Genomic DNA, 72,089 nt, shown 5'->3' with positions numbered 1-72,089 from the left:
TTTTACTCGGGTTCGTTGCCATGGTGCTCATTTATATGTATTTCATTTATATATGTATTAGCACAACTTAAATTACTAATAGTCTTTCAATATATAAATATATTTACAACTTTCGTGTTATCAATTGCAATTGTTTACCATTATATCCATGCCCATTCACATCAAAGTATATTCATATAGTGATTATCTCCTCGTTTTTCCTTTTAACATCGGGTTCGATGCCATCTGACGTTCTAGAAATTTCCGACAAAAGTATGATCAAGGACTGACGAAAATGATTTGCACATTTTGTTTTCACACATCAGTTATCACAACTTATTTCTTCTGTAGCACTTCAATCAAGTTTTGATTAAATAATTCATTTATGACGTTTTATCAAATAATTAAACGATTGCTTGTTGTCAGTTGCATCAAAAATTGCCAGTATCTCTTTTTTACTATTTCACGGCTGTTCATCGAAAATGAAAGTAGATTTTTAATTAAATCAACGATAATTACTATGGGAGTATAATCTAAATATAGTTTACGGACATCAACTCATATCTAGTGTAATATTAGAGGAGTAGGTTTAAACTCTGGTGCGGGCGTTTTGGAGTTTATTGGCAAAATTTATTAATTTATAAGTATAGATAGTTTGACAGGTATTGTTATTTTTTTTTTTACACCATCCCAATTCCAGGCCTGCAGGAACCGGGGAGGGGGTACAAAGGCCATACTCGCCTAATAATATTGGCGATATACAGTATACTATAGAAATCAAAGCCACTTTATTGATATGTCCTCTCTATCTAAAAGTATGAATTTTTGCTTGTCAAGGAATTTTTGTTTGGTAGTGCCCTCCCAAAGGAAAACTTAATCTTGTGTCTTCCTCCCCCCTTCCCAATTTCTTTTAAAGTGATGCACCTACAAAACAGAATTCTTCATTATAAATCTTTGAATATATATATGTTCAGTTATTTAACAAAAAAAGTTATATTTCTGACTTCGCATATCTGATCATGATTTTTTTTAATTTAATGTTAAACGACTTTAAATGTATTAACTAAGATAGTATTGTTTCAAAGTTCTTTTATGGTTAGTTCTCACGCAACATACTCCTGCAAATTCAGGTTAATGGTTATCATATATATATATATATATATATATATATATATATATATATATATATATATATATATATATATATATATATATATTAATTGTACATTTTAATTGAGGTCTTTAAAGAAGATTTTAATCTATCGGCCATGATCGAATTAAGGAGGCTGGGGGGTCAACAAATTAACCATCAGATATAACTTTTTTTTTTTTTTTAGATATGATATCTTAAGCTGTCAACTATCATTTGGCAAAGAAAAAATTCATACATTTTAGTTTTATATGGAGCTCTTCTTCTAAAGGAGATCAATATAGTCTAAAAATTGCCACGACCACCCAGCCCTCTTAACAATTTTATCAAGATTTGTATATTGCAAATACACACTCAACTGATCTAGTTGATATATTTGTTATATTTCGTTCTTTTGATTGTTTTTGATAAAATAGTTTTAGTAGATTTATCTATGAATTATTCCTGTTTGAAAAAAAAATATGCATGTTGATCAGTTTCAAAGTGACAAGTGTGTAAACGTAGGTATTTCATCGAAATTACAAAACATGAGAGAACACATGGATTAGAAGCCATTGTTAGACATGCAAATGAAGCTTTATTGGAAGGATAAGCTAACTACATGTATGTTAGGTATGAAAAGTCTTCCTTGATTTCTAAATGATTATTTCCGAAATAATAATCACTCTGAAAAGGAGTGACCGTTAGACTCCAAAGAAATTTAACCTTTTTTAATGTCTTTTAGATGGTGACAAAAATGTGTACTGTATCACAGAAGACAATGCCATAAATGAAAATAAAGAAAAAATATTTATGGAAGCTAACGACAACAGCAATCGCGTCTCTGACTCCTTAAAGACGAGAGAAAAGAAAATCAGGATTTACTCTGAAAGAAAAAAAATGTTAAAAAGATTTAAATTCTACCTTACCTTGCAATTGTGTTTCACTAAGACATGAGGGGATCAAATACATAGAGGAGTTTTAACCTCATCGTCATATACACTGATACATTGTGCTAAAATTGGATATCAAGCTGTTTCTGACGAAGAGTATTAAAATTGTCAACTCATTCATGAAATATTATACATGTATGTCCTGGGACTCAACGTTCTCATTGTTTTATATATGTACCACCCACTAAGAGGTTCCAATTACTTACCCGTACCAGCGAAACTGGCCAATAAAAAAATCTCTGATAACATTCAATATATTATTAAAATGCTTCATGTAATCAGTGTTAGCTTCTCTCTATCCAATAACAAATAATCCACTACGAGTGCATCACTCTTTACATGACCTCTACTTTACATGCATCTACTTTCTCTTTCAGAATGGGAGACATCATTTTTGTAAAGAAAACATCTCTATCAATCTGTTTGGTTACAGGAAAAGGGAACTCTACCCCCTTTATGTGTGTGTGAGAGAGAGAGAGAGAGAGAGAGAGAGAGGGAATAGAAATTGTCTTGATATTTTTCTCCTATTTTGATCGTCAATTGCACCGATCTTTCGACGCCTCTTCAAAAACGTTATGAAATACCGGGTCGGGAAATGCAAGTATTTTTTCCTCTCTAATAATTGTAACCGTGATTTTCTAATTTCTCAAATCACTCCCGCTCAAAGTTTTGATTCTATGCCGAAAATTTTTGATTATTTTTGTAACGCCATTCATTCTGTCCTTACATATATATTCCTCCTTTAGCTAAAAATATCAATTCTGTCATCTTAAGATCCACTGTTGTGGGAAATCTACAGGAAAGAAATTATTATTTTTAGATTATAAAATGAAGGCCTACATATATATTAAAGGTGCTTGGACACAGATTTGAAGTAAATATTTTCTCAAATTTTCTGTATAATTTCATGACTTATATATGGCTATAGCATTTCATACTAAAATATAATAAAAATCTTATTTCATCTCGAAGTTATAAATGTAAATGTATTATAACTTCGAATTTCTGGACGCGTTGGATTGACACATCCTTGCACTTTCACATATTTTAATTTTATTCTTAATACTTAAGAAAAGTGGCAATTTTGTTGTGTATTGATGAAAAATATTAAAACTATAACGCAGAAAATTCAGAGTGGAAATGTTCGAAAGCAAAACCCACTCACAGTATTGTAAGTCCGTGCTCAGTTGTGTGTGCAGAGTTTAACAATTGAACACACCCGATGAATCCTAATCATTAGAGAAGTTAAGCAGATGACCGTGTACGACTACGTGTACGTTTAGCTAAGGAATTCCCCTAATTTACTGCGATTTGCGTCATCAGTTTTGCATAGCGCGTAATTCTACAAGTTGTACACAACGCGTAGATTCATACGTACACGTAGGAAAGAACATGTAGCTTCTTAAACCCAAATTATAGAATATATATTTTCAGGCGGTGTTTGTTGTGATGTTGAGAGTTTATTACGTACATCTATGAATCTTTTTTAATCAAAGTCATAGAATTATTTGATTCAAATGGATTGTAAAGTGACTTGTTGAAATAACGTTTTACACGTATATCGCTACACGTACAGATTGTTAAACAGAACACGATGTTTAGTTACGTGTACTTATAAAAACACTTCTAGGTTTACACGTACACGTAGACGCACATGGTCAAATGCTTAACCTCTCTATTAACAATAACAGAGCTTGTGCCCTGTTTACAAAAACAGCTTACGTTTCACGGGTGTGATCAATTTGTTAAAGTCTGTACACATCATAGAGCACGGACTGACAATACTGGTGAGTTGGTTTTGCTTTCGAGCATTTCTACTCTGAATTTTCTGGATTATAGTTTTAATATTTTTCATTAATGCATAACAAAATCGCTTCTTTTCTTAAATATTAAGGATAAAGTTAAAATTTGTGTAAGTACAAAGATGTGTTAATCAAACGCGTCCCGGAATTCGTAGTTCCAATAATTTCCAGATAAAATAAGTTTTTGATTATATTTTCGTGTGAAATGCTATTGCAATATATAAGAAGTGATATTATACAGAAAATTTGAGAAAATATTAAGTTCAAATCTGTGTCTAAGCACCTTTAAATTTCAAGGAAATCTATGACCATGACAATGGCTGTGACTAAATAAGTTTGAGTGTTTTCAGTGAATGACTCTTAAATATTTCAATCACATGTGCTACAGATCAATCAAGAATGCGGGATCGATATAGATTGTTCCACCCCACCCCACCCCCTACAAAAAATGAATGATGATTGAAATTGCAGTGTATTGCTGCTGATTTTAATGAAAATAATAATGATTGATTGATTGATGTTTAACCTCCTATTCGAGAATTTTTCACTCATATAGAGACGTCATCTTATGCCGGTAAAAGGCTTGAAATTAAGACCTATACTCGGCACTCAGGGCCATTGAGCAGTGAGGGCTTTTCATCGTGCCGACGCCTACCATGACACTGGACCTTGGGGTTTAAGGTCTCATCCGAAAGACCCGTGACTTTCACTTCTAGAGCAGGGCGCTTAGCGAAGGAACAGTCACTACCTGTGTTTATATTGGAGCTGATAGTTGAAAAAATATCTCACCTGGTGAGACAAGCACCAAAATTGGCATGAATGTTCTTTGTCCTGTACCTGAGTAGGAAATATCTTTGGCCATTCCAGTTTCGGTCAGTTTAAAAATGGCCGCTATGATTTTCAAAATGACGTTATGTCTTGTTTAACATATTAAGCATTTTCAGTTTTTCTTTCTCACTTGCAAATATTTTAAAAATCTTTGACATATCCAATCGAAATTTCGTCCAACATACGTTTAAAGTGTTATTTCATGTATATATTCAGTGAGCATGCACTAAAGTACGGGTTGTTGCTGTTTTACAGTACTCATAAGACCTCATTTTCAGAGCATATACAGCTACAAGGTGATTCTTACCTATAACATTTTCATTACCCAAACAATTAATTATATACCTATTCAAGTACTTTTTAGCATGAGGCTTTCATTGGTGTCAAGGATGTCTGGTGTGCGACCCTAACTATGCTGTCTTTTTCACATATTAATTTAACAGTGAAGGTAAAGTCTGCGATTTCCATACCAGGCTGCCTCCATGTATGCTCTGCTTCCAAGACAGATATGTTGAAATGCACATAAAGAGCAGTCCTTGAGAGGAGAAATGCTATCAAGGGAACCCTTTATAGGGTAAAGATAACCAAGAAAGATGGATTTCTTTGTTGGTGTTAAATATTCTAATTTTGACATTCTCTGACGTTGCCGTAGACGTCTATGCTGATCTTAGCATTGTAAAAGGCTGCATTTCTTTGCTTAGTATAGCTTTATTGTTTACGTCAGTTATACTGTTTTGTTTATGATACTACCATCTGATCTGTGTGACCTCTCTTTCTAATGTTGCAGTACATCCATTCCTGGTTATGACTCTCATCAACTTTATTTTCTTTGTATAGATCTTAGGCCTTTTTTCACTGTTTCGTTTGTTTCTTTTGTCTCTCATGTCTCTTAGAGTGTGAGATAGAAGTGGAATATCTTCTACAAAGTCTATCTCGTACATGTATATTCTCTGACAAAAGGGGTGACTGAATGTGTCTTGAAATTTTAAAGGGTTTTCTTGCTACCGACAGCTATTAGGAATAGCGTTGGTTATAGGGGCAACCTTGTTTAACCCAATATTTTACAATAAATGATTCTATCAGTCAGAGTTTTTTTTTTATGAATTAGTTTTACTTTTGACTTCGTACAATGTTTTTATCATGTTGTCGATCTGAACACGTCCCTAGATGCACCATGCCTTCCCATAGCCTTCTCTCTATTATTGCTGTCTTTACAGTCTTTGCATTCATGTCACACTTTAAGGCTTTAATGTGTTGTTTTCGAATTTCTTCTCACCACTCAATTCACTTATTTATTACTTTATCAGACCATGTGCTAGGTTTGTAAAACATTTGATTAATTGATTTTTTAGTTTTTTATGCAAATCAAATGAAGACAGAATTTTAAAAGTTGTAACTCAGAAGTAAACACAGGGGGGGGGGGTAATAAATGATTGACATGCTTCTTATTAAGAAGCTTTAAAATGCATGGATGAGAAGAATAATTCATCACAAAAACTCAAAGTGGAAAATTTTATTGAAAAAAAGTGTTGACATGGATAAACTTTCAAATACAGGATCAGAGTATGCGTCACATTCATGGGAGAATGTGTAAAAATAATTGTGAGAGATGTTTTGAAAGCTTTCTAGGAAATTCAAGAGAAACTAGAAATAAGAAATCAGCGGAAATTTGCCTGACAACCTTTATGGTATAACAACTATTTAACAATATTCTCTAAGTCTCGTATGTAAAGGGAATAAAATTGGTATATTATATTGCATGGTCGTAAGGGAAATATGAAGATTTATCTTATACTTAGTAGTAAATACACCGATTCTGCACTGTGCGATACGAGTGACGTCACAATACCCCATATCGAGGACCGGTCCGAAAATCCATATCACGTATAGGACCGGCGGGCAAAAATCAATATCAAACCGGAAGTTACTTTTTTTTTTAAAGTTTAAAAGTTAATTAACTTGATTTTATTTAAATACACATGTAAAATAATTCTTTACTAACATCTATGGACTTAATTTGTTTTCCAAGACCTAAAATTTGCTTGATTAGATTTCAAAGAAAAAGGTCATAAAGATGCACGAAACATTCTTCAATGATTTTATGTGAACTCGCATATTAAGTATTTCAAATATATGATAAATAGAATACTACATACTGAAATCCATATCATATATCATATCAGCCCTCGGGCTGATATGGGGCCACTCGGGCTGATATGACATGTGATATGGATTTTAGTATGTAATATTCTCTATTTATTCAGCCAAAAAAAATCATATTCCCCGAGGGCTTCGCCCGAAGGGAATATATATTTGGCCGAATAAATCTGCATGTGTCCGAACATTCATGCAATAAATTGTTTATTATACCGAAACTAGCAAAAACTTCAAAAATAAACATGAGCTTCAAATTTGGCACCGCTCTTAATTTTACTTTCAATTTTAACGTAGTGTTACTGAAACAATTTACAGATTTGTGACGTGAACCAGGCTATTGTAATGTCAAAACTACTTTCAGGGGTTATCGTTCAACGAACGATGATTATTGCGGGAAAATGCACTAGGTCTCCGAAGAGGTTGAATATGATGAAAAGCATGACGGCGACAGGGAGCTATGAAGTTTTATGGCCCTGTCACGTGATAATCTAGAACCAATCAGATAACGCGTTGCATAGAATACTTATAATGAGGTATAATAAGATCTTTTATCTTAAAATATTAACTTTTTATCATTAGACAACATTCAACAAAATAATGATATTCGAATCAACCATTTAAGGTAGATCGCGGGTTTACTGCTTAAAAATTCTTACGAGAAAACATATCCTGAAAACTTATACATGCATACGGCAAGCAATAAAGGCAGATTTTAGGAAGGTCGCAGGTTTGCTTTTGTCATCAATTTTGACACACAATTTCGACGATTAGAGCGGTTGTTTTGTGCACATTTGATTATGACGTCAGTTACCTTACAAAGGCGACGTTGCGTTGTTTCCCGTATAATTCTCTGAAAATAAATTCATAAATAATCTACAGGTACGAATCAAGTAGATTAATTCAAAGTGCATGTACGTAAACCTCGTACATGTATGAACGAAGATCGGATATTATTAAATGACAGTCTGATTTCTGATGTGATTATGTGTATGTCTCAGAACAAACTAAATACGATACCAATTGAAAGGAATAATTTATATTGTAAGTGTTACATGTACTAAACTGCTAAAAGTCAATCAATATGAGTCAGCGTAAAAGTCAATGTATGCAAAAAGAAAATTATCGTAAATTCTTAGCCAAAAACTTGAAGGGTTGTATGTGAGCGCGTTATTTGCACCTCAAAGGGAAGTGCGTATTACACCATGTTTGCAGGGGCGAAACTTTTTCAGGATGGAATCAATCCTCAACACTAAATCGGATGAAATTCAATTGCAGTACATGTACATGTATTTTTCCTGTTATTTATTATTATTATTTCAATTACCATAATTGTTATTTGTTTATTTTGTATTTGAATCTCATGTAGTCGCTTCGTATATGTAGGCTAACAAATTGTGAAATGCATTTCAAAAAAAAAAAAACAAGAAAACATTGATGTAACCATCAATTGTCGCCCGGGAAATAAATAAAGTAAACAATGGAAATGAGTCTTTATCATCAAACCGCTTCGATATGTGTGAAAAAGGCATGCGTCTAAATGATGGAGACGATAGTCGAGAATATTTTGAAAACATATAGTCGGATGAAAATCGAACAAAAACGATACCCTTTTAAACTTTATCAATTCCTCAAGTAAATGTTGGCTGCATAAAATATAATTTGAAACCAGACATATGCATCACCTATTTTCAAAAATATCTTTCACTTTAAGAATATAAAACACGAACTGTGTAAAGTACATTTTTACGTTTTTATGTGATAAGTAAAATTCGATGTTCTAAAAAAAGGGACCTGTCGTTTTTTCGATAGTAAATGATAAGCAACTTTATATATTAAATATGAAAAACATATATATTTTTACATATTCACTTTATGGAAGTAAATATATTGTGTATCTCGTAATTTATAAAGGGAAAGAACATTCTGATTAACAATCTTTTTAATGTTTAGAAAACCTTTAATTCTGAATAACTTCTCCCACCTCAATCTCCATATACCAACACTTAAACTTATATGTATAGAGCAGCCCGGTCCTCCGGGCTGCAATTAAACACCCGGACTATCAGACCTATATGACACTATAAACAATTTACAAGTATCAAGTACATTTTTTACTATATAAGAAAAGCTCTCTGTTTATAAGCTAAATGCAAGTGTTTTACATTTTGCGTATGGAAATTTGATTGAGAGAATTTGAAATTAAGAAATGTTTGAGAGTCAGGGTTATATACCAGCCTGCGACAAATATAGAAAGAACATTGCCAGTACCCCACCCCCCTTTTCACAGTATTGGAATGTTTTTTTCTTCACCGTTTTCAAATGAAGTGATCAAATTCATGTGTTATTCCTGAAATCTTACTGAGCATGAACATCCCTAAAAATACATAAATAAATATTTTATCACTTGCCGTGTTGTCGCTGCATTTTAATTCTAATACACGAGAAATGTTTAATACACAGTTCATTCTGACTTTGTTGGCAGAATATGAATTTCACAATACTAGTGTAAATGAGTTGCTGGTCATCCTAACATGTTTCCGCAATAAGTGAAATGATGAATAAAATGACATTTTGCAACTATGTCACCTTTTAGATCTTGCGAATTCCAAATGTAAAGATATTTATACTTGTATGTAAACGTGATTACGTTCAATATATGACGTTGTAGTCATAAATAACGCCATATACGCAACATATTGGAAATATAAAAGCAAACTATGAAATTATTTAGCAAAAAACAAGCGAGAAGACATACTGATTTTTTTTATCTCAATAGTTTCAATTTTACCTCATCTGGATATTTTGTAATTCCTGACTAATTCGTCTACTTGTTTAAAAAGTTATCCAACCTTTTTTCAAAGAAACTCTTTCTTCAAAATTGGCTTACAAACTTCAATTTTTCTATATATTTCAAGAGTAATGCAAAAAATAGTATTAAAAACTATACTGCGTTTACAATAATACGGCATTAAAACTACGTAGACAAATTTAATAAAAATTACAGATAAAATGCTAAAAATTCGAAGGAACATTATATCAAATTTTCAGGATATGTTTTTTCGTAAGAATTTTTAAGCAGTAAACCCGCGATCTACCTTAAAAAGGTATAACTTAAGAAATTGATTCATTCATAAAGAAGTAATTCCATGCAATATCAAAGCCTTCGTGTTGACAAGTAAGAATCTAAGTCTTTGTATGATATGCTAAATAAATTAGTAGTATCCTTGGCATCGGAAAAGGGCAAATTTCTTCACCTTGACAGATATGCACTGGAAAGCATTCTATTCTATATTTTAACTACCCTAAAACAGTAAATTACAATAGCTTCAATATAGAATCGATCATTGTATATTGACTACATATACTCTTATGTTTAAAATAGATAAACTAGGCTCTAACCTGTGTACATTTTATGAAGTAGAGGAAGAAACATTTATATATATATATATATATATATATATATATATATATATATATATATATATATATATATATATATATATATATATATATATATATATATATTCACATCCCTTTTACATTATTGTACATTGAAATTAATACTGTATGATGTGTTTTTTAAAGAATAGATAGAGAGATATAGGAGAGAGAAAAAAGATAGAGAGAGTCAAGAAAAAAGTTGAATCCATCTGTTCCACTGGGCATCAAACTTTTCCTTTCCATCTTTTTTATAAGAAATAAATTTGTGTGTTTCATAATAAAGATTCATTTGTGATATTGCAGCACATATATCAATATGTCATAAACAATATATCATTTAGTTATGTAATATCCAGCTGTACAGCAATTCCTAGGTGGTTTTATGAGGTTCTGTCATTCAGAAGACATTTTACTAAATACAGATTGTAAAACTGCCATATTTGAAGATATATGTAATAAAACGTCATCAAAGTCTTTAAATATTTTGCTTATGTCTATTAAGTAATACATTTACAGAGTTCGTTGTCAAATTCTTAGTCACTCTATCCTTGGTTTTCTAAATGACTTCAAAATTCTTTGTCATTGAAATACACCGCCAAGGAATGCAATAAAATGAATGAGTTCAACATCTCCTGGCAAAAATAGTTCTCCAAACTTCAAACTAACATTAATGAACACTGTTTTTAAATAGCTTTGCTCCCTCCTCTTTTTGTCTGCCACCAACTTTCTTTATTTTTTTTTCACTCATCCTCTCTCTTTCTTTCTCTGTAGAAATTTAAGTTGAAATGAGGATATCAGACTAGATAGTACAATGGATAGAGCACCTGACTAGTAATGCAGGGGTCCTCAGTTCATCTCGGTCCAGCAATATGTTTTTCATTATATATGTATTTATGAATTTTAACTCATTCCCCCTTTCCATACTACATCTTTTTTCTTCTCTCCCTCTCTTTCTCTCACACAACACAAACAAATAAATAATATGACAACAAGATCATGTTCATGTTTGTTTGGTAACACTTTGAACTTCAAATAAAAAGTTTTTAAAAAAATATTAATTACATATGTAATTGTCTTTTACTTGTCAAATTTCATAATATATTCTTTTTAATGAAGTTGTACCTCATGATCATGTACCACTGACGGTTAGAATGAGTGTAATAAATACATTCAAACGTACCAAAGAATGATCCTTAATTATACCCGCAATCAATTTTGGACAAATTAAATCAGGTACTTGTGTGTAATGAGGTTAAAATACCAGCAGCATCTAAATGTATGAAAATCGGATTTCAGAAAATTTTTATCATCTCAACAAAAAGAGACAAAATTAATGTTTTACTTTTGCAAGTGATAAACAAGTATGTAATCTGCTTTGAAACTGATGTGAGTAAGGCAGTGTTGTATTAATTATGTTCTGTCTTCTTTATGACTCTTTTTTGTTTCTTTCCTGAATCTTCTTTTCAATAGTTTTTCTTGTCCCTTTTTTGCTTCTCACAAACTAGAAATTTTTATACATTTTGTTAGTTACGCATTTGAACGGTTATGTTAAATCATCTTTTTAAAAAAGTATAGTCTGAAACTTTTCGCCGCATAAAGGTGATTTTCTTCTACAAAATTAGTTGTCCTTATGCATGTTATGCCCTTTCTAAGTGTATTTCAAACGTATTTGCTAAAATAAGCGTTAGCAATTTTTAAAACTTATATTTACATGTTTACACATGTACATGTATATATATATGTATTTCATAAATAGAAATGACAGTTAGTTTATTGAATAGCTAGTCATGCAGTGTAACTTTGGTTTTCCTTTTTATATTTCTAAATAATTCTGAAATGCAAAATTTCCTTTATGAAAATATATACATGTATTTCATTATTCTTCTATTTGGTGAAATAATATCATTATAAAGATGATATGTTATATTCTTACTGGTATATCTCACAAAAACACAAAAAAAAATCTAATTTGCACTTATTTTTCGATATGCTTTTCTGCGATGTCGATATGTCTATGGATCGACCTAATAAAAGAGCTATATTTGATTAATTAAAGGGAATATATTATCTTTATCATTGCAAAGTGCTGGGTTGTTAGAATTATTATAATTAGATAAATAATAGCAAAAAAATATAATACATTTTTGTTCAAACTTGCTACCATATGCATCTTTCCTCAAACCGAAACTTACTAGATTCTGTCCTGTCAAGTGTGAAGATCAAAATGGCGGAAGGCATTCCTAAAGTTAATCCCGCTGTTTACAGTTGCCCCATTTGTTTGGAAAATATTATAAGACCTAAGCGTCTGCCATGTTCTCATACTTTTTGTGAAAAATGTCTGCAGACTCTTATATCTAGGGCCTCCGTGGGGAAAGAGCAAGAAAAGTTTGACTTTGAATGTCCTTTATGTCGTCGTGTCACGGGTCGACCAGAACCAGGGATTGTTGTGGATGAATGGGCTAATCATTTTCCGACTAACATACTAGTCGATTCGTTTGTTCGTTTTATTGTCGAAAAGAGTAAGGATAAATGGTGTGCCATTTGTTTTCGAGATGACAAGGAAAGTAAGGCGGAGTCCTGGTGCAATGACTGTGCAGAGGTTATATGTGCTTCCTGTAAACATCTTCATCAAATTATTGGTTCACTTCAAAATCACAAAATCTCGGCACTTAGTTTTGAAGATAAAGATGACAAGTTTACTTTTCCGGAATTAGATGAACCCTGCCATTTGCATCAAGGTAAATATGTTGAAGTAGTTTGTTTAGATCACAAAAAGATTTGCTGCTGCTTGTGTGTTGCAACACAGCATAGACAATGTGAACATGTGGAATCTTTAAATGATGTTGCTAAAAAGATACCTAATCTAGCCGTCGAATCGAACTTAGATGTTCTCTCTAGAATATCAACTACAACAAAGGAAGTTTTGAAACATAAAGAAAAAGCAATTATTCTCCTGAATGCTCAGAAGGAAGATATCCTAAAAAATGTTTCCGAAGAAGTTTCAAATATAAAAGCTAAACTAGACGAGCTTGGGCAACAATTTCGGAAGAACTTCCTAAAAAAGCATGAAGATATTGAAGAAGAAATGAAGCAATGTGTCCTGGATATAAAGCATTACCTCTTGATAGTCAGTAATGGAAAAACACTTCTTTCTGCGGTTAAAGAAAGAGGTACTTGTACGCAAATATTCCTCTCTACAATGAAAATCATAAGAGATATGGAAGACCAGTTTCAACTATTCAAGTTCAGAAATCCTGAAGATAAAGAGTACGATTATAAACATGATCATACGACATTATTAAAACAATTTTGCGAAAATGATACAATTAATGATGTCAAAATCATAGGAAAACCGACAGGAACTCTCTGGAATTTACCATTTCATATGCCATCATTTCAGATATTTGAAAAAATGGAAAAAATACAGCCGTCGAAGATTTTTGAGAAAATGTCAAATTCTGAAACACTGAGTACAGAGAAAAAAGGCGAGTTTCAGCTATCGTGTAGTGCAGAGCAGGGTGTGTTTGTTGATAAAGAAACATTGGCCTTTGTTTCATCACAGAACACTCTTTAATTTCATAATGTTGATGGGTCTTTAAATTCATGTATTACTTCTATGGAATTCAAAGGAAACCTTTCTCTTTGGGCAGGGTCAACAAAACATATCTTATACATTGGATGCCTCTCTACAATTCAAAAATTAAAGATTAAGAAAACATGTGATACTATAACACTTATTTCTGTTGGAGAAGTCGACTTAAAGCAAGCATTTGATGTTTTTAGTGTTGATGAAGAACGGAATAGAATCACCATTGCATCACAAAGCAGTGTAGTGATCTTTGCCCTTTCCCCCGCTTTGTCAATCATTAATACTATCGCCAGACCGGAAAGCAACCCATTAATAGCAATGTCTAAAACACACGAACGGTTTGCTGCTGTTTGTGGTAAAGAGGTGATCTGTTATTCAATGACTGGGGGAAAACTTTTTCAATATAAACATACCAATATAAAGAAACCCAAGTTCCTTGCATTTGACTGTATGAATAATATTTATGTCTTGTCTTCATTGCCTCCAACTACGATATGCAATAATTTGACAGTATATTGCAAATATTGCCAATGTCGAACTAGTGTTTTAGGAAGTTCACTAAATACTTTATCGGAAGAAAGTGTTGTCTGTAGGAGTTGTAACACACGTTTACCTTTAGATAACCCTTGTTAAAATAGGGGATGCGGAAGTCTGATAAAAACTCACTTGCAAAGCGGCGAAGTTTACTTAATTTCCCGATATGGAAATAAAAGCCATTGTATTATTTCCAAGTATCCAGGTGGTCTTTTTATGTCGTTTAATCACAGTTACGACGAATTTCTGATTTCGGATGGAACGAAGTGTACAATCTATAAGTTGAGGGACACCCTTTAACCTTATTATACTCAAATAACACAAATTTAATGTATAATGTGTTTTGATTTTCACATTCTCTAATGATGTCAAGTATGAGATATAAATACAGTTTTTAATAATGTCGGAGTCTGAAACATTGTCTTGCAGAGTAACAGGCTAAGGAAATAAAGCTGCTCTTTGAAAGCTTTTTTAAATTTCATCCTTTGCTTTGCATTGACGCTAGAATGTTTTGAGGAATGGGACATTCAATATTTAATGTTGTAAGTAATGCAAATAAGTGAAATCACCAATTCCAATAGGTGATATCACTGATTCCAATAGGTGATATCACTATTCGGTTGAATTGGTGAGATCACCTTTTCGAATTGATATCAAGTATTCGAATCAGTGATATCACCTTTTCGAATAGGTGATATCACCTATTCAATTTGAATGAGTAATATCACCTATTCAAATAAGTGATATCACTGAATGGCAATAAATACTATAACAGTGCCTCATACGCTAAACAAACAAACAAATAACTAGCGTTTAAATTCGCATATGCTTTGTCATTTTCCTCTTTGAAGCTCTATCGGACAGTTGCATTAATAATTCCTTGAACTCAACTGCTCTCACTATAAACGCAGTTTATATCAGAATTCTACTGTAACCTTTGTTTTGTCAATTGCAAGTTTCGCAGTTTTGAAAAATGTATGTCTCAATCTATAAAGGCTGTTAAGAAGTACATAAAGAAACCATTGCTGAAATACACAAAAATTCTAATAATTTCAAACTTTTTACAGGCTAATTCGGAGAATTTGTGTCCCTCTCTTGGGGGGGGGGGATGTCCGGTCACATACCCCCCGGATTTGCAGAATTATAAAATGCATACATGTATACTGAAGAAAATTTTAAAAAATGCCAATATGGATATATAGATTTGATTGCTTATTCTTTCACATCTTTTAATATAAATATTTATCACACTGTCATAATGATTTAATGAGAAAGTTTGTACACGCCACACGTCATAACTTTTTCATTAATTTCATATGTTGAATACTATCATTTCGTAAATCGAAAAATTAAAAAAAAAAAAACACCGGGATCGTCCGGGATTGGACTTCTCATATGCTAAGCAAGAATCATACCTCTAGACCAACGAGGCGCTTGCAATTGCCTTTCAAGCAAAGAAGCTTTTGAACTTTTGCAATGAAATTTTATACCATAACTCCCTATGGTCTCTCTCGCCCTTTCAAAGTGTCCAGCTCAAATTTTTTTATTGTGTGAAATGTCCTGTGGCACTATTTTTAGCACAGGAGCATGTGGAGAGTTATTTCATATAATACAGGTTGTCGGCGGATTTTATATATTCTAATTACATCTATTAAAACTGCTCAGTAAAGGCTAAATTAGATACCATGTGTGGTGTAAAATTTTGACAATATCAAACGTGAATATAAACATGCATATGTGACCTGTTGCTTGCATTTAATTCGCTTGAAAGGCAAGCGTTTCGTTGGTCTAGTGGTATGATGTTTGCTTAGCATATGACAGGTCCCGGGTTCAAATCCCGGACGATCCCGTATTTTTGTCTCCCGCATTCACTGAAAGTCGGGGGATATTAATTAATTAATTTCCGGACAGACGGACGGACGGACAGACAGACCGAAATTAACATCCCCCACATTCAGTGAAAGTATGGGACCACAATTAACTACAACGAATGGACAAAATTGTATAATAACATATCTCCAAACAAAACATGGGTGCTTACATCTTTAATCAATATTTACATTTATATATAGAAAGTAGTGTGACTGATCTATTATAGCTCGAGCTCTGTATTCATTACTGCTTACGTTTTACCGATGTGTTTAATTTGATACATTTGTACTCATCACTGAACACGAACTGACAACACTGATGTTTTGATCTTGCTTTCTGGAATTTCTACTCTGCATTTTCTAGATTCTATTTTACTTTTTTTCATAAATACAGTACAATTTTTCTATTTTCCTTAAAATTCAAGGATAAATTTTACTTCGTCAAAGTAAAGGATGTATTTTTAAACGCGTCCCGAGATTCGTAATTTTTTTAAATATCAGGCAAAACAAGATTCCAAACATTTTCTTAAATAATGCAATTCTTATATTTAGCTTTTTCTTCAATGCATGGAATGTGTGTTTGTTCACTTTGAATATTTATACACTATAACAAAACATTTCATATCTTGATAAAAGTAACAGTTATCTTGATTAATTAATAATTCCATTGCAATTGTAATGATATTAAATCGTAAATACAATTGAAGCATTTACTTGTCATAGAACTTTAGGACATGTCTAGTCTTGCAAGATGTCACTAAAAATAACGTTTTATTATTTCCAAAATATTCAATAACAATTGCAATTAGAAAGAATTTTTTAGTCAAATACTATTCTGATCAAAAATAAATACAAATAAAGGTCTAGTTTATTAAAATCGAGAAATCAAAATTAATAAAACCTGTATTCGTTGTTATTTGTCCATTTAGGAGTGTCAGGAAAGGGTATTATTCTATAGAAGTATTGTTAAAAGGACCTTGAACATCGGATTTCAAGCAATAGTATTTGGATGGCAAACCTAGAAAAGGTTTGTAAAAAATAGTTTTGCAAGAAAATGGGCCTTAGAAAGACGCTCAAATTTTTTTAACATGAGTTTTCTGTAATATTTGTATCTTGACTGCATATATGTGTTAATATTACATGTAACAGTACAATTGTAAGTCATATTGTACAATACTACTGATATTAAGGAGCAAACTTTAATTAAGTTAATTAATAAGAGTTAATTAGTGGAGTCTTATTTTAAAACCCCAGAGTTCTTTATGAATTTAAACTCCATTCGGCGTATTCTGATGGTGTATTCTTCACTGACAATCAAACAAGTGTTTACCATTGCTGGTACAAAGAATATGCAGGTTTTCTTTCGTAAGTAAATAAAAGGTAGAGTAGCAAATAATTCAAAAACAACTACATTGAAGATTCCTTTTTATTTTCGCTACTATACTCAGTGATAGACGTCCGCCAGTCACACTACAGTCCACTGAATCCATTCCTGAGCATTTTTACGTGTATAAATGAATTCCAATCGTCATTTTTTATGCTTTTGTTTAATTAAAAGTTTGCTCCCTAAAAGTTAAATGTCTGTCACGACAATTAAAACAACACTTTGGAAAAAAAAGAATTGTATACATTGAAGAGAAATCCTTTGGCTTTCTTGAAGTGTGCGTTTTCTTAGTTTCTTCTCTAGGAAAAAAAATAGATTTTTTCATAGCCAATCATATACTGAATACAGCATTGTTGTATACACACAACAATGACAGAAATTGCTTCATGTAGTATATGATTTACTCTGCTCATTACTGCATGGTATTACATGGTACATGTCACAGTAGAATCGCAATACTTAAAGAAAACTAAAAAAAAAAATATGTTATCATTTAGCATGTTGAAGTAATTTTTAACTCCCCTCAATGAAGTCGGCGACGGTGTCGGCGTCTAAAGTTAAAGTTTTTGAAGTACTTCGATGTCCTACATTTCCCGGGACATGCATGGAAGATGCTTCTACTGTGTTTCATTGTACCAGTCAAGGTTTCAGATGCTGCAATGTCAACTAAGGAATGACCAGGTTATTGTTTTAGAACAGGTTAAGGGTTTTGGAGCAGGTTAAAGTTTTTGGAGTAGGTCGTTTCGTATTAACTATAAGACCTATGTTGACCAAACTTGTATGGATGATACATCTACGGATGTACAGTACCAGGCTTGCTTCGGATGCTGGATCTGACCTACATTTTCCGGATGAGTGACCAAGTTTTTGGAGCAGGTTCATTCTAATGTAACTATAAGCCCTTTGTTGACCAGATTAGCATGGGTGATACATCTAAGGATGCACACTAAAAGGCTTGCTTCAGATGCTGGATCTGACGTATATTTTATTGATGAGTGACCAGGTTAAAGTTTTTGGCGCAGGTTCATTCTAGAGTAACTATTTGCCGTACCTTGAGCAAACCTGCATGGATCATACATCTAAGGATGCACATTAAGGATTTCTTCGGTTGCTGAATTTGACCTACATTTTCGAGATGATTGACAAAGTTAAAGTTTTTGGCGCAGGCCCATTACCGAGAAACTAAAAGGCCTATCTGAACCAAACTTACATGAATGATGCACCAATGGATGAACATACTTGAACTTGCTTCAGATGAATTGTATTTTCTGGATGAGTGACTAGTTTGAAGTTTTGGGATAAGTTCATTCCCAAGTAACTGCAAGCTCCGTCATATCAAAATTGCATAAGTGTTGCATCTTGGGATGTACACTACTAGATTATTAGTTTAATGTGGGACTTTGCCTTATCCCTACTTAAAGACAACATTCGTTAAAGTGAGCTCTGTAATCTCTGATTACCATATTTTTATTCTTGTATCTAATAATAATCTAGTATAATTAGAAGCTCTCTTCACTCAAAGAACTGAAGAATGGTTTCAGGAATAAAGAACTTCGGCAGATATTCATGACACCCAACTGTGAATCTCATTATCCAAAGGGATTTTCTAAAAATCTGTTAAAATTAACAGAACCAGCTACATTTTTATTCTATACAATTGCCATATAGTGTCAAATTAAGATCACTTTGAATTTATTTTACCTCTTGTTGTTAAGTTTAATTGATCGAAACCTTTCGAGGAATTCTTTTCTTTGGAATTTGCCCGAAGATGTCCTCCAAGTGTTGATTACTCCTTCTATACTCATCTCTCTATTATGAACAGAAACCTGTTTATATAATAGTGTTGTACTTTGCATGCACTATGCCTTAATAGTAGTCAGGGTTTGACACATGATGCACTAACCGGAGCCGAATGCACTATGTGTCAAACCCTGACTACTATTAAGACATAGTGCATGCAAAGTACAACACTATTGTTATTACACTGTATTATGCTGACTGTTGTATAAAAAATTTCTCCATTTCCAATGTTTCATCACCTCTTATATTCATGTTAGTACACAATTATTATGACGTTACGTTGTGCTACATGTACGTCATAATCTTTTTCTTTTTAAAATTTTGAATGTTTCATGCATTAGGTATAATGTACAGATAGTTTCAGAGAATTTTAGTTGAGAGAAAGGGGGGGGGGGATTGCAAGAAACTATTTTAGACTTATTTTTGTTTATTTTCCCCCTCAATGTAAAATACTTGAAGCTAATTTTATATATATATTATTCTATAGTGATAACGGCGTCTGTGACGTAATCGGTAGCGCGTCGAACTGACAATCTCGGGGTTGTGAGTTCGCTATCGGATTTTCTTCAGAAAAAGAAGCCGTGCACTATTTTGGCATAGTATGCTTACGTTATATATACCCTTTGAACATTAAGCGATAATAGCTGGGTATTGCTTATATAGAGACAAACACAGGAAGCATAATAATGTGTGATATCTGTTAGACCTAAAGATAGAATCTATTTTGTATTCTTTCCATATATTAACATTTACTTAAAGTGCCAAAAATTACATTCTAAACATATGAATTATACGGAAGCCGGTTGGTGCGGGTAGAAAAAATATTTTATCTGGCGGCCGCCAGATAACTTTCTGGCGGCCGCCACATAAATAACTGGCGGCCGTCAGAAACTTATCTGGCTACCACCAAATAATTTTAAGGCGGCCGCCAGATAATTTTCTGGCGGCCGCCAGAAATTATGTGGAGGCCGCCAGATAAGTTATCTGGCGGCCGCCAGAAAATTATGTGGAGGCCGCCAGATAAGTTTCTGGCGGCCGCCAGTTATTTATCTGGCGGCCGCCAGATAATTATTTGGCGGCCGCCAGATAAAATATTTTTCTGCCTGGCACCTACTGGCTTCCGTAGAATTATATTCGTGAAATAAATGATTATAATGCCCCCTCCCCCCGTAAAAATAAAAGGTACATTTGTTTCTATGAAATGCACTTTGACCTGTATAATTTAACAATACATGCAAAATATGATAGGTAATAGAAATACTATCAATGTTAAAAATATTAATTAATCCGTCCCTATTAACATTATTTTGAAACTAGGTCTCTCTCTCTCTCTCTCTCTCACACACACACACACACACACCCTCCCTCACCCTCACACACACACACACACACACACCCTTACACACACACACACACACACATTTCTTCAAGATATGTTTTACATTACATTCAAGATTGATATATTTGACTGATGAAAATTCCTTCGTTTAGCTAAATAAGTTAAAAAACAAAGTACATGCACTTTGAAATTAATATTGACTTTTATGCTAAAGATTTTGTATACATTGGTTTACATTGAATCAATCAAACAAAAATTAATGGCAGAAGTGAAAGTTCAGTATGCTTGCCCAGTGTACAATATAGATAATCTTTGTTCTGTCGATAACGAATTATTATTTTTTACTGTTAGTGACCAGTGTTTCTTAGAATTTTTATTCATGGAAATTAGAGGAAAGACTATCTCTTATTCAAGTTATAAAAAAAAGATTCTTGAAAGAGAATTATATTTAGAAAATGAGATTTATATTTAGAACAAAATTTAACAGAAAGTGCATTAGCTACCCTTAAAATGAAACAAACAGAACTTGAAGATATACATAAGACAAGGTTAAAGGGACAGGTTATCCGTTCCCGAATGAAATGGATTGATGAAGGAGAAAAACCATCAGAATATTTCAGTAAACTCGAATCTAGAAATTATATAAGTAAACAGATACCAGATTAGAAAAAGAAAATGGATCTATTATTTCAAATCAATATGATATTCTAAATGAAATGAAACAAAATTATTTTATGAAAATCTATATAAAAAAAGAGAAGTAATAGAAAATGAAAACTATAGAGGAAAATTATCAGAATACAATGATATTCCCAAGTTGTCTTTTGAAGAATCACAAAGTATAAGGGGCTCTGGAACAAAAACAGAGGTTCTAAATTTTCTTAAACAAATGAAAAATGAAAGCCCAGGTCCAGCTGGACTCACTTGTGAATTCATTAATTGTTTTTGGATGGATATTGGCACATTCATTTCACGAGCAATCAATGATTCATACTTTAAACAAACATTTTCTGAACCAAACAAACTTGGCGTAATAACATGTATTCCAAAAACTGGTAAGCCACGGCAATTTTTTAAAAAACTGGCGGCCTATTAGCCTCTTAAATGTTGTATATAAATTAGCTTCTGGATGTATCACTGAAAGAATAAAATGGTGTTGTACATTTATTTATATATACGTTTGTGTGTATTTGTGTAATATGTGTGAAAGTACAATAAAAAATGTATACTGTGAAATCACTAATTTTCGTAGGGGGAAATTTTCGATGTTTTCATGGAATGATGATCAATACCTGAGAAATCATATACCCACGACATTTAAAATTTCAGATAAACAACCACTCCGCACTTTTTGATCAGCGAAATCAAATTCCCAAAAACCAATATTTTTCCCTCAAACCATGACATTTTTACTCGATTTGACTGATTTTATCCCTAAATTAACTCTGTCACATTTGAAATTTTCTTTTCACATCATACATGCATATTAACGTAAGAGAAAGAAATAAAAACATTGAAATATAGACACAACGCTTTTAAGTCACGGAAAACCAATTTCTTTCCGCTCGACCGCATGCAACCTGTTTCGTTATTTGTGTCAAACTACCGGAGGAATTCTAATGTTAAGTTTTAATTTAAATACAAAACAACTAAAGAACGTGTAGATAATGGTATGAGGAAAATTAAAAATCTTCACCATTTTCTACGGGTAGTTCAAGGATAATAAGGAACCATGCAAGAATTCTAAAATTTATTATCTGTCAGCATAATACACTATATATTCTCATCTGTCGATGTTAAGTGAAATCTACACAAGATTTCCTTTACTTGTACTGTGTTATCCACCATCATAAGCATTAGCTTTTAATGGGCTTTTATGGTGATGTACATTACATTATGCATCTTCACAATGTCAAGGTGTTGTGATGTTTTTCTACATAAACCCTTGACAAAAGTACCTTTTCATAAATCGGGCTATAAAGCTTTACTAATAAGAATTTCTAACTCCGTAGGCAAGTTTGTGCATTACACTGTTTATTTATATTTAATTATTTTAACTATTACAATTGATCATGAGAAAACAGCATTTTTTTTTTTAACTCAATCAAATTTTATGAAAGCGCTTTATCACAAAACGTAAAAACGTATAGGTACATGTACCTAGAATTTAAAAATCGCAACATTGAATACTGCTTGTATCCTCAATTCTCGCGAATAACGGCAAGGCATTTACTTCTCAAAGAGTTCACATTAATTAAAAAAAACTTTATTGAAGGTTATTCCATGTGTTGAATAGGTCTTTTTCTAATTCCTCTAGATTCCGAGGCTGGGGAAGCTGTCTCACTCTCCGGTCCATCTCCACCCATACATGCTCTATAGGGTTGAGGTCTGGACTGCAAGAGGGCTAACCGAAATTGTTTGTGCCTTGTCGACAATACCAAGACTCTTTGCACGGAATCCCCCACTCCTTCAGTCTGTTCTATACAGTTTGGGCAGTGAACGGCCTTCCATGCGTTCTCAATGTATGCCGTGCAGTTGCACATGCGGTAAGGTTTCTATCATAAAATTCAGTAATTCAGGCAGCGGTCCTGTAGATGTGTCATTCCACGACGTTTCGGCCATCGAGGTAGGTCCTCCACACATCCGGTTCCATTGAATTTCCGGATAAACCTTAGGATGTTTCTGTGGTCTATGTTAGAAATCTAGCGACTTGAGTATTAATTGTTTTGAATTCACATAAGCTCTGTTGGTCTTTCGGAGGGTATTTTTCAAGGCTGTAGTCAAAATAAGCAAATATATTGAAAGAAAACAAACCCCTCTTGAACTGCACCCAGCTTGGACCATGCCAATTTCTCTTGCATGTTCCTGTGCGGACAAGCACCGCTTTTGTTTTTCTCACATTGTGAACAACTAAAGGTAAAGAGATACCTTGGAACAAAAAGTTTTGAAAAATATACACACGAAAAACATATCGAACTCCCACTTCATGCTTTTCAACAAAAACAGTTAAGGTAGAGTAATTACATATTAGATCACTTTTTTTTACCATGACAGTTTAGCATTGTTAATTGTGTGCGATATTGTAAGCTACTTATAAATAATGTAATTTTTTTTTTTTTGTTTTTTTTTTAAATAATAAAAGTGGGGAGTTAAAAAAGATTGGTTAGTATACTTTTTCATTTGTTCCCGGGGGAGGACTGGAACCAATCATAAAACAGCCTTTATTGTAGGTAAATTTCGTAACCAAATATGATTTGTCTTTAAAGTGGAAAGCGCCAATATTGTAGGATTTGTGACTAGTTACCTAAATTAATATCGGAGATTACTTTTTGAAAGATCCTCCTCCATACAATCACAAAAGATGTTCTATGACTTTGAGACACTTGAAAACGACGGATTCGAAAGATATATTCTCATTGGTTGGATTGTAATAAACCATTACATCATGTGTAACCACAAGCCCAACTTTTAAATTAGCGACTTTTGTCAAGGGTTTGTAAATAGAAATGATATCACAAAACCTTGACATTGTAAAGTGGTGCTTTATTATATAGGCTCAATCTTAAAGAAAGAATTTTTTTTCGTATATGTAATTCTTCTGTATTTCTGTACCAGTTTTTTTTTTCACATATAGACAAACCAGATAATTAAAAAAAAAAACTCTTGAGTTTAATTGTAAAAATGCTCATTTCTATTCAGCATGAAAATATACCCCAAAAATATAATTTATGCTGTAAAAATCAAATAATTACAGTACCTTTACATTGTTTTTTCTTCTTCAAGAATGTAATTCTTGTAAAATTGTACGTAAATTAGATCACCAGCATGTTATTATACTAGCACTTTCTAGAGAAAGTTCGGGAATATCGTTGTTACCCTGGTCCGCCAGTCCGTCTGACACTCTTTCTACTTCCTCAAACTCCTCTTTTATTTTAAGCAGTAACCAATTATTCTTTTGGAATATGAAAGTAGGTGTCCTGTAGATGGGCACTAATGTTTCGGAATTTCCATTTTCACCCTTGGAGTCATGGGGATAGAAAATGACTCTCTTTTTTTTCTACAGAGACCTAGTTCCCAGAAGTCCTTATACATTTTACCATGTAGCAAAATCATCTTTTGCTTTTTGTTTGTTTATTGTTTAACGTCCCTCTCTCGAATTTTTCACTCATATGGAGACGCCACCACTTGCCGGCGGAGAGCTGCAAATTTTTTACCTATACTCGGCACTCAGAGCCATTGAGCAGTGAGGGATCTTTTGCGTGCAAGCATTCACTGCGACACGGGACCTCGGTTTATACGGTCTCATCCGAAGGGCCGGTATCCACGTCCAACAGTGGGATTCGAACCTGCGACGTAAAGATCAACTCCTTACTTCGCGACTCTAGAGCGAACGCTCTAATCACTGTGCCACGCGGGCGACTAAGTCATCTTTTGAAAGGTAATTGGTTTTGAAAGGTAATTGGTGAATGGTGTCCTGTAGAAATTGTTCAAGGAGGGAGTAGTTGAGGCAAATGCCTAGAAAACTTGTGAATTGGGGATAAAGGCATATTTGGTTGATCTCAAAGTTAATCGGGGTTACCTGGGAGATTTTGAAAAGTCCTCCCACTCCCTTCAAAAAACATGTTATTCATTTTCGGAAAATGTCATTTCGATGTCTAAAATTTTCAATTTCATCAAAATTGCCATGCATTGAAAAAGTTATTATCTTGTTGGACAATAAATTCATGAAGTTCAAATTCTGGGCTAATTTCTTCTTCTTTTGTTCACTAAAAGCATTCTTTCCGAAACTCCTTCTTTGAATCAGCATTTACTTCATTACAATCTTTAATTTCAGACCTGTAATGAATTTATTGTTGAAATACTAAAAGGACGGTTGGCCAAATGATCACCTGTGAATTTTATGCTCAGTTTGATACATGTATACATATTTCATGTAAAATATAGAATAGCTATTGCGGCTTTTTTGCTAACAAAGTACAATGGAGCAAGCTTACATTTAAAGACAAACACTTGCGAGCGGGTATTACTGTCTTACGACAGCATCTAGTGTCTCTGGAGTTGAACAGAATTTCAACGAATAAAATATCTCGTATCTTCATAAAGTACACATTTTTTCTACCAAAAAGGAGAGGGCGCGCATAGTCCAAAGATTGTAGAACATTTCAATTGTGTAAAACGTCTTCCAAGAAAGACGGTATACGAGGGGTGATCAAAAAGTTCGCGAACTATCTCTATATTTACAAAACCACAATTAAGATCAGTGTGAAATTTCGCACATATATTGTCATACACATGTTCTATAAATTGAAGATGTTATATAATGTTTTGCCCCGTGTTTGTGACGTTACAATGTGAACATGACGTCAATACATGTATGTAGATGACTTGTGACAAAAAATGGTTGACTCAGTAGTACCAGAGCAACGAACGGCTGGAGAGTTTAACGTATATCTTGAAAATTCCTTTGCAGTAGCCTTTAATAATTTGTACAAGGTTTATGAAGACAAAAGACTTACCAGAAGTTCAATCACTAATTGGATTGATTGTTTTAGTGAAGGCAGGGAGATGGTTAAAAATGATGTTTGTTCTGTTGTCCAGCGAAAGCAAGCCGGGGAAAAGATGTGTCCTGAGCTGAGCAATTTGTTATAAAAGATCGCAAAATTAGAATTAGAAAAATAGTTCAATATCTAAACAATAATATAATTCTTAAATCCCTAAAATATCGTTTATTTTAGACTTTAAATATATGAGGTACATGTATGATAAAAAGAAGGGGCGCCACTACCTTATCCGTATTGGATAAACGACGCTCCCGAGACCGAGAACTCGGGTTGTGATGGTCACCATGCTAATTCTGGGAAAGGATATCCTTATCCACCCATCCTATTGCCGAGATTTGGCCATTTCGGACAGATGGGCTGTTTTTTATATAAAAAATATCTTGCATGGTAAGAAACATAAAATTATAAAAGACTCGGAAAAATCTTTTAGCTTCTGTGAACAGACCGCTTCGGAGCATGTCACGTGACCGCCTGGATCACGTGATTCATGTTTGGACAGAACAATGGCAGATGCGCATTAAAATCGAGTGGGGTCTGTCAGCTAACATCCGCAACTGTACTCGGCAGTGCTGGTACCGGACATCCATGACTGTACCTGCTCGCTAATATCAAAAACGGAATGTCAGAGCAAGATTTTCCGGATTGTTCAACATATTAAACTATATGTTGTTAATTAAGTATGGATTGTTTTTTAATGAAAAATACGAAATGTGTTAATATGGAGGAAAGAAAATTTCTGATTTTAAATAAATCTACTTTTTGGAAGGCTGTAATCGCCAAAACGGTAACGATAACTAGCTTAGTGAATATATCGCGGAAAATATATGTACACTTGACTATGCCTACATTTTGTATATATATGACTGTATCCTGTGCCTGATATACAACATCTGCGACTGTACCTGTGCCGTACATACACACTACCACTGACTCAACCCGCGCTTGATTAATAACATCCACAACAAAAAATTTGGATTTTCTCCGGTTTAGATTTAGACTGAATTTAATCAAAGCGCAATTAACGGTAATCTTTATATTACCAATGACAGTGATACCGAGACAAACGATGTCAGCAGTGATAAGGGAAAGATGCAAAACTTTTACAGATTTAAATTTAAAGCTTTATGATCAGAAAACAATATGAACCAGGTCATTATTTGGGGGGGGGGGGGGGGGCTGGGGGCATGATTTCAATATCATTCGTGCTCAATAATAATGATGAATTTAAAATGAAACATACTAATATAATTATTGAAAATATACGAGTAAACAATAAACAAAGTAAAATAAAAAAAGGAAATTAAAATAATTATTGGAATTAATTTGTAATCCTTAATTTTATGTTAGAAAGTATAAGTACGTCACAATATTAATTTCACCCATTTCATTGATCACGCAAGTGGTGTCAATGAAAAACACAGGGTTTTTTTTCCCCATGAATATACATTTGTATGTCTTACGATATATACGGATGGAATGGGCAGATCCACCCGTTTTCAATGTGTTATATATAAACATCTCAAGTGCACCCCAAGAAGTAGCCTCCTATGCCCTGAAAAAGAATAGTTCCTGACAAAACACCTTCATTTATTTACAAAGTACATAACATTTACTAGGCACAGGTATCAAAGTTATAAAAATTGGCTTGAAGAACCCCCCCCCCCTCCCCCAAAAAAAATTCACAAAAGAAATAAAAATTAATTTTATATGCATGGAACAATTAATATCTTGACTGGTCGATAACCGTGGTGTGATACCTGAAATATGCAGGGTATGGTATTAAAATAATTGATCATATTAAAGGAAATTAATGCTAAAATTATCGATTACATCCGAAGAAAATATTTGTATCAGTAAATATTTTTATTAGATCCACCTCTCTAAGATTCTGCTGTACTGTCCAGACAACTCTAGAAATTTTACATCATGACTGTACCGGTGTCTGATTGACAACATCCACGACTGTACCTGTCCAGTACACACACTTTATTCTACATCCATGACTGTACCCGTGCCCTATAAACAATATCCATGACTGTACCTGTGCCTTATAAACAACATCCCTGACTGTACCTGTTCCTTATAAACAACATCCATGACTGTACCTGTGCCTTATAAACAACATCCACGACTTTACCTGTCCAGCACACACACTTTATTCTACATCCATGACTGCACCTGTGCCTTATAAACAACATCCACGACTTTACCTGTCCAGTATACACACTTTATTCTACATCCATGACTGTACCTGTGTCTTATAAACAGCATCGACGACTGTACCTGTGCAGTACACATACTGATCAGAATTAATATCCAACACTGTACTTGTGCCCTATAAACAACATCCCTGACTGTACCTGTGCGGTATACACATCTAACTCTACATCCATGACTGTACCTGTGCCTTATAAACAACATCCACGACTGTACCTGTGCAGATATACATACTTTATTCTACATCCCTGACTGTACCTGTGCCTTATAAACAACATCCACGACTGTACCTGTCCAGTACACACACTTTATTCTACATCCAACACTGTACTTGTGCCCTATAAACAACATCCCTGACTGTACCTGTGCAGTATACACATCTAACTCTACATCCCTGACTGTACCTGTGCCTTATAAACAATATCCACAACTGTACTTGTCCAGTACACACACTTTATTCTACATCCATGACTGTACCTGTGTCTTATAAACAACATCGACGACTGTACCTGTGCAGTATACACATCTTACTCTACATCCCTGACTGCACCTGTGCCTTATAAACAACATCCACGACTGTACCTGTGCAGATATACATACTTTATTCTACATCCATGACTGTACCTGTGCCTTATAAACAACATCCACGACAGTACCTGTCCAGTACACACACTTTATTCTACATCCCTGACTGTACATGTTCCTTATAAACGACATCCACAACTGTACTTGTCCAATACACACACTTTATTCTACATCCCTGACTGCACCTGTGCCTTATCAACAACATCCACGACTGTACCTGTGCATAAATACATACTTTATTCTACATCCATGACTGTACCCGTACCTTATAAACAACATCCACGACAGTACCTGTCCAGTACACACACTTTATTCTACATCCATGACTGTACTTGTGCCTTATAAACAACATCCACGACTGTACCTGTGCAGTATACACATCTTACTCTTCATCCATGACTGTACCTGTTCCTTATAAACAACATTCACGACAGTACCTGTCCAGTACACACACTTTATTCTACATCCATGACTGTACCTGTGCCTTATAAACAACATCCACGACTGTACCTGTCCAATACACACAATTTTTTCTACATCCCTGACTGTACATGTGCCTTATAAACAACATCCACGACAGTACCTGTCCAGTACACACACTTTATTCTACATGTACATCCATGACTGTACCTGTGCCTTATAAACAACATCCACAACTGTACCTGTGTATGACACACACTACATCTATGACTGTATCTATGAATTATAATCAAGATTTATACACAATAAACTTCTCAGGGTTTAAGAGGTACGTATTGTATACTGTATTTGGACCATCCTACCATAAAAAACAACAATATTCAACAAAGAAAGACCTACTGAAAATAATTATTGCAGTACATGTAATACTACATGTATCTACACTTCACAATTCAATCTTTAAATGGCATTCAAAAAAATTAAGAAATAAGCCAATGATGAAACATGACATAAACAGGAGGGTAAAAATGAGGAAAAAGTTGGATTTTTTTTTTCATGTGCTTAAGAGCCCTCTATACACTGCACACTAAAGAGTTCTAATTTTGTGGTACATTTATGCAAATAGAGTAATTAATCTGCCCTTTCATCAAGAACAAGCATTCTGAGAGTATTGCATTAGCAATACTAGTCCCCTACCGGCAAGTGTAATCTGGTTCCCGTTAAAAATTGAAAATGCCACAATTCCGTCAAAAATCAATGAAGCGGAACGAAATGCAAACTTCTTCTATAACTCATCATGGTAAAGTCACATACCAAAAATCAGCTCAATATCTGCAAGCGTTTAGAAAAAAATTGCGGAAAACCCTGAAAAAATGAAAAGGTCGTAATTCCGTCAAAAAGCACTGAAGCGTAACGAAATGCAAACTTGATCTGTAACTCATCAAGATACACTCACGTGCCGAAAATCAGCTCAATATCTGAAAGCGTTTAGAAAAAAGTGCGGAAAAACAAGTGGGACAGACTGACAGACAGACAGACCGACAGACGGACGGACAGACTCAGAGGAAACCTATCGTCCCCTCCGGTTTCTATAAACAACTAATAAAATAAATTGAAACCAGAGGGGACGATAGGTTTCCTCTGAGTCTGTCCGTCCGTCTGTCTGTCCGCCTAGCTGTCCCTCTGTCACTCTGTCCCACTTGGTTTTCCGCACTTTTTTCTAAACGCTTGCAGATAAGTTGATTTTGGTATGTTAGTGTGTATTGATGAGTTACAGATCAAGTTTTTAATTTCGTTCCGCTTCATTGATTTTTGAGGAAATTACAACCTTTTTAAGTTTTAAGGGTTTTCCCACCCTTTTTTTAAAAAACGTTTGGAGATATTGAGTTGATGTTTGGTATGTGAGTGTATCTTGTTGAGTTACAGATCAAGTTTGCATTATGTTCCGCTTCAATGAATTTTTGACAGAATTACAGCATTTTGAATTTTTAATGGGAACCAGATTACACTTGCCGGTAGGGGACTAGTATTGCTAATGCAGAAGGCTTGTCTCAGTAGCTTTAATACGCATGCTTGAATAAACCATGTGATAGCAAGAATGTTAGTAAAATTCAGCCACCTATCGCAGAGTTAATTTAGAAAGTTAACATATTGGAATGATTTTTTCATATTTATATACCGAATATTTATGAGAATTTTATCAAAAAACGTAACTTATTTGGGAAAACAAAGAGAGATAAGTCTATAATTTTGGTAAAACTTCATCTCTATAGAAATCAACGGCAAATATTTTTATCCCCCCCCCCACCCCCCTCACTGAAACAAAAATTCCTTTTTCAAGTATTATGAATTGTTATTTCACAAATTCAAATTTATACCAATTGTTTGTTGTTTCAGGGGAGTGAGTTATTTGGGGGGGGGGGGGGATGAGGGTGTAGAACATATGTTTACAGACTAAAAGCAGCAAAAATAGTCATTTTATTGCCAATGAATCTAATATGTCAGTTGACTTTTACATAAGTTAAACATACGGAGAGATTTGATGGTTATTTCTCCATTTCCATGAGTATTTGAAAATCTGGTTCACTCGTTATGTTTAAAGCCCGATTTCAATTTATAGAATTGTCTAACCCTTCCCCCTCTTTATGAGAAGAGTTTTAAATGAGCAGTTAACTTTTTGACACTGGTTTTAAGATAATTAATCCATTACTTATAAACTCTTCTACAATAATGATAAAACTTGGCAGAAGTTGTGAAGTATATCGTTGTGAAGTATATCGAAAGAAGGAGTACTTCCTCTTAAAAACAGAAGTCTAAATCCCACGCTTTCTTGCAGGCATATGATTCAATTTTTTTGACGGGGTGGAGGTTGCATTGGGGGTGGGGGTTCGGGTCACAAACGAAAAAGAACAAACTTTAAATATAGCCTTGAATAACTTTTCTTGAATGTTGTTAATAAAGCAAAGATGCAGTCATGGAAGTAGAATAATGTGTGTGTACTGGACAGGTACAGTCGTGGATGTTGTTTATAAGGCACAGGTACAGTCAGGGATGTAGAATAAAGTATGTATATATACACAGGTACAGTCGTGGATGTTGTTTATAAGGCACAGGTACAGTCATGGATGTAGAATAAAGTGTGTGTACTGGACAGGTACACTCAGGGATGTTGTTTATAAGGCACAGGTACAGTCAGGGATGTAGAATGAAGTGTGTGTACTGGACAGGTACAGTCGTGGATGTTTATAAGGCACAGGTACAGTCATGGATGTAGAGTAAGATGTGTATACTGCAGAGGTACAGTCGTGGATGTTGTTTATAAGGCACAGGTACAGTCAGGGATGTAGAGTAAGATGTGTATACTGCACAGGTACAGTAAGGGATTTTGTTTATAAGGCACAGGTACAGTCATGGATGTAGAGTTAGATGTGTATACTGCACAGGTACAGTCAGGGATGTTGTTTATAGGGCACAGGTACAGTCATGGATGTAGAATAAAGTATGTGTACTGCACAGGTACAGTCGTGGATGTTATTTATATGGCACAGGTACAGTCATGGATGTAGAATAAAGAGTGTGTACTGGACAGGTAAAGTCGTGGATGTTGTTTATAGGGCACAGGTACAGTCATGGATGTAGAATAACGTGTGTGTACTGGACAGGTACAGTCATGGATGTTGTTTATAAGGCACAGGTACAGTCGTGGATGTTGTTTATAAGGCACAGGTACAGTCATGGATGTTGTTTATAAGGCACAGGTACAGTCGTGGATGTTGTTTATAAGGCACAGGTACAGTCATGGATGTTGTTTATAAGCACTGGTACAGTCATGGATGTAGAATAAAGTGTATGTACTGCACAGGTACAGTCGTGGATGTTGTCAATCAGACAACGGTACAGTCATGGTGTAAAGTTTCTAGAGTTGTCTGGACAGTACAGCAGAATCTTAGAGAGGTGGATCTAATAAAAATATTTACTGATACAAATATTTTCTTCGGATGTTATCGATAATTATAGCATTAATCTCCTTTAATATGATCAATTATTTTAATACCATACCCTACATATTTCAGGTATCACACCACGGTTATCGACCAGTCAAGATGTTAATTGTTTCATGCATATAAAATTAATTTTTATTTCTTTTGAGAATTTATTTATTTATTTATTTTTTATTTTATTTTTTTTTTTTTTGGGGGGGGGGGGGGTCTTCCAGCCTATTTTTACAACTTCGATGCCTGTGCCGAGTAAATTTTATGTACTTTATAAATAAATAAAGATTTTTTTGTCAGGAACTATTCTTTTTCAGGGCATAGTAGGCTACTTCTTGGGGTACACTTGAGATGTTTATATATAACACATTGAAAACGGGTGGATCAGCCCATTCCACCCGTATATATCGTAAGACATACAAATGTATATTTATGGGGGAAAAAACCCTGTGTTTTTCATTGACACCACTTGCGTGATCAATGAAATTGGTGAAATTAATAATATTGTGACGCACTTATACTTTCTAACATAAAATTAAGGATTACAAATTAATTCCAATATTTATTAAGGTCTTCCGTTTCCAACGGAAGACCTTCTACTGATTGTACTGATTAAGATTATTCTTTTTTTTTTTTCCTAGACGCCAACTTTGAAGCTTTATATCTTCCTCATTTCTGAACGGATTTTGTTCAAATTTTCAGAGCTTTTAGACTTTACAAAACACTCTCAGAATACTGTAATACAATTCGGAAATTACCTTCTGGTCACGAGTTATTCCCCTTTGATTGAAATTTTTATGCCTCTGGTTTCCAGACAAAGGCTCGGAAATTGTAATAATTGGAGCACAATACCATTTGAAATTGAAAAGAAGAAGCATTGAAGTTGTGCACATCGGTTTTTCTTTCTTGATTTTTGCATTAAAAATGGCGCTAGAGAGGGGTCAAAAGTTAGAACGCGGAAAACAGCAAAAAATTTGACATATTTTCCTTTATATCTTGAAAACTCGAAATATTTTGTTAAGACATGTAGAACAAAAGTTGTGCATAATTGCAAGGGCTTTCATATTATACTATTTAAAAGGGGCTGGCCCCTATGATTAGGGATCTTGGGCCCTTAAAAGTTTTTGCTTTATAACTCAAAAACGGTAAATATTTCGATCTGGATCTTGGGAACAAAATTGTTCTTTTACACCTTTTTGATCTAATGAAAATGTTGTTTTGTTCGAGTATACCATGGGTATTGCGTAATACGTATTAGAAAGCAGGCCAGGTAAACAGGTAACGTTTTTCATTCAGCAAGAAAATCAGACCTCTTCATGTGTATAACTTAAACAGACTTGCTATCAATAATATACCCTGCGGTATTTAATGTTAATTTTCCTTTTAATAAGGTTTAAAACGTGGTTTATGGTTCACTATTAAAGTATTTATTACAACTAGTCTTTCTTTTCTTCTTTTTTAAATTAGGTTAATAGTGTTCAAAAGCGGAGAATATTAAATCTATCTTTCTACGTTTATTATTACAACAAACTTTGTAAGTGATTCTAAACTGTATGCATTGAATAATTCACGATCATTAGCTGTATGCATATTACGGTCTCCATGTTCAGCTCGATGTTTAGTTATGTAACCCAACGCGCGAATCCCACGCTGTTGATCGAGGTCACCAGTGTACTAGCCACCTGTGGCCATAAACAAAGCTAGTATTTGTGATCGCGTATAATGTCAATTTTGTACAAAGAGCTATTAATTAATGGAAAGTTATGTTTTTAATTATATCGAATCAGTAAGATTACTTTTCCGATCTTTTATAATCTTAATTCCAAACATTGGTGCATAAAAATCATTTTGAATTTTAATCGCTGTTTTTGTCTGTTCACGCAACAATACATTTAAAAAAAAGTATTGCTCTATCCCGTGTTGTTGTATTTTAATTCATCTGCAATTGTAATTGAATGGGGGCTTCGGTAAATGATTGTAATTACTACGCATGCTACGCACATAATATTTTTACCATCACTCTTGTGAATGTCCATTTATTATTTATAGAATTAAATAAACATTAACATAAATAAAAATTCCTTCAAATATACATGTACTATAATTCAAGTCTTTGTAATATAGCAAACAGTTTCATCCATCTCTGCCGCTTTGTGTCTTTACGTGTTGTAGTCCAGTCCTCGTTTACATACACGTGGCCACAGAGAGCCGCGGGCACCTCGATGTTGAAATACATTGTTGCTCTACACCGCACAAACAACTAACGTGTACATGCAGTGTAGTAATCGGCAAAGATTGTTTGAAAAATATAAACTCGCATGTGTTCGCTACGAAGCATTCATTTTAAAATTTTATTTACATGTAGATACCTTATAAGAACAAAATAAAGTAAATGTATAACACCTAGAACAATGTTTAAAAATTAAAATACAAATATCGTGTGCTCGGAAGGGAAGATGGCTTGAAAGGGTGTGTCTGTGAATGCTTAGATCTAGCAACACACTTCGCAAAGTTAAGCATACTTGTGTCCAAATCCTTTAAAAGTGGGGGCAATCCCCAATCCTCGCACTCTTCCTTTTTGAATCTAAAAATATATACCATACTGAGAGTTGTATATAGAGCGGGAATGTTATTTTATTAGTCCTTAAAGGCACAACTTAAAAAATGACTTATAAATTTTTTTTTAGATAAGATTGTTTCGCGATACAGCTGTGATAAATCTCAGGAACTTCTAAAGTTATAACTTAGGCATATCTTAAGATAACTTAGGAAACGTTTTTGAAACAGGCATGTCAAACATTCAGTCAGATCTATTACGACGTCCATATTACCATATAAGAGAATGAAATTTTGTTTTGTATATAAAGTGGTTATTACAAATATGCGTGTTACAAAAATGTATGTTGAAATCTTCAAAAGCTATCGAATTATTTGCATACGTGTACTCGTACATATGAACATTGATCAACACTGATCAAGTGTATACCGGGACCCGGGATAGTCTTATTATAGCTCTTGCTTTGTCAAATCATTACTTTCATACCCCTTGCATTTAAGAAAAACAATGTTATAAAAAAATAAAAATCTGACATATAACAAGTATACATGTAGCGTGTGCAATTTATTTGGCTAGGGGCATGTACACACGTGGTTCGAAACTGTAGGGGGCTAAAAATGCGGCCATAACTAGTATATTTTTGAGGTGTTATAAAAAACAAATAATACTCACAAAAGCTTATAAAATTGCCGTTCTATCGATACCTTATATGCCATGTTTCATCCACCAACAACGCCACGACATCGATGAGAAATACGTTTCTACACGGGCATTTTCTTCGAAAAGGATAGGAAGTTAATTAATTAAAATAATTAATTCTTTTAGTTAACGCATTATGTTTACCTCTTTATTTGTTGTATGCAATAAGTATAGACCTTACTAATAATGACTGTTTGGTTGTCACACCTGTGCATGTGTCGTGCGAGGTACAGCGGTAAGGTAAATTACCGAGAGTCGCGATGTGCGGGGTGATTCGGAATACCCTAAATGACTGTGGTCCATTGAAATTCTACTAGTAAATCAACCTCTAATCTAACATGGGCCCACATACTACGACTAAATTCGTTTCATGAATGAACTGGTTCTTAACAAATATATGTACAGTATACAATATCTTTTCTTTACATCTGTTTGTGTATTATTTTCAACCACAATCTGCAGTACATGTATAATTACACGAAATCCATGCACAACGGCGCTACACCTGTCAATCAAAATCACTCGATATTGTGAACTCAGTCTGGTGTTACGGCAGTATTTCCGAAGTGATTCAAAATATTCTATCGGCTAATTCTAATTTTTTGCGTTGAATAATAATATTTTGGAACAAAGTTGGAATTAAGGCTGGAGCTGCATGCTGTGAATTTATCACACCTGCAGTCTGCAGTCGTCCCTTCTTACATGTATATGAAGCATCTGTTGAGTAATGAATCAGAGAGCATAATATGCGGAACAAGTTTGATTGAGATTTTTACTTTTCCTTTAAGATAAAATGATTAATAACATAATTTATGCATCTAATAGATACATATAAATGTACATGTATAGCTTTTTAAAAACAAGAATCTGTAATTGAAAATGTGAAAGTGAAGAGTTTAGGTAATAGTTCTTAACCAAAATTTAATGACAGTTCATTCCTTCCTAGTCTCTATATAACTTTTAATTACGGCCGTGCCCTCTCCCCTTCAAAAGATGTCTAATACATGCTTTTAAGTTCTGTTTATGTATCAAGAAATTTCCACAGGTACTTGTGGACAGGATCCCCCCCCCCCAAATTCAACCCCAATGTTTGTTGGACATTTTTTTCCACAAATTATATTTATTACATTTATTCATCATGTGTACCATAGGAAAAAATCGAGTACAAGTACCTGTGGAAAATTCTATTTGCCCCCCCCCCAAAAAAAAACTGAAATTGTTTTCTACGGGCTTGACAACAGGTACTTGTGGACAGACCCCCCCCCCCCCACGATATTCAACCCCGGGGCTTGTTGGACATTTTTTCCACAAATTATATTTATTGCACTTACTCATCGTGTGTACCATATGAAAAAATCGTGAAAACCCCAAAATAATCGTTCCACACAAAAAATGCCTCACTATGTATAGTTAAAACATTAATTTTTCATATTTCTTGATGAAATTAACATTAATAAAATCAACACAAAATTAATACCGAATTACATATCACTTGAATTTATCATAAAGCAGAAAATCTGTTCTGCGGGCTTCAAGGCCAGCCCAGGAACCTAAAGATGTCCTCATTTTCCAAGTCCAGTACAGAACGTAAATTAAATGAAATAAATCACACGATCACTGGAAAGAACTCAAAGAAAGAAGACTCTTGAGGAAAAGATATTTTGATTCGAATTATAGACTGAAATAAACCGATATTCTCTTTTTGCCACTAGTACTCTTTCCTGGTGCCCTGGGACTCTGAATGTAGGATCAGTATTTTTCTCACAGGTCCGTTGTACGGATTGTACGGGGGGGGGGGCAGACCTTCTGAAAATAGTCTTTTGTTGTAGTTTTAATATGTAAATTTTGATTTAGTTGCTGCTTGCACCCTCCCCACTCTTTGTTTCTCTACGGTCATACATAGGCGAATCCCAGCAAAAATGTAATGACCCCCCCCCCCCCCCTCCAACACACACTTTTTTTTAAAATGTGTATTGCGATAGGACTTAAAATTGAAAAACATTTTCTGTATATCTATACATCGAAAAATATAAAACAATTTTTTTTTAGATTTCCTTTTTAAAACAACATAGATAATTATGCATAGCTAATTAAATACTGAATTAAATATTTATCTTTGCAGACAATATGCTCTGCGTTATGGAACATGATGTGAAAGCGTATCGTAATGCACCTTGTAATCCTTTGGATTTTCAGATTTAAGGCCAATGCGAAAACCCAAAGACGCCGACATTTTATTATGCTACTGTAATCGAAGATCCGGGGGGCATACAGTTTTTGTCCTGTCCACCTGTCTATTTGTCTGTTAGACTGTGTTAGCCTCTTTGTCCGCAAAAACTTTAACTATGCCCATAAAATTTGATTGGTTGGAACTACTGCTTTCATATTTCTTATGTGTATTCCTAGTAACAAGGACTTCCTTCAGGTACCAACATATTTGACCTCTTGACCTTGAACTTGGAGTTTGATCCTCTTTCGCAAAATTTTACCAAACTATAACCTTGGCCAAAACTTTTGAACAGTTGGTGCTATGGCTTTTATACTTCACATCTGTATCCCTTGTGATAAGTCTCCTCCTTGGGTATAAATATGTTTGACCATTTGACCTTGACTTGAAGTTTGACCAACTTTTAAACAACTTTAGCCTTGACAATAACTTTTGAATGACTAGTACTAGGGCTTTTATATTACATAGGTAATTTTCTTGTGACAAGGCCTGTCATTGTATACCTTTAATTTTGACCATTTTACCTTGACCTTTGAGTATGTCCTACTTTTGAAAAACTTTAACCTTGGTTTTAACTTTTGAACAGTTGGTGCTAAGGCTTTTTTAATACCACATGTGTATTCCTTGTAACAATTAAGACCTTCCCTCATGTACAAACAATTATGATCCCTTGACCTTGGAGTTCGACCTTTTAAAGAAATTAACCTTGGCCATAACTTTTAAACTGTTGCTGCTGTGGCTTTCATACTAGTATATATTTCACAGTAAATTCTTTGTTCAAGACCTTAATTTGGGTAATAACATTTTTTTTTATCTTTTGATCTTGACCATGGAGTTTGACTTGCATTTGAGAAACTTTTAACTTTTGCCATAAGATGCCATATGGGGGCATCAGTGTTTCAAAAATCACACGTTGTTCAGTATCCAAATCGGGCATAAAACATTTACAATGATCCTTTAAAGCAATGAGTTGAACCTAATAAATTACGACTATAGAAATTATTATAATTTATTTCGATGTATGGTCTAAAAAAACGTTTATTATACCTCTGTGAAAACTAGCTTACAAGTGAAAAATCACTAGTAAAATAGAATTTGATTGGCCGAGAAAATCACGTGTCAATCATGTTTGCCCTGCAACAAAACGTCGTGTTTCACGATTGTGACGTCACAATTAAACGAGTGAGGAGTTAGATCGTTTATAGCGACGCTGCTAACTTCGTTCGCGCGGTAACAACAACTAAAAATTCATCCCAAAAAATCACCTTAATTAATGGAATTGCATACAGATAGCAGATTAAACGTTCTTTGTTAAAATGTTTGCACTTTTCAAAATTCGTTTATGGAAATACAGCTAATATACGTCATGAGACGTCACAGTCTAGACGTTCCAAATGTCTCGTGCTGTTTGAAGAGGCGGATCTTAAAATTAAGTGAACAATGCACTCGCCCAGCGGTCGCACCGTCAACATATTATCGTTGATTGATTGTGTCGATTTAAATGTGTAAAAATGTAATGGTGTTTGAATGTTACTGGTGTGATCACACAAACTTGTCACGTAGGATTTTTTTTTAATGAAACGAGGCTATTGGTGTACCTGTAACTTACATATCTTTCATATCGTTCTCATCAAATGCATGTTTGCTTTATTCATTGGATCTCCTTTGTAATTCCAGCATTTTGGTTAATTCGGTATTATAAACAATTTATTGCATAATAGTGAGGGAGACATAAAGATTTCTTCGCAAATGAAAAATCATATTTCTCTCGGGCGTTGCCTTCGGGGAGTATGATTTTTCATGGGCGAAGAAATCTTCATGTTGCCCTCGGGGAATATGATTTTTTATGGGCGAAGAAATCTTCATGTCTCCCTCACTATCATGCAATAAATGCAAACTGTGAACTTGTCAAGTCCGAAACACACAAAAGGGTATCGCTGATATCATACAGAGTGTATCATTGCCTTGGTCAGGCCCATAGGAAGCAAATTCAGGGGGGTTTTTTGAGGGGGGGGGGGCACATCCATACATTTTCAGTTGACAGTTGAGGGGGCACTACTACCATAAATTTCCTGACAAGCAAAAAAAAAAAGGTCACCAACTACCAAAAATTCCTTGACAAGAAAAAAAAGGTTATCAGACGTTTTTATTGAGGTGGCACAAGCTATAGTATCTATGTCTACTATAGTAATCTATATATCGGCAAAATTATTGGGGGGCACGCCCCCCCTCCCTCGGTTCCTACGGCCATGTTGATTAAATTTAGGGTCACTAAGGAAAGGATGTTTTGACTGGATGAATGGTCTGAAAGAACATGTGTTAACTTGTCGAGTCGGTAACACATAGATGGGGTTTGCTTATAACCAGAGTGTGTCATGGTTTGATGCAAGGTCATTTGAACGAGTTCAAGGTCATCAACGGAGAAACAACATTACTTAACTGTCTTTCTACTGGCGAGACATTGCAAGTTGATACCCCTTACAAGATTGCTTATAACCTTAGAATGTGGCATGACCTTGACTCAAGGTCACTTCTTCCTGTTCGCAGCTCCAACGGAAGACCTACTCGTTGCTTTGCAACGAGCTCTGCTCTAGTTTAAATTTCCTTTTTTATTTTACTTTGTTTATTGTTTACTCATATATTTTCTATAATTATACAAGCATGTTTCATTTTAAATTCATCATTATTATTGAGCACGAATGATATTGAAATCATGCCCCCAGCCCCCCCCCCCCCCCCTCCCCCCCGCAAAAAAAAAATAAAATTAAAGACCTGGCTCATATTGTACTCTGAACATAAAGCTTTAAACTTAAATCTGTAAAAGTTTTGGATCCTTCCCTAATCACTGCTGACATCGTTTGTCTCGGTATCACTGTCATGGGTAATATAAAGATTTATTTAGCGTTAATTGCGCTTTGATTGAATTCAGTCTAAATCTAAATCGGAGAAAATCCACAGAATTTTTTGTTGTGGATGTTATTAATCAAGCGCGGGTTGAGTCAGTGGTAGTGTGTATGTACGGCACAGGTACAGTCACAGATGTTGTATATCAGGCACAGGATACAGTCATAGATATACAAAATGTACGCTGTAGTAAATGTTACTTTTTAGAGATTATAGCGATCCATACAATGGATTTAGGCAAAGTCAAGCTTACATATATTTTCCGCGATATATTCACTAAGCTAGTTATCGTTACCGTTTTGGCGATTACAGCCTTCCATAAAGTAGATTTATTTAAAATCAGAAATTTTCTTTCCTCCTTATTAACACATTTCGTATTTTTCATTAAAAAACAATCCATACTTAATTAACAACATATAGTTTAATACGTTGAACAATCCGGAAAATCTGGCATTCCGGAAAATCTGGCATTCCGTTTTTGATATTAGTGAGCAGGTACAGTCATGGATGTCCGGTACCAGCATTGCCGAGTACAGTTGCGGATGATAGCTGACAGCCACTGTTGTTAAAATCGGAGGGGACTACTTTAAAAAAAATAATTAACACTGAAACCTCATTTTATTCCTTTTAAGGAAGTAATTCAGTTAGTTTGCGAACTTTTTGATCACCCCTCGTGATCATTTTCAGGTATGAACCCAATATTGGCCACAGAAAAGGAATATAAAATATTTTGAATAAACGTTTACTGTAGGTAAATTATTTCAATTATACATCTCATATTTGCATTTTTAATGTATAATATAATATTGTACAATTATTGCTGGTTTTTGAGGTCAATATGATGATTTAGACACCTGAGGAGTATAATATTCACCGAGCCAAAAGGGCGAGGTGAATATTGCTTGTCGATGGTGGCTAAATCATCCCAACTCAAAATTTTTATTGGGTGGGATGTTAAGGCCCGTAAACGAGGGAAGGGGGACTTTCATTGATAATTTCTATCCTTAAAATTTAAATTAAAACTTTACATGCTCTAAAAAGGTGGGGAGAGGGGTAAGCCTCCTGCAACTCCCCAGCCCCACACCCACCCCTCACCCAAGAACCTATGTGCCTTAATATTATGTTCATAATGAGTGGAAGTCAGGTGCAAGTGAAATAACTTTCCAAAACTAGTTGTATCAATTTGGAATTTCCCGATATATTTTTAGTCTAATGTGGAGGAAGACAAATCATTATTTTCACCTGGAAGGTCACGTGCAGGTGAATACAACGTAGTATTTTCTTGGTATTTTTTCTACATTGGTGGATCAAGGCCAATTAGAGAGAAAAGAATTAATCAATCATATAATAAATTTTGTTTTTTAGGTAAATATCTTCTTTGTATACATGGACAAGTCATGGTAGCCTTTCGCTTCTCGATCAGGAGGACTGGGTTCGATTTTCTTTCACCTAAGACATAAACATAGGTAGTGAATGTTCCTTCACCAAGCAACCGGCATTAGAAGTGAAAATCACGGGTCTTTCGGATGAGATCTTTAAAACCGAGGTCTCATGTCACGGTAGATGTCACAAATACGAACCTTCATTGCTCAATGGCATGAAGTACCGAGTATAGGTCTAAATTTGAAGCCCTTCACTGGCATATGGTGACGTCTCTATATGAGTGAAAAATTCTCGAAGGGGGACGTTAAACAACATACAATCATTTAATCAATCTTTGTATACAATAAAGGATGTTTTCGAAATTTCAAAAGAATTGACCTTTATGAGAAAAAATTTCCCAGGAAAAGTCATATTTCAAAATCATTGTTTCTTTTTTTTTCCGTCTAAAGAGCTAAACTCACTTTATGCATAAAATGGCCAAGTCCATATACTAATGAATTGATGTTATTAAATCTATATGTTCCTATGTTTCATTTCAATCACCAATATTCAGTAGATAGTAAGTGTTATCGTTTTCTTTAACAAGTTTAAGTTTCCTCTGAGAGTCAAGGTATTAAAAACAGGCTTTGTTTTTTTTTATTATTATTATTTTGCAGAAAACTGGTATTTTGAGTACCTTTAAGCTCAACATAGAATTAAAATATGAACATGCCCCTATATATCATTATGTAATTTCACATTTTTGAATCAGAAAGTTGGACTCTTCGCAAAATGTTGAAAAAAAAAATTAAAACATATGGCCATTTTTTAAGACATTTTTAAGATTTGGGAATAATGACGCAAAATACAAAAACTAGCGTGAGAATTTTCAACATATTGAAATACTATATGTATTTTTTTCTTGGAAAGTGCGTTGAAAACTTCGACATTCAATATGAATGGGGAGGTCAAAAGGTTAAAGAAATGATTTTATTTTGTCATCTCAAACGTTCAACGTCGTACAAGGGCAACGTCATACATGTAGACGAGAATCAAAATTCACGCTCATGTTGAACAATCACCTGTGATCCCTCAATTTAGTTTTACAAATGGGTGTGTGTCATTAAACAGGTATAATATATTCAAAAAACCAATATTTTATCAAACTACTGTAACGACACCTGATAAGCGCACTGGTGTATAATAAAAACTAATTTCTTTCTCTCTACTTCCAAATTAAAGGTGAAAGTGAAATAAAGAAAAGTCTTGTACATTTAACAAATAAATGGTTTATTCTGAACACATATTTTATTTCTATGAAACAATTATTCCAATTAAATCCTTAAAACCTAAGTATTCTGTACTTGTTATTGTATTGAGACTGGTAGATTTAACCAGTAATTGAAATAACAGCGGATAAAATATCCTTAAAATAATTCTAATAATTTCAGACCGATATATCACGGTAAACAGCTCAGCAGTTAGTTGTACATAAACTTATTTATAACAAATCATGACCAACTCCATCCCAAATATTCTAAAGTCTTTCTCCCAAAGTAAATGTAATAAAATTAACAAACTAAAATAACGCACCTTTCTACAACCCTAAATCAGTCAAAATCACTGCTGTCTGCTACAACTCGTGTTTATATACGTAGTAAAATGACATCATGAAACGCGACCAATCAGTAACGTCGCGTAAATTACAACAACCAATGAAAAACATGACGGGATGCTCTAGTTCCCGAAACAAATTCTCACGCTTACGAGAAAGTAATAAAAATAAAAGAAACATTTATTTTCTAGCCTAACTATTTCCAGAATCATTAAATATCTATACAAGCATTAACAATAAATTATAATTGAAATATAGCGCTCGCTAAAAATAGGTACCACGAGGTCTTAACAATAAAGTAAAACAAGTATAAACAGTGGAACTCAGGTAATTATGCATGTATAAAACCAGCCTTTACTTAGTGGGCAAATTATTTTACACAACACTTATACTTTAACGACAAAGCGATCAAAATACGCATCATAAAACAAACAGCGCAAATCAAACTTTAGGGAGTGATGTCAAAAGCGTAAATTATGTACAAGTACATACGAGTATGAGTATCAACAATAAATACATATGTAGCCACAACTGGGACAGCACTGACTGGCATATCTGCTGAAGTTCCACTGGGAGGGAGACTGGAGGGCAGAATTGGACGTGGAGCAACAGGGGTAGATGGTACAACCTGAACCTGTGCCATGGCTGAAACTCGTCGCTTCCTCTCCCAGTGGGCTGCAAAATCCTCCGTTGACAACTGCTTAATCATGCTGAAGACTACCTTGCTCTCCTCCCTGACATCAGCTGAGGAAGGAAGTGGAACAGCAGAAGATCCCTTCAAGGCTGCATGCAAGGAGTACCACTGGGGATGCTTCCGAGAGTTGGTGAAGTCAAAGTGACAGTACCCACAGACTGGACACACATACGGCCACTTGTCAAAGGTGAGGTGCTTAGAAAAAACGTGTCTCAATACATAATGTCGTTCTCCCCTGAAGTTACATAAACAACATTCCCATACTCTCCCTCTCTTCCCAGCTGAAGAAATATCCGCCATCTTGAAAATCTGTAAGAAAATAACTGCACAATGTAAGTACAGTAATACTGGTAAACATCAAACATGAAATCTCTCATGTTAAAACATTTTGAAACATGTAATATCATTTAACATGTAACAACAATATTGATATTCACCCTTCAATCCCTCTTTTATTTTTTTAAAAAATGGTCATGATTTGTTGTTAACACACTGTGACACACACATATTGAAAGGACAAATAAATCCTTTTATTTTTTTTTTTAAACTTTATTAATACATGCATCATAGCTATAACTGGACAGTAAATATGTATTTTACTGTAGATTTGTCTTGTTTTTCAATTTTTCTGACAACTTCAGTGCCCATTACAACTTCAGTGCCCAATTTGGTGGCGTACATCCAGTGTAGGGAAGTAGCTTGTTATGATTGACAATTTTACACTCGTCACGAGCATCAAATTGAATCTCAAATATTAGGTCACTGAAAACTTTCAGTACTACAAAAGGTCCTATGTAAGTTTTTCTTAATTTTGGACATTCTCCATCTTTGACCTTTTCATTTAGTAACCACACAATATCTCCAACTGTATATTCATGAACTAGCACTTTTGAATTGTAGATATCTCTTGTTGTTTTGTAGATTGGTGAAGATGTTTCATGGCAATTTCATGGGCATGGTAAACTTTGGATCTTATTTCTTCAACGAAATCTCCATAAGATGAAATTTTTTCTCCATTGGAAGCTAAAGAGTGATGTGTTGCCTTGTATGGCATTTGGATTTCTCGACCAAACATCAGTAAGTTTGGGGTGAGTCCTGTCGATTCATTACAAGTTGATCGGTAGGCTGAAGTAAGGCAGTTAAGATGAAGATCCCATTCTTCATGGTCTTCTACTATGAAAGCTTTAATCATTCAAATTAGAGTACGATTGAATCTCTCGACCATCCCATTGCATTTAGGATTACGTGCAGCTGTTCTAGTTTTCTTGATATGCAACAAAGAACACAACTCTTTGAATATACATAATTCGTAATTACGACCTTGATCTGAATGAATCATCAGAGGGCATCCATATCTAGTGATGATTTCGTTTAATAGGATATTTGCTGTCACTTCAGCGGTTTGGTCAGGAACAGAAAATGCTTCTGCCCATTTAGTAAAATAATCCATTACAACAAGTATGTAACGATTTCCTCTTTTCGTGACAGTTAATGGACCAATAAAGTCAGTGGCAAGACATTCCCAAGGAGCACCATATGACATCATTCGAAGAAGAGCTTTAGGTTTTTGTATCGGAGGTTTGTTCATAGAACAGTTTTCACATGATTTTATAAATATCCTGACCTCCTCTTTTAATTCAAACCAGTAAAAATGCCTAGGGACTCTAAATTTGGACTTCTTAATGCCTAAATGCCCGGACAATATTGAGCAATGACACATGTCAAGTATTTCTTTCTTCATGCATTTCGAAACTATAAACTGTTACATTGTTTCACCAGTGTTGTAGTACTGTATTAGTACAAAACATCATTTTTGACAACTAATTGATCCCATAAACTCAGTTAATGTCTCGTTGTAGTTGGGAAGGAAATTGCTTCTTCTTTCTTGGGTCTTTCATTTCTTATTTTCCATTGTAGAACTGGAGATATATCAGAATCTTTAAGTTGAGCAGTTTGCAGTGCTGCAGAAGAGTACTGACTGTGCCAGACAGTACAGTCGGATAATGCAGATTCCTGATGCTTTTGTCTTGTAGTGACCTTCCTTGCAGCAACCTCTGATTGTTCAGTAGACAAATGTATGGAAACTAAATTTTCTGCTCTCAGTCGGCACTTCTTACAAGGTCCACATTTGAGTTTGTCCATATTATCTGCTGATGCACAAGTGCAGTCTCTTGGATTGGGACATCTGGTTAAACTATCTGCATTTCCATGTTTTGTTCCTTGTCTATATTCAACTTCAAAATTATATGCAGAAAGGATTTCTATCTATCGAGCAACTCGGCCCTTTGGTTCTTTTAGTTTGAAAAGCCACACCAAAGCCTGGTGATCAGACCTGACTAAAAATGAATGACCAAGTAAATATTTTCGAAAGTATTCTACAAAATACTTTACAACTAAAAGTTCTTTATCAGTTACGCAGTAATTTCTCTCTGCTTTGTTAAGAGTTCTGCTGGCATAGGCTATAACTCGCTCACGACCATCTTGACATTGGCTCAATACAGCTCCTATGCCTAAGATGAATTGTCCATGATCGGGATCAGGGTATCTCATAATTTCTGGCCCAGTTAAATTCGTTTTTAAGTTTCTTGAAAGATTCTTCACACTCTGCGGTCCATTGAAAAACTTCATTCTTTCTTGGTCAAATTTGTAATTGGTTTAGCAATCATAGAAAAGTTCCTAATGAATCTCCTGTAATAGGCTGCCATTCCCAGAAATTGGCGTATCACTCTCTAAGTCTCTCTAATACTTGTTTAACTCGATCGACATGTTCGTCAAAAGTTTTGCTGAAGATAATAACATCATCCAAATGTATTAAACAAGTTTCCCATTGAAGACCATTTAAGGCCAATTCCATGACTCGCTGAAATGTAGCTGGGGCATTTGTCAAACCAAAAGGCATAGTTACATATTCAAAATGCCCATATTTGGTTAAATATGCAGTCTTTGGAATATCTTGTTCCTTGACTTTAACTTGGTGATAACCAGATATAAGTTCTAAAGTTGTAAATAAAATTGATCCTGCAACGGAGTCTAAACGGTCCTGAATTCGGGGTAAAGGAAAGGCGCCTTTGGTTGTCACGCTATTAAGTTTCCTGTAATCTACGCATACTCTTAATTTCCCATTTTTCTTTCTAACAAGTACCAATGGTGAGGCCCAAGGGGAAGTTGACGGTCTGATGATCCCCTTTTCTTGCAACTGCATGATGGCATCTCTTTCTTCACAAGCAAGAGCAATAGGGACTCTGCGTGGTGGTTGTTTGAGAGGCGGTTGTTTCCCAGTGTTTATTTCATGTTCTGCCAAGTTAGTATTTCCTAAATCCCATTCATTTTCTGAAAACACATCTTGGTAATTGAACAGTAGATTTTCAAATATATGTCTTTCTTCTTCAGACAGTAATTCAGATGAACTCTTATAAAGATCTATTAAGTGCTCTGGAACCTCGATTTCACTGCTAAAAGGGAGATGATTATCTCCTGTAAGATAACATTCAGTAACCTTTTTAACACCACTCTTGGATACTTCATCCACCAGGGTCATGACCTCTTCAATAGCTTTAGGTTCTAGCAATAGATTCTCATTCTCATTCTCAGGACTGTAATCGGCAATTCTTTCAATAGATGAAGGAATAATTGCTTCACTCATTTGTGGGAAAGTAAATTTATCCACTGACCTCAGAATGCATCCAACATTCTTTTCTCCAGCAGTAATACATGAAATACAGTGGCCTTGCAACTGTAAAACACTCCTTGAGAGTAAAATATCAGCTCTACCATCCTTTTCGTCCATCAAAATATCAATTCCTAAGAGAACATCATCTTCTATGTCAACTACAAGTAGTTTTCTTGTCAGCTTAACTGGTCCTAACTCCAGTTTAAAAATGTCATTTCCATAGACATGAATTAAAGATCCACTAGCTCCCTTTAATGTTGAAGTTCCATCCAACATTGGCTTGTTATCTTCGGGAATTTCTTTATACGATTTGTATGACAAAATACATGTACTGGTAGATGCACCAGTATCTGCAGTAAAATGAACATCTATCCCATTAATTTTTCCCTCAATATATATCCCATCAGTGTCGGGTAATCTTCGATTTGTTGAAAATGGAAAAATAAAATCATCTTCAAAAGTTTTGGGGTCTATACTGTCCGTCTGTTCGTCAGTGGTCTCATTAGCCATCTTTTGACCCTCAGAAATGGCTACTGGCCATTTAAATGAGGGGTCCCCATTCTTTGCTGATCTTGGGCATACTGTGTTTTCTGCATTGGACAATCCCGAACATAGTGTCGTCTCTGTTTGCAACAAAACAGCTTGGAGTTGACATCCTGTTTTTAACATCATCAGTGTTTCTGTACTGATTGGCGTGTTTTTCTGGTTCCTTTCTCTTCTCTGCAGGAAAACCTGCCTTATCACTTTTGTGACAGAGTTCTTTTCTTTTTATTGCCTCCACAACTCTTTGCATATCTCTTCCAACTTAGCTTGGAGCTCATTTATGGTGGACTGCTCTTTTGTCTGCTCTCTGGGTACATTTTTACTTCCGTTGCTTTCTTTCCCAAACTTCTTGTAAGTGTTAAAACTTTTAAGCTCAGTTTTTTGTACATCTGTTCTAACTTGTCTAGCTGTCTTGTACTTGTTCTTCAGTCCTCTACCACTTTCCTCTTAACTTACAACCTGCAACACAGCCTCATCTACATTTTCTGGTTCCTTTACATACTCTACATGAAATTGACATCGCTGTCAGAGAGACCATAGAGAAATCTACGCAGTAAGTCTTCATCTCTTGTCTCTGAATTTCGTTTTGGATGAGCTTTATCGTATAGGCGTTTGAGATCGGCTGTGTAGTCTTCAACCTTTTCACCAGGTCTTTGCTGTCTGTTGCTAAATTTAGCTATATATGTCTTTCTGGTTTCCACAATTCTGAAGCGGTTGTTGAACTCTTGAGTCAATTTGGAATAATTTCTGGGTGTAGCTTTCGATATTTGTCCATAAACAAATTCTGCTGCTGTATCATATAGTCGAGGTAAGAGTTCGTCTAATTTTTGAAGCTCGGCCTATCGTCTTCTTTCTCTCTGCTATTTCCTCAGATCTAGCAAACCAGATTTTCCAATCCTCCTTTCCATTGAAAGGTGGAATCTTAACATTGTGAAGCCTATGCCGATAAGGAGGTTCTAAGGCCTTTATTGAGACTTCTTCATCACTCGAGTCAATACCATCTGTTGTTGTGTTCCTGGCTCCATTGGCAGAATTTCTTTGTTTTTCTCCCAGCAGTGCATGTAATGCTCTCTGAACCTCTGTTTGTATTATCTCTGCAATGTCAGTTTGCAGTCCAATCTCTTGTTTTTCATTAAGTCTGCTCTTTGATCTATCTTCCATGACTGTTTCAGATGGATGAACTGTGGAAAGATCTAGAAATGAACTGGTAGTTTTTCCAGGTATATTTCCTGTATGTTGAGGTAAATGGGCAGTACCAGTTGATGGGTAAACAGGTAAGTGACCCATAGAAGATGTAACAGGTAATGTACCTGTAGAGGAAATGACAGGTGCGTATCCTGAATTAATGTCAGGCATAAAACTTGCAGATGAGGGGACTGATATGAAGTGACCAGTATGATGTGTCATTGGTAAATGATTTGACGGTTGTGTCACAAAGCTTAAAGACCTTGGCAGCTGTGACATAACTAGCCCACCTGTAGTTGAGTTAACAGGTAACTGAGGTACTTGAAGCTGTGTTGCATTTTTAGGTTGTTCAAAATAAGGGATACTACTTGTTTGTAGTGCTATATTTGGTAGTGATACTGTTGGTATATCACCTGTCTCGTGAGCAAAATGCAACTCTGTAGGTGTATGTAGTTGGACTGTATGTGTAGAAATTTGAGGTACCATGTGCGTACTTGTCACTTGGACTGCATTTGTGGGACTTGCAGGTGCAAGACTGCTTTTGCAAGTAACAGGGATATCGCCTGCAAAGGGAGTTAATTTCTGTACTGTTAGTGTTTGATGGGTAAGAGGAGACCCTGTCATAAGTGGGCTCTTTTCTGGCTCATTATCATGACTAACTGGTGTTACAGTTTCAAAATGATTTCTTTCATTTGCAGATCTGGAATACTTAAGTGGACTATCTTCTCTTGAACTTAAAATCTCGCGAATCTCTTCATCAACTGACACAACTCTGTTCAAGGCAGAAAACTCGCTAAGAACTTGTGCTCGACTTCTTGTCTTTCTTTTACCACCCATTTTGTAATAATGTGTTCAGAACAACCAACATGACTTGTATTTCAACAACAACAAAAAAACTTTAAAGCTACTGAATCTGTAAATATAACAGATATTTTTTTTGGGGGGGGGGGGGGTGTTTGATCACTGGATCTGTTTTTCTTTTTCTTTTTAACAGATCCCGCTGCGGATGCCAAAATATTGTAACGACACCGGATAAGCGCATTGGTGTATAATAATAAAATAAAAACTAATTTCTTTCTCTCTACTTCCAAATTAAAGGTGAAAGTGAAATAAAGACAAGTCTTTTAAATTCAACAAATAAATGGTTTATTTTGAACACATATTTTATTTCTATGAAACAATAATTCCAAATAAATCCTGAAAACCTAAGTATTCTGTACTTGTTATTGTATTGAGACTGGTAGATTTAACCAGTAATTGAAAAATCAATGGCTAAAATATCCTTAAAATAATTCTAATAATTTCAGACCGATATATCACGGTAAACAGCTCAGCAGTTAGCTGTAAATAAACTTACTTATTTAAAACAAACCATGACCAACTCAATCCCAAATATTCTAAGTCTTTCTCCCAAAGTAAATGTAATAAAATTAACAAACTAAAATAACGCACCTTTCTACAACCCTAAATCAGTCAAAATCACTGCTGTCTGTTACAACTCGTGTTTATATACGGAGTAAAATGACGTCGTGAAACGCGACCAATCAGTAACGTCGCGTAAATTACAACAACCAGTGAAAAAAACTAGAGCGAGCTCGTTGCAAAGCAACGAATAGGTCTTCCGTTGGAGCTGCGGAAGGAAGAAGTGACCTTGAGTCAAGGCCATGCCACATTCTAAAGTTATACATGTAAGCAATCTTGTAAGGGGAAGCAACTTGCAATATTTCGCTAGGAAAAACTGTAAAGGAATGTACGTGACCTTGAACATTCCAAATGCCTTGCGTCAAACCATGACACACTCTCGTCATAAAACCCAATCTGTGTGTTACCGACTTGAAAAGTTCACAATGACACGTCATGTTCTTTTAGTCCATACATACAGTCAAAACATCTTATCCTTAGTGACCTTGAACTTGAGTCAAGGCCATGTCACACTCTGCATGATACCAGCAATGTTTCACTAGTACAAATACGGTAGCGAAATGACAGTTTCTCTGTCAGTGACCTTGACTCGACCAAATGACCTTGCATCAAGGCCATAACACACACTGGTTAAAAGCAATCGCAGTCTGTGAGTTTCTGAATGGATAAGTACAGCCATGTTTTTTCAGATCATACAGCGAGTCGGAATAATTTGTTAGGTTCAACATAATGATAAAAATTCATTGAGAATGTTTTATGCCCAGTTTGGATAAGTAGTAAAACGTGGAGATCGGTCCTTTGGATGAGACCGTATAAGGTCTCGTGTCGGGGTAAGTGCTAGCGTGAAAAGGATCTCTCATGCTATAAATTTTGAATTTACCCCGATGGCAGTAAATACTGACAACCGGTAAGTTCAAAATTTACAACATGACAGATCCATGGCACTTGATTCTACCTCTGATTTCAAAAGATTTGCACTGTTCCTGATTTGTATTGTTTGAATGGTCTTTTAAGCTTGAATGCTGCACAGGTGCTTGTGGACAGGACCCCCCCCCCCCCCAATATACACCCCGGGGTCCAAGAATATTTTTATTCGTCTTTTTCCATAAATTAATCTTCTAGAACACATTTACAATGTATTCAATATGAAAAATCCATAAAAATAACGTAGAATTAACGTTTTATTAAAAAATCATACCCGCGGTATTATGAAATAGAGAAGGTAAGTCACTTCCATTTGTTAACACTTGACCCCACTTGGATATCGGGCCTAAAATATCATATACATGTACGTACCACATGTCACCAAAATATGTAATTATATCTTGTTTCATCGTCGCAAGCCACGGGTTTTGTGTTCATTCTATTTCCACAAACCCGTGGCTGCCTCCTTCAAATTTCTCTCGTTCTCATGAATATTAATAACATACATTCAACCAATGGAATAACATCTGACGCTTCAAGTCAGAACCAATGAAAATGATCAGTCTATCTTGTATTTGGATGTAACCATAACCACGAGCTGTACATCAACTTCGGTTCGAATTTCCTTTCTTAACGAGTAACGCTATTCAGCGTTACCATACAACGTCTACATTCGAAACCCTGTATTTTAATGTAAAACCTTGTAAGTATTTTAGAATATACGTTACTCACATCTGTTCTTCAGGATCTATCGTATTTTTTTTTTTCAATAAATCTGCCACGCATAGCAAACATGATTTCATAATGGGCGCCGCCATTTATTGCTACAGAGTGATTTCATTGGTCAGGGTAAATTTGGCTTCACTTAATAAATATTCAATGATTCAGTCGCGAGAACGAGAGAATTTGGTAGGAGGCAGCCACGGGTTTGTGGAAATAGAATGGACAAAAAAACCCGTGGCTTGCGACGATGATCTTGTTTGGTAGATATTTTTGTCTTTAATCGTCCTATTTAAACGGAAGACCTTAAATAGTGTCTGTGGCTGTCACTATTTCGGTGTTTTTCAGAAACTTGATCGTAGAATTAGTCAAAGTCCACAACTTGACAATAAACTGATAAATCGGCTACAGTATATTATCTATTCACAGAAACGACATATTGAAACTGGGAAAAAAATAACCCAGAAGCAATTCATTTCATTGAAATTCTATCATGAATATTTTGTTTTAATCGATGGACTCGATAAATCAATAAACTGACCGAAGGAAAAACGTTGCACGTGCCGTAACATTCTGTACGTTTTTTTTTTTATTTTACATTCTACTTGCATAATACATGCACATGTACATGTACATATATATTAAACAGAAACATAAATACCAAGCCCGTCGGCATTTAAAAAAAAGTAATGAAACATAATTTGATTTGATCTATTTTATTTCATTTAAACTCTATTAATTTGTTTTAAAAGTATGATTGATCTTTTTCCTTTTAATACATGTATACACTCAGGGTAAAAAAAAAGCATATATTGACTCGCGTAACTTTCATGGTTGTAGTTACATTTGAAAATGAAGAAATAATGAAATAATGAAACGTTGAAGGGACTGGTGTGTTGTATGGCTAGACAACGCCTTGCACATGCAGAGAAATTTACCACAGGTACTCTAGGACAGGTGTGAAACCCCTAGGGCATGCCGTTTCCTGCTCTTGCTCTGCTAATCCCTATACACAGGAAATGATCGCGACTAATACTTAATACACAAAGAAACAGAATATATTCAAGTAAACTTGGCATTGATTTTTTTGAGTATTATTGAGAATAATAAGTTTTAGTGATATACCCCCCCCCCCCGTTTTAATTGTTTTGTGAAGTTCATCACCATGCACATTCCATCTTCTGTAATTGGAGAAATGTTTAAATTAAAAACAAACCACTGTTTACAAAAGAAGTAAATATCGAGGGAAAAAAATTGTTATATTTTATTGATATCTTTTATAACGTTCACGCGCCCACTCACTGCAAACGCTCGCCATCGAATATTACAGCTTTCCGGTCATTCGACAATTTCAGGGAAATGCTTGCACATTAATACAGTAAAGTGAAATTATTTAAATAAATTATATTGTTCTAAATTTGGTTTAAAAAAACATGAACGGTATATAGATATATTTTTTTCCTCATAGGAATGCTGAAAACTGTTAATCGGAACTCGCATTGATTATTGTTTAGCACGTGTATGTAACATTGCAGTTCGCATATAATTTGAAAAGAGAAGTTATTAGAACTTATATTTCCGACATTAAAATTTGTCACGTTAAACTCTCAAATGACTCAGCTTATAAATAGTTTTCTTGATACTATTTAAAAAAAGATGTCGCTTTAGTATTGATATATAACTTAACAAAATTAATAATAATTATAATAAATTAAAAAAAAAAACGATTAAATATATTCTGCTTTACAATTTTTTTTTGTTCATTCATTATTTTCACCTTTTGCGAAATACAAGAAAATACTTTCATAAATATACATACACTGCGGGATTTTAATTTGTTTTTTTTTAAGAGGGAATTTCGCAAAATTCCTGTTCGGGGTGATAACTCCCGTTTGTTTACGATACTAGTTAATCGATGATTTAACCGCGGCGGGGACAGGTAGGTGATGAATTTCCCGCGGAGGGAACGCGGTTTACCTGTCTCACCTGGCCAAATCCTGCGTTGTGTTTATACCGCGACGGGGCGCGGGAAATACGGGATCCGCGTTGCCTGTACTGTACATGTATAGTCAATCAGATTAGAAATACAGCGACTATCAGAATTTCGGACCGTAAAAAAGATCTGATTTTGATTAGATTTCAGGTGTAGGTGAATGTGTGTGTACTGAGGGGTTAGTTAATTCATTCAAGATTTATTATATTGTTCGTTTGGACGAAGGCTTCATAAAAATATACACACTGCTTGTACAGGTACACATCAATGAATGTTCAGATTAATTCAAAAATCGGCGGACATTAATTTATTTTAGTTATGTAAAGGCAATGTTATTTCCAGAGACATTTATATTTTCTGTTTTTTTGTCTCGGATTTTTCTTTTTTGTGATTTACCGGTTTACAAAGGCCTGTGATTTAACAGCTGTTCATAAACGCTGTCAATTAATATATGATCAGAGAAAACGAGACATCTCCCGGTAATTCATTTCTTATGGAAAATATATGGATTGACATCTTAGTACTTACCTGTGTAATTACGATGTTACAAACCGTGACAATGACTGGCCAGGAGGACTACCCGTTATGAAAACAACTCATGATCAACTCAGAGGACCTATAATTGACTTTAATATATGCTGTAAATCAATAAAATCATTTCAGTTTAACCGATATTTTATTGCAAAGATAATGGGAAAAAAAGACTTGAGATTTAGAATTTTTCTGAATTTCAAACGCTCGATATGCATATATTTGGGGCGCTCTTGCATATGCACTTATAAAACGTGCATGTTCTGTACGTGCATGCGTGTACATTGTATGTATCCGTAAAACCTTAAGAGAGCTGATAAATGTGTTCTGATTTTCAGAAAAAATAATGGGAACCTATAAATAATTACATGTTTATCATTCTGTTCGCATACAATAACAAGTTTAGTAGAGAAAAATAATTTGTTCAAGGTTAGGTGTCTAATAAATTTGTAATATTCAAATACAGTTACGCATGTATGTCTCATTCTACATATTTTGGAGGCGCGTGTGAATGTGGGATTTTGTATTTCCATACGCTCGATATGCATATATTTGGGGCGCTTTGTATATATACAGTTGTACATTTTAAGGGCGTCGACAAAAGAACGTATATTAGATTACATACATGTACATTTAAGTTTCAAAAGTTCCATTACTAGTAGGAATTAATTAAGGTTACATATTTTGAATTTATTATGAATAAAACAGACAATTAACTCGATATCGAGAAATAAATTGTTTATAAAAATAACTACGCAACTTTCCTGTAATTCAGCGAATAAAATATTAAATAAAATACACTAGCGATTTAATCAAAGATATTATGAAATAATCTGAAAAATTCAACATATTTATCCATTCATGACTTAGTTTACAAAATGAATTTGGAATGGCCATTCTATGATTTGTTTTGTGTATGACTAGGTCGCTGGATCACACACGTCGATTGATCCCCGGTGACCTCCTTTGCCACGCGCTATCGAGGGAGGTGTTACATAATTGTAAACACACAAGGTGAATGTAAAAGGCGCACACTTAATGGCTGTAAATAGTCTATGCTTCAAAGTTATGTTTTATTTTCTCAATATATTGTTTGTTTTTATATGATAAGAAGAAAAGGTTATCTTTTTTCCCCTTTTTTTAGTAGACTGGTTTATTCGACTTTGAAAAAAATGAAATAAAACGAAAAGTTGTCATAAAATAACTTGGAAATAAAGCACAAAACACTTCAAGAACCTTATTCTAAAGAATATTAGCATCTAATGTAGCCAGATTTATTATTTATAGTAAGTTTATTTTAGTTAAACGCATGAAGAGCTCTCGTTTACTTGCTGAATGAAAACAGTTACCTGTATATGGGTCAAGCTTCTGGCGCATTTAAAACACAAGACTCGAACAAAATAACATTTTCATGAAATCAATAAGATGTTAAAGAACAACTTTTTTAACGACAGCCATTTCGAAATATTTACCGTTTTTGAGTTATAAAGCAAAAACTTTAAAGGGCTCCAGATCCCTAATTTGAGAGGCCAGCCCCTTTTTAGTGGTGTCAAATGAAATGCCTTGAAATTGTGCACAACTTTTATTCTACATGTCTTATCAAAATGTTTTTAGTTTTAAAGATACAAAGGAAAATATGTCTAAATTTTCGCTCTTTTAGGCGTTCCAAATTTTGACCCCTAATTAGCGCCATTTTGAATACAGAAATCGAAAAACAAAAACCGATGTGCACAACTTCAATCCTTGTATTATCTAAATTCGATAGAATTTCTGCTCCAGCTTTTGTAGTCTCGGAGCCTTTGTCTGGAAATGAAGCCTACAAAATTTTCATTTAAAGGGCAATAACTCAAAAGTGGAAGTGACTTTTTGAACTGTTTTACAGCATTCTGATAGAGTTTTGTAACGTCTATAAACTCTGCAAATTGGAGCAAAATCCGTTGAGAAATGAGCGAGATATGAGGTCTCAAAGTTGGCGTCTAGGAAAAAGAAGAAAAAAAAAAGAATAATAATCTTAACCATCAGAATCAGTAGAAGGTCTTCCGTTGGAAACGGAAGACCTTAATGACGGGATGCTCTAGTTCCCACAACAAATTCTCACGCTTACGAGAAAGTGATGAATAATAAAAGAAACATTTATTTTCTAGCCTAACTATTTCTAGTATCATTAAATATCTATACAAGCATTAACAATAAATTATAATTGAAATATAGCGCTCGCTAAACTTCGTAAACACATGACGCTTTGCATTTTTGGAGTCGGCCATAGCTAAAACAATAGGTACCACGAGGTCCTAACAATAAAGTAAAACAAGTATAAACAGTGGAACTCGGGTAATTATGCATGTATAAAACCAGCCTTTACTTAGTGGACAAATTATTTCACACAACATTTATACTTTAACGACAAAACGATCAAAATACGCATCACAAAACAAACAGCGCAAATCAAACTTTAGGGAGTGATGTCAAAAGCGTAAATTATGTACAAGTACATACGAGTATAAGTATCAACAATAAATACATACGTAGCTATATTCTTACACTACAGTGCACAAATAAACATGTACCTTGAAGTACTGAATTGTACATTTTGGACGTTCAATGTGTCATGACACGGTCAGCTGTGCTGCAAATTTTTATACCGCGCTAACGCGTATGACAAGTTGAAAGTCCAAATGTACAATTCAATGCTTACCTTACAGATATGCGGTAATCAAGGATCAAAGTAATATCTAAAACATTGTCAACGAAAACTGATCAGTTTTGATTTTTACGAAACAAAAAAGAGGCCCAGAATGAATCTTGTTCTTTAAAACGTTTATCACGATGTCATTTATAATATTTGTATTTTTCTGAAATTGAATACTCAAGTTTAAATACTTAAACCATTTTGGTAACAGACCTGCATTTTCGAATAACAAAAGATTTCATAAAAGAGATAGCGAAGTAAGAAGTGAGAAATCTTGTATGCGGCATATTCATTAACACTCACTTATGTCGGTTTAAGGGCAGATTATGCAAACAAAAAATTGATGCATGAATTGTTATATTTTTAAACCTATTTTGGTTGTAGATGCAAATACCAAATTTCTCAGATTAAAAAAAAATTCTACGATATTCAAAGTTCTATATTAAGGGCATCACCCTTATAAATCTATATAACATTTAATCACTTTATGGAACACTATTGTGAAACTTTGAATGAGCAAATAAAATCTATGCAGTTGAATTTATTCATATTATAAATTTGACTTAAATTGTTATTTTCATGATGTTTGAAAAAAAAAGTTTGTTTAATTAAAGCATGTCTTTAATGCTAGGAGGTATGATGGAGGTAATATTTTAATATTTCATATATATTACCATATTCTACAAATCTGGAATCTGTGTGAAAATTTAATCATTTAATTCAACTGCCTAAGTACAGGCATCATAGATTATTATTTTATGAGAGCGCACATAATCACTGAAGCCTCTTTTGCTCTTATACCAGAATTGGCTTAACTTTATTTGCTTAAAATCAAAAACAACAAAGAAATTATGCAGCCTACTTACTTCTGCCCCGAATTCACAATCAACTTTTTAAGCTCAATTTAAGATACATTTTAGATTTATAACTTCGTATTGAAAGAAATGAGATGATTTCGGATTAGTGTAATCATAAATAGAAATGACACTTTGTCAGAATGGATTAAATGTATCAGATGTATGTTAAATCGCGCATTAAAAGATTGAGAGGCAATTTGAAAACCATCTATCCTTCTGTATTCAATAATCCAGAAGTGAAAAAAGAATTAGATAGATTACATGATCAGTACGTACTGGTCCCTGCTGACAAAGCAGGTAACAACATTGTCTTTGTTTGTAAGGCTCATTATATTAAATGTATTATAGAGGAACTTGGATTTAATTCTACAAGTGGTAATCCAACTTATACTCATAGTTCCCTTTCTAAGGAAGAAATTCTTCAAAATCATATGTCAGTTTTGAATATTTTTAATATTCCTAACAACCAAAAATGAATTCGAATTACCATATTTATATTGGATTCCGAAACTTCATAAAAATCCTTACAAACAAAGATACATAGCGGGTTCCAGTAAATGTTCAACCAAGCCTCTATCTTTACTCCTCACTAAGATATTAACAGTGGTGAAGGAGAAACTTCAAGAGTACTGTGCAACAATATATTCGAGAAGTGGTGTAAATCAGATGTGGATACTTAAAAATTCCAAGGAACTTTTGGAAAATTTGAAATCACAAGATTTTACCAAAATCAACAGCTTAAAAACTTACGACTTTTCAACTTTATACACAACCATTCCGCACGATAAATTAAAGTCCAGGATTTTTGATATCATTGACAGCTGCTTTTTCAATAAAAATGGAACTCGTAAATATACTTACCTTGTCATTGGTCATTTGCAAAATTATTTTGTTAAAAAACATTCTGATTGTACACACAAGTACTCTGAAGTTGACATTAAAAAGATGCTTGAGTTTTTGATTGACAATATCTATGTGGTTTTTGGAGACCAGGACTTCCAACAATCTATTGGAATTCCTATGGGTACCAATTGCGCCCCGTTATTAGCAGACCTTTTTTGTATTCATATGAAGCAGAATTTGTCCAAAATCTTGTACGTGAAAAGAAGAAAACACTTGCTGTGGCGTTCAACTCGACATTTAGATATATCGACGAAGTATTGTCAATTAACAATGGCTATTTTCATTCTTATGTCGATACGATATATCCTGGTGAACTTGAGATAAAAGATACCACAGAGTCTGACACATCTGTTTCATATTTGGATATTTTACTTGAAAAAGACGTTAATGGTAATCTAACAACCAAGCTTTATGATGAACGTGATGACTTTAACTTTTCAATCGTCAACTTCCCTTACTTATGCAGCAATATACCTTCATCACCTGCATACGGGGTATATATCTCTCAGTTGATTCGATACGCAAGAGCATGCTCTACGTATGTACAATTTCTAAAACGAGATAAATTATTGACAAATAAGTTGATGAAACAAGAATATCAGCTGTCTCGTTTAAAGTCATCATTTCGTAAGTTCTATGGTCGATACAATGACCTTGTCAGCAAATACAATTTATCATTGAGTCAAATGCTGACTGACGTTTTTCATACTAATTGTTAGGTCATTATTTACCCACTGAATTGTCGACGGATTTTTCCGTTATTTCTCGATCATGACAAGGAGCACACGGCGGGTGTGACCGGTCGGCAGGGGATGCTCACTCCTCCATGGCACCTGATCCCACCTATGATGTTTGGAGGTCCGTGTTTGCTCTGCTCCTATTTTGTATTGTCTAATGGACTTTGAGCTTGAATACTGTTCGTTATCTCCGTATATTTCATGTAGGATGTTCGTTCCGGAGTCGTGAAGTAAGTAGCAGGCCCCAAGATCATGAAACTTCTTAAGTTTAATTCAAAATCTATATACTATGCTGAAATGATGTAGACGTCAACAGTCCAAAATTAAATTACTATCAATTTCCAGCTGAACAGCTTCTATCTACAATTTTAGAATTAAAGTTGAGAATTGATAAATATCTTACAGATGAATACAACTTGAACTTAAGTCTAAGTCTTTATTTTATAATCCTGGGGCCGGATTCCTAGGATTCGCAAATTTAAATCCCCGTGGTGATCCTTTCCTTTGATGAGACAGTTTAAATTTAAGTTCCATGTCGCATGCGCATTTAATGTTGGCGCGAAAATGACTTCCCATTGACCGTTAACACTTCTTTTGAAGAATACATGTATGTTTCAACGATCAAACTTTGTTCTTGAGAATAAGATTATTGAGGATTTTCTTCTATTAATTTCCATGTACAAAATTTTCTTCATTTATTGTATTCCCACCCTTTAAAAAATGTACACCAATTAAATGATAAAAAGAACAAACATATCTGATCTTTTTTTCCCTCAAGAAAACAGGCTAGAGCTAAAATTAGCTGATGTATGATAATGCAGTGCAGAATCAATATTCTGATTTTTGCTTCTTCTATACTGTATTTTTCTAACATTCAATATCACTATATCTTTTTAAATTCAAAAAATTGCCCAAGACGAAACAAGAAAATAAATTGTAAAATTACTTTGTAAGACGTTTTTGATTAAATATGTGGTACGGATTTCACAAAATTGCTCATTTATCAAATCAGTTCACTGATTTTAACATATTTCGTTTTCAAAACGGGTTTTTTAATTATAAACTCATCATACACTTTCCGCAACCGAGCTAATTCAGATTTCCATGTAAATTTCTTCTGGTCTTGTCTTTCGTAAAACTAAAGAAGAATTCCTATCTTAACTGTGAGACATACTTGTGAGAGTAGTTTGTTATGAAGCTGAACTTGACTTTTGACATTCTCAATACCAAATATAATTACTCATTTAAAAAATTGATAATGATAAACCAATTATAAAAACATTCTTTCATTCTCTTAAGCTTCTTAACTTTAACGTCAAGCTTCTCTCCTTATCTACATTAAAACGCGGTTATAATTAAGGAAATTCAATTGGACTTCGAGTTTTTCTTCCCAATAATCGAGATGATTTTTAAATCTGTTTAAGGAAAACGAACACATTGGAAAGTTACCTATAGCTAGGAGATTCATAAAAAAGTTCTAACCGAGATTTTTTTTTTCTAAATCCGACTTCTTTATATAACTGATTTTACTGTAATGCCTCGAATATACATTGCATGCAAAAATCCCCCCAAAGGTTTTGAATCTTTTTCAATTGAAGTCTACACAAATGTTTTCAAAATCTCGTTAAACATGTACACAGTATTATTTTTCTTAGCTTGCATTATTGTAATTATTATTATATGTATGAAATGAAACAGCTCCATAGACGCAGAACATCGTCGCGGTTCAATAATCAGTATCTGCGATTATTTTGTAATGAATAGTTTTTTAAATAGATTTCAAGTACAATCATTAAGATGTTTAAATTTCACCAGTTCACCGAACAGTCTCACGTAATTCACGCAAGTTATTCCTCGTCTTACCATGTATTAAATGTTCATGAAATTTTGATTCCAAATGTTTTTATTTACATATTTTGTGTATTATATTGAAATACCTCTCGAAATTAAAAATAATTTTTGAGAACGGCATTTATGTCTTAGATACAATAATCAAAAACTTACATAGTCAAATAAATATATAATTTAAGATTATATAACTGAAAGGAAATAAAGAAAGTACATGTAGTTGACAGAATAGCAATCACTTAAAGGTAAGTAGTGAGTGCGTTATATGAGATGAAATAAACTTTTGTGAGCCCACATAGCAACATATGTTATAAAGACATTTTCCTTGATATCTTTTAGGTAGCCAAATTTATACATTAATTTTCTTTTCATCTGGTTGTTTTGATTAATTTTGAGGGTTAAAGACAGAATATTCAGTTTTAAACATTCTATAACATAGCACATGTACAATAGTTAATAATCATGATTTCTATTCTATCGAGTTGGATTGATTCTGCCTCTTTTTTAAATTCTTTTGCAGATTCTTATTCAATTCAAATGTGTCCCACACATATATGATTACCATCTTCAAAATATGAGAGCTTCCGCTTAGTACAGTTATTAAGTGAAAATGAAAATACTTCTATTTAAAATTGCCAGACACTTCACATTGAACATTGTTTTGGTTTTTTTTTTTTTAAATTCAGTGATTAAGCTTGTAAATAGTACACTTCTTTCTATTAGAAATAAAAAGTTCTTCATATGTTTGCTTGAAAGACATAAAAATGGCCCCAGGATAGTCTGAGAGAAGACATCGACAATTACTTCCATCGTGCAAAATCTGGAAGAGTACGCCATTTTCCATATGTGCCTGTGCTGGCTTTCCACAGCGTACACAAGGCTTAGTAACATAGCCTTGACAATGACCATGAAGAGCACCCCTTTCCGATAAAGAATATGTATCAAAATTCAACTCATTATAAACTAACCAACAATTGGGGTTTGGGCCATATAAACATTCACATCTGACATAAAAGTTTTGGCAGCTCGAATGCTTTATCAATGCGTAAATGTTATTTAGGGGATCGAATGACAAACATCGCGGGGTCTTCATGTCTTTGTGTTGATAGCGAAATATTTCTTCCCCAGTGAAGGAAAAACAAACCACTTCTTCCTTTTCACTAATTAATGCAAATCGGTCTCCTGTTTTCGACAAGGCCAATATAGGACCAGTTGCTGGACTTTTAAAGGCAAAAGTGTGAGTAACTGTTAAAACAGGTGAGAGGTTAAAGATAGTCACCTGAGTTTTTGATGCTGTAATTATTATGTTCTGTTCTTCATCTACGCGGAAAACATCAAAGATGTATTTTAAATCGAGTTCTCCAATACAAGAAGTACTGATAGTATTTGTTTTCTTGGTTATCTTCAATTTCCGAATTTTGCTCAGACAGCTGATATACAGAGTATCACTGGTTGGTCCAGCACCAAAGAAGGATTGTTCTGTTATTTCCAAAGAAGGATTACAAGGAATTGTTGTCAAATCGATAGGATTAAAGAATAGCACGGTGTTTGAAGACAAAGCCATAACAAGTGTTTCGTTATTTAAGAAAACACCAAAGCGCGCAGGCGAAGTTAAATTAAACTCCGATTTTTTCTCAGCTGTCAAGGACAAGATGTTTAGAGAAGTATCAAACAATTTTGAAGACTCTTCCTTTTGTACAATCTTTAATACATTAATTGAGGACAAATGCCTCGACAAATTTTAAAGAGTTCCTGATGGTCTTGTAAGCAGCAAGACATCATCTATTTTATTACGTTCGCAAATTTGTTTTAGTATTGTTGTGTGATCATGTTCATAATCGTACACTTCGTCTTCTGCATTTCTGGTTTTATAATGCTTTAACTGTTCTTCAGCATCTCTTGCTGTTTTCACTGCAGAAAGAAATACTTGCTTACTGGAGCCTGACTCCTGAGCTGCAGAAAGAAGGGTCATGCCATTCTTGACCGTCAGGAGGTATTGCTTCAAATCTAATACACATTGTTTAAGTTTTTCCTCAATATCTTCATGCTTTTTTAGAAGGTCCTTTTCAAATTGTTGCTGCAGTTTATCAAGTTTCAATTTAATATTTGAAATTTCTAGGGATACATTATTCATGATTTCTTCACGTTTGGCGCTTTTGCACACTATTTCCTTTTCTCTGAGTTCTATGCTTTCCTCTATAATCTTTGATATTTTAGAAAGAACATCTATATTCCCTTTGATAGCTAATTTCGATATATTTTTAGAAACATCATCCAAGGCTTCCACGTGTTCACAGTGTCTATGTTGTGTTGCAAAGCAAACACTACAACAGAGGGCTTCATGATCTAAGCAAAAGACTTCAACATATCTACCTTGATGTAAATGACAGGGTTCATCTAGTTCTGGAAATTTTGGCTTGTCATCCTTGTCATCAAAATGCAAAGCTGAGATTTTGTGTTTTTGCAGACTACCGACAATTTGATGAAGACGTTTACAGGAAGTACATATAGCCTCTGCACAATCATTGCACCAGGACTCCGCCTTACATTTTTTGTTATCCCGTAAACAAATGGCACAGCATTTATCCTCATTCTTTTCATCACCTAAATTCGTCAATGAATTCACTAGTATGTTGGTGGGAAAATGCTTTGCCCATTGATCCACGGCAATCGCTTCGTCTGGTTGACCTGTGACACGACGGCATACAGGACACTCAAAGTCAAACTTTTCTGGATCTTTCCCCAAAGAAGCCCTAGATATATACGTCTGCAGACATTTTTCACAAAAGGTATGTAAACAAGGTAAGCTTTTTGGTCTAATTATCTTTTCCAAACAAATTGGACAACTGTAGAACATAAGATTCTCTTTCCCTACATATGTCGCCATCATTTTTAAAGGGCGTTTACCAACGCAATGCATTATGGTAGTTTCGTTTTGGGTTGAAATATGATAGGGCATATCATTTAATTTAAAAGTATTAAGAGTTATAAAATCTTTAATATTTATCTTATTTTTGGCAAATGCTAGAAACAAAGTAGCCTCTTATAATAGTATATAACTTGTTGCAACGCTACAACATCAGGCAACCCTCAAAAGTTCCTATTTTGTATATTCATTGAATACCCCTTTGATGATCCAGAAATGTGAAAGGGGGCGCGTCGAGACTATTTCTAAAAAACAAAAGTTTTCCACGTCGACCTCTGACAAAAAATAAGCAGTATTTCACGAACCTTTGATCCTCTCTTGTCGTATCATTTTCCGCCGACAGATGAATACTTTCCTAACAATGTTATTTTTTTAATTTCTGCCTGCCTCCACCACAAAAAGGAAATTGATGTATGGTGTGACAGGTACTTGTATATTAAATATTTTTACACCATCCCCCCCCCCAAGGCCTGTAGAAACCGGGGTGGGGTGGAGGGGGGAGAATGCCATACCCCCATAATTTCTGTGATATATAGTATACTATAGAAATCAAAGCCACTTATTGATGTGCCCCTCAATATTAAAGTGTAATTATTGTTTTGCTTGTCAAGGAGTTTTTGTTTGGTAGTGCCCCTTAAAAGGAAAATTTTAGCTTCCCCCCTCCCCCCAAATGAAATATCTTCCTACAGGCCTGCATCCTCAAAACCTACACTATTGTAGCATTGCTGTGAGATAATATTTGGGCAAGCCTGAATTTATTTTACTCAAAGTAGTCGCTTTTATCTGAAAAGAATGGCCTTGACGTTTAGGGTCTCCTTTGCATAATTTCTCTGTGGAATAAATGCTTGTTTGAAATATTATATTTGAAATACCCGAGATGAAACCTACTAGATGTTTTTTTGGAATTTACATTGATTATTTTGGAATTAAATATGCTCTAGTATTTTTCAAAAAAAGTGATGTAACTACAAAGCAGAATTCTCATTTATAAATCTTTGAATTATATATATATATATATATATATATATATATATATATATATATATATATATATATATATATGCAGTTATTCATCAAAAAGTTATATTTTCTGATCTCGCATATCGGATCATGATTTTTTTTAACTGAATTTAATGTTAAACCGCTTTTAATATTTTAACTTAGATAGTATTATTTCAAAGATCTTTTATGGTTAGTTCTCACGCACCCTATTACTGCAAATTCATGATAATGGTTAGTTGATATATCAAATTGTACATTTTAATTGAGGTCCTTTAAGAAGATTGCTGTCGGTTATGATCGAATAAACAATTTTATCAACCCTTGCTGCAATTTCACTCAACCTTTGTTGTATTTCGTTGTCTTTGATTGTTTTTTGATAAAATAGTTTTAGTAGATATATCTATAAATTATTCCTATTTATAAAAAAACATGCATGTTTATCAGTTTCAAAGTGACAAATGTGTAAACGTAAGTACTTTATCGAAATTACAACAACATGAGAGAACACATGGGTTAGAAGATATCGTAAGACATGCAAATGTATGGAACGCCGGGACTGTCTTATATGAGGATTAAACATTATATGCAGTGTTCTCTTCATTATATGTGGTACTATTTTAATTATATGAAGTATTTTTACAGTTTATCGTGTGCAACTTCCATTATATACAATACTTCTTTCATTATATGATGTAGATGTGTCATTATATTATGTACATCTATCATTATATGAGGTGTTTTTATCATTATATGAAGTGCTTTTAACATTATATGCGGTAGATCTAACATTATATGCAGTGAACACAACAATATATTATGTACTTCTCACATTTTATACAGTATATTCATCATTATATGTAGTATTTCTGTTATTATGATGATGCTGATCATTAAATACTATGTCTGGTCCTGTTAGCATTCCGTGCGGTAGATTTTCATTTCGTTATGATGTAGACACAGTATTGTATGCGGTGCTTTCTTCTTTATGTGTATAATCTTTCGGAAGCTACCTTTCGGAACTCTCTGTTAAAAATTCAGTACTTGAGAACTCCGACCTTTCCTTTTGAATTCAGTACAATAAAAGCATGCGTATATAACAATTAATGCTCCGTGAACAGGTTAAAATGTTTTTTGAAAGATATGAAGTAGGGTAATAGAGTAAAATAAAATCCATTCTATTTCATGGTATGAAGTAAAGAGAGAGAGAAGGGGGGGGGGGGTTGTTGATAGAAATATTTTCGGAGTGGAAAAAATTTGAGGCACTTTCTATCTTTTTTGTGAACATTATGACTTTCAAAAAGATTCATATCATATATAGGACAATCAATGTCAAAAAAGATAATAAAAAACAGGGGCGTCGGCAAGAATTTGACATTGGGGAGGCGAACTGGATCGAAAAGGGGGGAGGGGTCCGAACCAATTAAAATAAGACTTTAGCCAAAATCTTGATATTTTTATTTTCTGATTAATAAAGAACAATTAAACATGCAACCAAAATACAATGTTTTATGTGATTTAAGTTATATTTACTATAGATTAAAAAAACCGGAATATTTTTAATTAGCAAGGAGCTGGTGTTTTTTTTTTGTTTTTTTTTTCTTTTTTTTTTTTTCGAAACGGCATAGAAAGAACTTTGAAGGGTTTATGAGGTAAAGATTAAAATACATATAATTTTCTATTATTGTATAATATTTTTTGTTACTCGCCGAAAGAATGCATTTAAAATGAACAGGGTGATTAATCCTTCATAATCCCCCCATTTTTGAAATGCAGAAATGTGCATGACATTAAAAGAAATCATCTGAAGTTGTTTTAAATAGTATTTGTTACCCAGTATTTTAGTATATTGCTTTAATTTTAATAGCTTACAACTTCGATTCATCAAAGATTTCCAAACATCGATAGACCAATTCATTAGACAATGAACAGGCCTGTTATCGGGGGGAAGGTGTCAGGAAGGGGTGCTCTAATTTTTGACCTATTTCTCCACTTTTTCTGAGAATAGTTTTTTTTTTTTTTTTTTTTTTTTTTTTTTTTTTTTTTTTTTTTGCTTAAGTTTCGATATGTAAAAATTCATTAACTTAGACGCTGCTGCCCCCCCCCCCTTTCATCTTTCATACACACTTTCTGTTGCTGTCAGGTCGAAACCGGGTAAATTCCAAAAGAATTGAAAAGAAAAAAATTCTGGCAACTTAGAGAGTCCCCCCCCCCAAAAAAAAATAGAATTTCCAAAAACGTTGCTAGCTGTGGGCCTGATGAAGAATTTGTAGCAAACTTGCACGTAGAGCGATGGATACCATGCTTATTGTTTACAAACGCCAGGTACAGGTATATAATTATACACGTACATGTACATCCCAATTTGCGTCTGTGTAAACAATAGCTTTCACACTTCGCCGCTCCATTGACCACAGATATTGCCATTACAAATGTTGTAATTTTGTTTTTCTCATTTATCTTTTCATTTTTCATTTCTGTGTGTGTGTGTGTGTGTGTGTGTGTGTGTGTGTGTGTGTGTTTTCAAAATTATCGGGGCGGCGATCGCCGCCCCTTTGCCGACGCCCCTGAAAAAAACTAACTGCATTCGTACGCCTTCGAGTACGCAGGGCTTTAACAACGGCTTATAGAAAACACTACATGTATTTACTTATTTGTTTGTTTTTTAGGGGTGGGATGTGCTAATTTTTCACAATGTAAATTACCCTTTTATCTCTCATTTTATTTGGTAGAGGGGGCTCTACATATATATATATATATATATATATATATATATATATATATATATATATATATATATATATATATATATATATATATATATATATATATATATATATACGGTATTACTGGGTAATTTTACCACATATCATTTTAGAAGTAAAATCTTGAAGTACAACCCACGACTCAATACATTTTCTGTTCTGAAAATCGTTTATCTTTTCCTGATACATTACATAACATTCACACAGTATTTAACTAAAGGCAATTTCAGCATTTTTTTTATACGCCATAGTTTAACAGTTAATACTATGGGACAATAAAATTATTTCAGTTATAAGTGTATCTCTCTCTCTCTCTCTCTCTCTCGTTGTAAACTACAGAAGTATTGATATGTCTTTGAAATTCCTTTAATATAGGGATAAATATTGTGTGGTATGTGATTATTCCGCGATGCTTTGGCTGACGTGTGGTTGATTACCAATTATTAAAGATAACCCAAAATCATTACGAATTTTTATATCTAGGAACGAAAAAAGGTAGAACTTTCTAAATCTAACAAAGGGGGTTCCGAAAGGTAACTCCCGAAAGATCATACACATAAAGAAGAAAGCACCGCATATAATATTGTGTCTACATCATAACGAAATGCAAAATCTACCGCACGGAATGCTAACAGGACCGGACATAGTATTTAATGATCAGCATCATCATAATAACAGAAATACTACATATCATGATGAATATACTGATATAATGTGAGAAGTACATAATATATTGTTGTGTTCACTGCATATAATGTTAGATCTACCGCATATAATGTTAAAAGCACTTCATATAATGATAAAAACACCTCATATAATGATAGATGTACATAATATAATGACACATCTGCATCATATAATGAAAGAAGTACTGTATATAATGGAAGTTGCACACGATATACTGTAAAAACTACTTCATATAATTAAAATAGTACCACATATAATGAAGAGAACACTGCATATAATGTCTAATCCTCATATAAGACAGTCCCGGCGTTCCATACAAATGAAGCGTTTTCGGAAGGATCAGCTAACTACGTGTTTGTTAGGTACGATCAATCTTCCTTGATTTCTAGATGATGAATTTCGAAATAACAATCACTCAAAAAAATAGTCTTATTCACAAAACCCAAGAAACATAAAAATAATCAACTCAAAATTCCTATGGAGAGAGGGGATTCATCAAATATCACATAAATGAATATCATATATATCAAATATATCAAGTAAATGAAGTTTAAATTTCTATTCTGCATTTTTTTCACTTTGAGTGATTGTTACACTCCAAAAAAATATCCTTTACTTTTTATGTCTTTTAGATGGGGACAAAAATGTGTATTGTATCGCAGAAGAGAAGACCATAAAGGAAAATAAAGAGAAAATTGGAGAAAATATTTTTGGAGACAAACGACAACAGCAATCACGTCTCTGACTTCTTAAAGACGAGAGAAAAGAAAATCAGGATTTACTCTGAAAGAAAAAAAATGTTAAAAAGGTTTAAATTCTACCTTACCTTGCAATTGTGTTTCACTAAGACATGAGGGGATCAAATACATAGAGGAGTTTTAATCTCATCGTCATGGACACTGATAGATTGTGCTAAAATATGATATCAAGCTGTTTCTGATGAAGAGTATTAAACTTGTCAACTCATTCATGAAATATTAAATGTCCTGGGACTCAACATTCTCATTGTTTTATATATGCACCACCCACTAAGAGGTTCCAATCACTTACCCTTACCAGCGAAACTGGCCAATAAAAAAACTGATAATATTTAAAATACTTATAAAGATGCTTCATGTAATCAGTGCATGTTAAAACTTTTCTCTCTCCAGTTACAAATAATCCACTACGAATGCTCACTCTTTACATGACCTCTACTTTACAAGCATCTACCTTCTCACTCAGAACGGGAGATATCCCTTTTGAAAAGAAAAGGAACATTTCTATCAATCTGTTTGGTTACAGGAAAAGGGAACTCTACCCCCTTTATGTATTTTGATTTTTGATAGTACTAGTATTCTTCCATTTCACATATCCTATAAGAAACACAGAAAATCGTATTTAAGTAGATATCTATACTACTATATTAAAATAATAGACTCGAATTTTTGGCCTTTAATACCGATAAATCGGAAGAGTACTGTCTATTGTTTTATATATTTTAAACATCATTGGTACTTGAAGATTACCAATTTGTTTTTATTCTTTCTCAATTAAGCTTCGCTAATTAATA

At 34.1% G+C, this 72,089-nt stretch overlaps 2 protein-coding genes and 1 long non-coding RNA gene across 4 annotated transcripts; 2 read left to right on the top strand and 1 right to left on the bottom strand.

The window, feature by feature from the left end:
- The first annotated feature begins 12,513 nt into the window (after positions 1–12,513).
- Positions 12,514–13,863, top strand: LOC133188276 (RING finger protein 207-like). The gene has a single exon (XM_061323648.1). It carries the CDS (start codon positions 12,514–12,516, stop codon positions 13,861–13,863), a length of 1,350 nt encoding a protein of 449 aa, XP_061179632.1.
- A 32,083-nt stretch (positions 13,864–45,946) lies between these two features.
- On the top strand, positions 45,947–51,338 carry LOC133189079 (uncharacterized). 2 transcript variants are annotated; one of them, XR_009721400.1, is made up of 4 exons: positions 45,947–46,226; positions 46,627–46,716; positions 47,056–47,213; positions 51,235–51,338. It is a non-coding gene; the product is annotated as an uncharacterized LOC133189079 (long non-coding RNA). The 2 variants fall into 2 exon arrangements; XR_009721399.1 differs by lacking the exon at positions 51,235–51,338 and having other exon boundaries at positions 47,056–47,580.
- A 13,563-nt stretch (positions 51,339–64,901) lies between these two features.
- LOC133188275 (E3 ubiquitin-protein ligase TRIM56-like) lies at positions 64,902–66,017 on the bottom strand. The gene has a single exon (XM_061323647.1). It carries the CDS (start codon positions 66,015–66,017, stop codon positions 64,902–64,904), a length of 1,116 nt encoding a protein of 371 aa, XP_061179631.1.
- Positions 66,018–72,089: the final 6,072 nt, after the last annotated feature.

This window comes from Saccostrea echinata, unplaced genomic scaffold, assembly GCF_033153115.1.
Source record: "Saccostrea echinata isolate AGI-Se365-2 ecotype Australia unplaced genomic scaffold, CSIRO_AGI_Sech_v1 ptg000016l, whole genome shotgun sequence".
Lineage (NCBI taxonomy): Eukaryota > Metazoa > Mollusca > Bivalvia > Ostreida > Ostreidae > Saccostrea > Saccostrea echinata.
Note: the sequence above shows the minus strand (reverse complement) of the source record. Positions and strands in the feature narration are given on the sequence as shown.

What these genes read in the sequence shown, in the direction of transcription:
- LOC133188276 (XM_061323648.1), top strand. Translation starts at nt 12,514, where the DNA reads ATGGCGGAAGGCATTCCTAAAGTTAATCCCGCTGTTTACAGTTGCCCC.
- LOC133188275 (XM_061323647.1), bottom strand. Translation starts at nt 66,017, where the DNA reads ATGTTCTACAGTTGTCCAATTTGTTTGGAAAAGATAATTAGACCAAAA.